The 70465-nt window shown below is 47.0% G+C and overlaps 3 protein-coding genes across 4 annotated transcripts in view; 2 read left to right on the top strand and 1 right to left on the bottom strand.

Moving 5' to 3' along the window:
- LOC140900487 (putative methyltransferase-like protein 24) overlaps positions 1–4528 on the top strand; it is an 18024-nt gene extending 13496 nt beyond the window's left edge. Inside the window, exons 4-5 of the mRNA XM_073317837.2 lie at positions 264–495; positions 1581–4528. Coding sequence (XP_073173938.1) covers positions 264–495; positions 1581–1898 — 550 coding nt within the window. The 3' untranslated portion in view covers positions 1899–4528. The remainder of the gene's footprint in view (positions 1–263; positions 496–1580) is intronic.
- A 9744-nt stretch (positions 4529–14272) lies between these two features.
- Positions 14273–55567, top strand: WASF2 (WASP family member 2). Of its 2 annotated transcripts, XM_073317976.2 has the most exons (10): positions 14273–14403; positions 15013–15059; positions 36134–36287; positions 40316–40450; positions 40996–41149; positions 43191–43308; positions 44973–45103; positions 47166–47321; positions 49777–50291; positions 50839–55567. In XM_073317976.2, the coding sequence occupies exons 3-10, from the start codon at positions 36158–36160 to the stop codon at positions 50991–50993; spliced, it is 1494 nt and encodes a 497-aa protein (XP_073174077.1). In that variant the 5' UTR covers positions 14273–14403; positions 15013–15059; positions 36134–36157; the 3' UTR covers positions 50994–55567. The 2 variants fall into 2 exon arrangements, with proteins under 2 accessions (XP_073174077.1, XP_073174076.1); XM_073317975.2 differs by lacking the exon at positions 15013–15059.
- Positions 55568–66397: 10830 nt separating this feature from the next.
- On the bottom strand, positions 66398–69832 carry GPR3 (G protein-coupled receptor 3). Its single transcript, XM_073317507.2, has 2 exons — positions 69496–69832; positions 66398–68387 (listed from the first exon to the last, which is right to left on the bottom strand). Exon 2 carries the CDS (start codon positions 68369–68371, stop codon positions 67385–67387), a length of 987 nt encoding a protein of 328 aa, XP_073173608.1. The 5' UTR covers positions 68372–68387; positions 69496–69832; the 3' UTR covers positions 66398–67384.
- Positions 69833–70465: the final 633 nt, after the last annotated feature.

The following is a 70465-nucleotide window of genomic DNA, read 5'->3' as shown; positions in this document are numbered from 1 at the left end:
CTATGACCCCCTTGCAGTCCCTTTAGCTGCCCTATTGGCAGTGGTGGGGGCAGTGACAGGTTGCATCTGAAAAGCAATACGAAGGGTAAAGAAAACACGCCTGCTTTGAACCTCAGCTGAAGGCTGAACCAAGTCAGCCAGGGTGCCTTTGCCTCAGTTTGCATAACATTACCCATCCTGCTTTGCCTTGCACCTGCATATTCTGCAGGTCAGCCTAACTTTGCAGAGCCTGAAAGTGCCTCTCTCCCTTTCTTCGTTTGTAGCATGGTCAAAAGGGGCTTTGAGTTCAGCCAGCGAATGAGTGAACTGCAGTGCCAGGTGCACAGTTTTGGCCTGACCCCGTACAAGCAGACCGACCTCTGGCAGAAAGGACAGGTGCAGCACCATGCACTGTGGCTGGACTGGCACGAGCGACGCCCAGTCACCTCCTCACAGAGACGGAGGAGCCGTGCCAAGAGGCTAAATCAGATCATGGAGGACTTCGGCCACAAGAAGGTAATGGCATTTGATAGCATCATCCCCCACATCACCATCCATCCATTAGATGTCAAAGACAGAGAAGCCTTATTGGATTGTCTAATCCAGTGAGTCTCAAAGAGTGCTCCATGGCTAAAATCCAGTTCCCTCTTTGCATCTCAGGCCGCTAGTTCACGTCTTCCTTGGTGTAAATTCAACCTCAAACCAAGCTGAGGAAGACACCAAAACTGGAAGGGCAGTGAATATGCGAGAGTACAGAACTGATGTGCAAGGTGACCTGAAGAAGTTAGAGCTAGAATTTTCAAAGGTGCCTAAGAATCAGGCGCCCAACTCCCATTGGATTTTAATGGGGTTTGGGAACCCAGCTCCTTTGAAAATTCCATCCTAGAGCAATAGGGCTGCTTCTGTGGATTTCAGTGGAAGTTAGGAGCCTAAATATCTTTGTGGATCTGGGCCTTTGTTCCCAATAAATGCCCCAGCCTGATCCCAGAGAGCCGAAATCCACAGCATAGAGATGAAATAGGGGGATGTAACCAAAAAGCCCACCCCTGCCACATTTAGCTGATTTTACTTCCATCTCATCCTCTTGCTACCCCTGGGCGTTCCTGGGCTTTCTGGCTGCCATCGGGAAAGCGAAGGGTCCAGTTGGGAGGCTGTGATGGGAGGTGCCCACGAGTAGAACTTGCTTTTAAGGGCCATGTAAAGCAGGCTGAGTCCCTCTGGTCTAATCCATCCCTCGGCCAGTCCCCAGCTGGAGGGCATCTCCGCTCTTGCTAACAGAATAACTGCACACTGGCGCTGACCAAAGCTTTTCCATTGACTTCAATAGACTTTGGATCAGGCTGCAAACGTCAATGGACACCTCCCCTTTTTCGGGCCTGCTGACTCCTCGGCTCTCAGAAACAGCCTTAAACAAGGATGTTGGCAGGGCTTGGCTCAGAGCAGTAGGGCTTATTTCTTCACCACTTCCAGGCGTGTCCAGATGTCTCATTTTCAGACGTCTCTTGGCCAGCCCCGGCCTAGTCCCCTCCCGTGACGGCACCGGTCCCTGGGCAGTGCTGACTAGAGGAGCTGAGTTTGCCTGTTCTTTCTCTCCGGGGTAGATCGACGTGTTGGAGGCAGACTTGGCCAGTGCCGAGTGGAAGATTTTGGAGAGTATCCTCGTGGATGGCACCGTGGCCGTAGTGCACCAGCTGATCCTCACCATCCACCTCCATTGGCCCGGCTTTGAGGTCAGCGGGAGCGAGGCAGCCGTGGTGCGATACTGGTACAGCCTGCTGAAGGCGCTAGAGGCCAGAGGCTTTCGGCTCTTCCATAGCTTCAAGGACCTGCAGAAGCCGCAGCTCTTCCTGCACAAAGAACTCTTCAATGCCAGCAGCTCCTACACCCTGAGCTGGGTCAACACGTCCTGGATGTACTGAAAGGGGGCACAACAATTTGTGAGGATGGGGCTGGGTATTTTCAAACCTGGCTCCTGGCCGAGCTCGGAATGGGTGTGCTTGTTAGGTCCCAGCTGGCCACAACACACCCCGGGTGGAATCTGTATTTCTGCTGCATCCCAGGGATGGATGATGCAGCCAAAGGGGTTCTGAAGATGAACCCAGGATGCGCTAACTGAGGTCCAAGGCCTGTGACTCTGGCGGCAAAGGCTACTCAGATGGATGCTTCAACGGGGCCTAAAAACCAGTTTGAGACTCAAAGGTGCGGAGCTTCCAAATACCTTGTCCCACAAGACCATCTAACCACTGCTCTGGCCTTGAGCACACGCAAGAGCCTGAGTGTCCAGCTCTCGTCCTTCCTGATGAAGCAAGGAGCGTGCCGGGCACCCAGACCTGGCAGTGCAGGCAATAAGAAGCTGAGCTGATGCCTCATGGGAGAAGGTACAGCAGTGCTTCTGGCTGCTGTTTGTGTTGGCCCCCCGCTTCCAAAAGCCACTGAAATGGCCACAGCAGACCTGGGAAGGAAGGGAGATGAATTGCCAGTGCTCTGTTATTGGGGGAGCCATTTTAGCCTGGATGCATCAACAAGTGCGTTTGCCAAATGGAAGCGAGAGGCACGGAATCTGCAACTGTTGCAGGGACCGGCAACCTCTCGGCCTGGTGCTGTTAAGATCATCTGGGATTTTCAGAGTAAAGGAGGTCGGTGCCCAGTTCACACTCGGATTCAGTTAGACCTGGGCACCTAACTCCTGTTGGCGCCTTTCAGACTTCCAGCCAACATCTATATTTAATGATGCAGAAACGTTCCACAAAGACTCATCTGGCCCTGTGAGCACTGCTGCACCCACATGCCGTCTACAAAGTGGGCTGGAGATCCCATGAGAGCTGGCTCTCTCTTGAGACAGCAACTCCTACGACTTGGGTTAGGCTGTCCTGACGACATGCCCGTCTCATTTTATTTCAGCTCATCTGTTTTTGTCCAGAACCAGGGAGTGCAAATTTGTAAATGATTTTTAAAAACAAGGGGGCTGGGGGAGGAAGGCTATTCACATTTTTGGAATTGCCAAAGTAAAGTTCAGCTTCGAATTTTGGGCAAAGGTTTGGGTCTGTTTGCATCCAGTTATTTTGCTTCATCCCTCCCAAGGCTCTGACCGCTAGCACCGAATGGTGCTATAAAATGTCATTAGAGCTGGTTCTGCTCGCATTCTTTCGTGGTGGACAACACTATTTTCTTTAGTCTTTTATTTACACTTTATTGCTCTTGGTTTTTTTGTAACTGCAAATTCTGCTGGAGTGCGCAAAACCATTTAGATCTCGGCTGGCTGCAGAGATACGCCTAATCATAGTCATTATCTGGTAGCAGGTAATGGGCATCTTTCCCATGTTAATTGCAGAACAGAATAGATGAGAGCAGGGCACTTCTGGGAAGGGAGCATGCTCCTGGCCCCCCTTGCGGTTGGAACTCACTGCATTTGTCCCAGGAAGTTGTGTACAGCAGAGTTCCTGCTTTGTGCTCTGACTTTCCTGCTGCCGTAGCAGGCCCCCCAGGTCACTCAGTCATGTCGGTATTAAATACATGAGGATTTTTTTTGGTATGTGTGACTATAACTTCAGGAAACCGAGGCATCTGGGTCACCCTAACCTCTCGGGATGCTTGGCTGATTTCATTGGCACCGACCCCGAAATCTGCTGTTAAATAATCAAGCCCGGCTAACCCTCGGGGCTGGATGATTGCGTGTGTCAGCTGCAGAAAGGAGGAGGGAAGGACATCCACCAGAGAGCCATGAACTGCACAAATTTTGCCCTGCCTAGCAATGTAGAACCCTGCCAAGGACACCATTGTACTCTATGGACAGAGACCCTTATCACTACTGCAATACAAAAAAACCCTTGAATATGTTTTCTTGGCGGGTCTGTGGAGAATAAGATGATCTCTCCAGCTATTAAACTATTGTGAGGCTCCACCGTAACTAGCACTAGTCCCCCGCCCCCTCCTCCCCCCAATCACACACGCAGGGCCCTGTTCTGCTTGCTTCTCTATTAGCAACGCAAACAGGGCATCTTCCTCCCCAGTCTCAGAAGCAAATTGTCCTGCAGGAAAGAGACAGGTTTTCCTGCAGTGGGCAAGTTCCCATTTCCTCCCGGTGTGCGGGAGAGGGTGTTGGGAGGAAGGGTGGTGTCTGTTCCCAGATACCATTAACTAGTGAGCAAAGGTTGCTGTGTCTCCATGGAGACAAGACAGCAAGCGAGACAGTCTGCGTGTGGATCTAAGGTTAGAGCTGATTAGTAAATGTCACCGTGTTCCTGTAACTGCCCTCCACCAGCACTGGCTCGGGTCCCTGTTGGGCGAAAAACCACAGCCAGCTATGGGGGGGGAGAAAGAGAAGAAAGGGCTGCTCCTGCACCTCCATTCCAAAGCTAAGCGCTTAAGAATTAAAGAGAAAACTTGCTGACACCTTAACTGTGAGGTTGTTATTGCTCCTCCGTACTCTTAGGTGTTAAGACCAGGTCAGGTCTTAAGACCCAGGGGTCTTTGTGGATTTCAAAATCAGGTCTTAAGACCCAGGGGTCTTTGTGGATCTGAACCTCGGGGCTCTTTTGATTCAATGGAAGCACCAGCTGGTTCACACTCATACCCTTACAGGAATGGGGTGGAATGACCTGTTGACATTCAGAGGGCCTGCTCCTTTGCTTTGGGCACTGGGATGTTGCCAGAACCTCCCTCCCTTCCTGCTCATTCTATAACGTAATAACAACACTCTACCCTTCTAAGATATTTAGGCTCTTAACTTCCATTCAGTGGAAGTCAGGAGCCTAAATACCTGTGAGGATGTGAGACTCAGTGCTGTAATAAACTCCAGGTCCTCTTGGTTGCCAGGCCCAAGACTTAATCATGAGCCGATCCTTCCTCCTGACAAGTATCACTGAGTATCCTGCAAGAATCAGCCCCTGGGCTTAGCCCATTTTAAAGACTGAACAATGTTAATTGTCTGAGAGGGCTCCCAGTGACACTAGCAAGCTCCTTATAAACATGCCCTGCAACTTAGAACAAGAAACAGAAGCAGAATCCTCCCAGACACACTGCACAGGTGAACCCCCCAAATCCAAGCACTCTAAGCCTTGTTCTTTGTAGTGTTTCCTATCCACCCCAAACCCACAGAGTGCCAAACCACTGCTCTTTCTTCACGGACAAGGTCAACCTACTCGTTGCCTGGGGTTACTTGACACTGTCGCCATATCCCTTCAGTTTTGTTCCAGGTTAGCACTGTGACTTGGAACTTTTTCTCCTGCCCTCTACGCTTTGCCAGGAGCATTACTAAATTCACTGATGCAAGCATCAGTCAGCATGTAAGAGAGGCGTGAACCCATGAGATCATTATTTGCAGAACCAAACCACAGTTGCAAGGTATCTTGGCTCTGAGCTCAGCAGTGTGGGTTCACGCCTTGTGTCAGGTTCCTTTCACAGTGTGGGGCAGAGACCGTGTCTTACTCTGTTCTGTACAGTTCAATCATGTAGTCAGTGCTTCACAAAGGGCAGTTTGATGGTACAGTGAGTTAATGCACTAGCATTCTCTTTCCAAGACCTGAGTTAGGTCACAAGGGATGATGTGTCCTGGTTTCATCCAAGCTCCGTTAGTCCAAGGATCTCAATGGACAGAAGACACCATTTGGACAAGCGTCTCCTAGTCCCCTTCAATGGTTCACAATGACATTAGCAGACACAACACACTGGTTTAATGTTGCATGATAGCCTGTGCTCAGGAAGGGTCAAGGCGTGGGATAAAAAGGGCCCTACGAGTCAGTCTGAGGCTCATCCGTAGGACAGTATGTTGTGGAAAAGCCTGTAATACACCTTCCCAGGGCATTGACTGGCGTTCTCCGCCTCTTATAGGAGCATTAGATTCTCCCATTGTAAAAAAAGACAGCACAAGCAAAATAGCTGAAAAGATGCCTAGCCACAGCTACGGCCGGCGTAGGACTGTTCTTCTGGTCACTTTGGCCGTCTGTATGGCAGTTGAGCTGGAGAATCATTTACATTCAGAAAATACAGGAAGGCAATTGGCAGGCGACCACATCTCTTACAGAGAAACAGGTGTCAGGGGGTATCAATCACTTTTGTTTTGGATATTGCAGTTCAGCAGATATTATTCAGGGGTTATAAACAGAGAGTCTCTCACACAGCGGAGCAATAAAGGTTGCAGGGCAGATACTGATCACAGGGTTCCCTTGGGACTGTGACAGCTATCAATGGAGGCAAATCCTCTTCAAGGGAACGGCTGACTGGCCACATAGAAAACCTGGAGGTGATAACCCTCCAAAGCCTTCCTATAGGAGATGTGGCCGAGGTCCATGCCTTAGAGCTGTGCAAGCTTGTTACCACAGGAGAGAGGTGGAGGGGTGTTGGCAAGGGGTGGAGCGTGCCTACTGATTTCAAGGGTGGTTTCTCCAGGAGAAGAGTGTAGCTGTTTGAACAGGTCAAAGAGGGAAGACGGGGTGGAGCGTGCCTACTGATTTCAAGGGTGGTTTCTCCAGGAGAAGAGTGTAGCTGTTTGAACAGGTCAAAGAGGGAAGACGGGGCGGAGCCAGGTTGCCAGGGTTGAATATTTAAAGGCATAGGGAAGTGGGATACGTGCGGGCCCAGGCGTGCTAGCGAGGGGTGTCAGGCCACACTGGTGCAGCGTTCTGTAGCAGGTGCTGATGGCGACAGGTGAGATCTTGAGTGATGAGAACGCTTGCCCCGATTGCTGCAGCATTCAGCCACTGTTGGCCTTTGCTGCTGATGGCTTGTCTTTCCAAGGTGCTGCGCACTAGGAGGGGAAGAATTGACAGGAGCGGCGAGAAATGCATAGAAATATTAATGTATCTGTAGGGGGGTGGCTACCCTGCTCCTAAAATAGAAGGGGTTAAAAGCAGCGCTGGAGAGGGCTGGGGTTGGGGCTGGCTGATTGGGGAAGCAGCCGCAGCTGGGCCATGCCCCAATCAGGCCCCCAGCTGGCCTGTATAAAAAGGCTGTGAGCCAGGGGCCCAGGAGTCTCTCTCCAGGCCGTGTGAGAGCAGGGCCCGGCTGACAGGGTACTGAGGGTGGTGCAATGCTGGGGAAGGAGCAGGCTGAGTGGGGTGCTCCAGGCTGGCAACTCCCCAGGCTGTAGGGCCTGGTCCAAGGCCCACAGAGGTACTGGGAGGCAGAGGAAGGCAACAGGTCCGAACCCCCTTGCCTATGATGAGTGGCCTTTACACTGCAGTCTGCCCCAGAGAGCAGGGGCTTGGTGATGACTGGCAGTAGCCCAGACTGAGGCAAGGTGAGGATAGGGGGCTGGGGGTCCCCCAGGAAGGGGAGACCCAGAGGCAGAGTGTGGGGGTGCTGCCAGGGGGCAGAACCCAGAGACAGGGGCACTGGGGTCTGTGAGGGACAGGGGGGCCAGAGCTGTGCGGATCACCGGCTTGCAGAGGGTGCTCTGTGCTGGAAAGAGCTAATTCCCCAATGACCAGCAGGAGGTGCTGGAGGGGTGAGTCTGCTCCTTTACAGTATCATACATGTCCTATGTGCCATGGGTCCATATAGAGATCCTGGGGGGGAACAACAGGGCACATTCTCTCTCCTGCTACATATGCTTTGTACTGCTCATACCGTGCAAAGGGACTGAAGACTGGCTGCATCCCCCTTGCTTGGTATGCGGGAGTCCCAAGTGAGTGCAGAGTCAGCACGGTCAGGTCCCGTGCTAGCCTCCCTGCAGGGGCAAGGAAGAGCATGTAGGAACAGGGAGGGAGGAGTGGCTGGACCATGATGCACTCCTGCTATTCTGAACTAGTGGATGGTTTCTTGCCAAGCTAGCTCTAGTTACAGCACTCCCCAGGTTGCTCTACCCTGCACCAGGGTCAACAGAGAATCAGGAAATGCACCCAGTTTGCAAAGCATCATCCCTGTGAACCAGAAAATCTGGCCCAAGGATGGCGCTTGTGCTCCGGAAGGACTGTATTGATGTCAGCATGTTGTACTATCAACAACATTTTGCAACTGATACAAATCAGCACCAAAGCAACACAACTGAAAAAACACTCAGGAAGCTAGAGGATAGCACTTTGTGATTTGTTAACTGTAGTTTATTTTAACATCTGATTATTAACTTTGAATGGCTGGACATGCGTGTCTTATTCAGTATTAATTGGGTGCATCTGTCCGTTACTTCTTCCAGCTAGCTGTGTATTTTAGGTGTGAACCTTGAGTCTATAAGGAGTCAGTGAAGAAAACAAAATTGTATGCCAGGAAAAAAATTGTAATAAGTGAATGGGTAGAAGAGTTAAGTACCATACTATGGTGCATCTATTGTGTATATTTTAAATTCTGATTCAACTATCCACACCTGCAGTTTGTGATGTGGATGGAAGCTGTTGGTTCCTGTTTCTTCTCTTTCCTTTGAGAATACCATTTCTGGTCAGAGAAGGGGATATCCATGTTTCAAGTAGCAGTGCACATCTTCACGCACTGTTACTGCCTCCTTCATATACTGCGTCATCACTAGAGCCCAAAGTGCTTTGCCAATGCCATCAGTATCATTGTACCCATTTTACAGGTGGGGGGGTGGAGGCACAGGGAGAAGCAGTGACGTGCTCAAGGCCTCCCAGCAGGCCAGTGGCAGCATGGGAATAGAATCTCAGGCCTCCTGTGTCTCAGTCCAGTCGTTCCTCCACTCAGACCCCGATTCTTCAATGACTTATGCCCATTGGCTCTACTGGGACTGCTCACGTGTGAAAAGATGACCATGCATAAGTCTTTGCAGGGTTGGGGCCCATGAACACATCTGCTTCTGTAAGGCTTACAGCTTGCTTATGTTGTCTATTTCCTTTCAATTCTTATATTGGTAACACCATCCTGGCCACTAACAAGAAGGGTTTTTTCAGGTATGTTGGCAACAAGAAGAAAGCCAAGGAAAGTGTGGGCCCCTTACTGAATGAGGGAGGCAACCTAGTGACAGAGGATATGGAAAAAGCTAATGTACTCAATGGTTTTTTTGCCTCTGTCTTCACGAACAAGGTCAGCTCCTAGACTGCTGCGCTGGGCATCACAGCATGGGGAGTAGGTGGCCAGCCCTCTGTGGAGAAAGAGGCGGTTAGGGACTATTTAGAAAAGCTGGACGTGCACAAGTCCATGGGGTCGGACACGTTGCATCCGAGACTGCTAAAGGAATTGGCGGCTGTGATTGCAGAGCCATTGGCCATTATCTTTGAAAACTCGTGGCGAACGGGGGAAGTCCTGGATGACTGGAAAAAGGCTAATGTAGTGCCAATCTTTAAAAAAGGGAAGAAGGAGGATCCTGGGAACTACAGGCCAGTCAGCCTCACCTCAGTCCCCGGAAAAATCATGGAGCAGGTCCTCAAGGAATCAATCCTGAAACACTTACACGAGATGAAAGTGATCAGGAACAGTCAGCATGGATTCACCAAGGGAAGGTCATGCCTGACTAATCTAATCGCCTTTTATGATGAGATTACTGGTTCTGTGGATGAAGGGAAAGCAGTGGATGTATTGTTTCTTGACTTTAGCAAAGCTTTTGGCACGGTCTCCCACAGTATTCTTGTCAGCAAGTTAAGGAAGTACGGGCTGGATGAATGCACTATAAGGTGGGTAAAAAGTTGGCTAGATTGTCGGGCTCAACGGGTAGTGACCAATGGCTCCATGTCCAGTTGGCAGCCGGTATCAAGTGGAGTGCCCCAAGGGTCGGTCCTGAGGCTGGTTTTGTTCAATATCTTCATAAATGATCTGGAGGATGGTGTGGATTGCACTCTCAGCAAATTTGCGGATGATACTAAACTAGGAGGAGTGGTAGATACGCTGGAGGGCAGGGATAGGATACAAAGGGACCTAGACAAATTGGAGGATTGGGCCAAAAGAAATCTGATGAGGTTCAACAAGGATAAGTGCAGGGTCCTGCACTTAGGATGGAAAAACCCAATGCACCGCTACAGTCTAGGGACTGAATGGCTAGGCAGCAGTTCTGCGGAAAAGGACCTAGGGGTTACAGTGGACGAGAAGCTGGATATGAGTCAACAGTGTGCCCTTGTTGCCAAGAAGGCCAATGGCATTTTGGGATGTATAAGTAGGGGCATAGCCAGCAGATCGAGGGACGTGATCGTTCCCCTCTATTCGACATTGGTGAGGCCTCACCGGGAGTACTGTGTCCAGTTTTGGGCCCCACACTACAAGAAGGATGTGGATAAATTGGAGAGAGTCCAGCGAGGGGCAACAAAAATGATTAGGGGTCTGGAACACATGACTTATGAGGAGAGGCTGAGGGAACTGGGATTGTTTAGTCTGCAGAAGAGAAGAATGAGGGGGGATTTGATAGCTGCTTTCAACTACCTGAGAGGTGGTTCCAAAGAGGATGGTTCTAGACTATTCTCAGTGGTGGAAGAGGACAGGACAAGGAGTAATGGTCTCAAGTTGTAGTGAGGGAGGTTTAGGTTGGCTATTAGGAAAAACTTTTTTACTAGGAGGGTGGTGAAACACTGGAATGCGTTACCTAGGGAGGTGGTAGAATCTCCTTCCTTAGAAGTTTTTAAGGTCAGGCTTGACAAAGCCTTGGCTGGGATGATTTAATTGGGGATTGGTCCTGCTTTGAGCAGGGGGTTGGACTAGATGACCTCCTGAGGTCCCTTCCAACCCTGATATTCTATGATTCAGTATGGATGTAGAAGCCCTTTACACCAACATTCCACACAAAGATGGACTACCAGCCGTCAAGAACACTATCCCCGATGTCACAGCTAACCTGGTGGCTGAACTTTGTCCTTACCCATAACTGTTTTACATTTGGGGACAATGTATACCATTAAATCAGCGGCACTGCTATGGGTACCCGCATGGCCCCACAGTATGCCAACATTTTATGGCTGACTTTGAACAACGCTTCCTCAGCTCTTGTCCCCTAATGCCCCTACTCTACTTGCGCTATATTGATGACATCTTCATCATCTGGACCCATGGAAAAGAAGCCCTTGAGGAATTCCACCATGATTTCAACAATTTCCATCCCACCATCAACCTCAGCCTGGTCCAGTACGCACAAGATCCATTTCTTGGACACTACAGTGCTAACAAACGATGGTCACATAAACACCACCCTATACCGGAAACCTACTGACCGCTATTCCTACCTACATGCCTCCAGCTTTCACCCTGACCACACCACACGATCCATTGTCTACAGCCAAGCTCTGCGATACAACCGCATTTGCTCCAACCCCTCAGACCGAGACAAACACCTACAAGATCTCTATCAAGCATTCTTACAACTACAATACCCACCTGCGTAAGGGAAGAAACAGATTGATAGAGCCAGAAGAGTTCCCAGAAGTCACTTACTACAGGACAGGCCTAACAAAGAAAATAAAAGAACGCCACTAGCCGTTACCTTCAGCCCCCAACTAAAACCCCTCCAACGCATTATTAAGGATCTACAACCTATCCTGAAGGATGACCCAACACTCTCACAAATCTTGGGAGACAGGCCAGTCCTTCCCTATAGACAGCCCCCCCAACCTGAAGCAAATACTCACCAGCAACCACATACCACACAACAGAACCACTAACCCAGGAACCTATCCTTGCAACAAAGCCCGTTGCCAACTGTGCCCACATATCTATTCAGGGGACACCATCACAGGGCCTAATCACATCAGCCACACTATCAGAGGCTCGTTCACTTGCACATCCACCAATGTGATATATGCCATCATGTGCCAGCAATGCCCCTCTGCCATGTACATTGGTCAAACTGGACAGTCTCTACGTAAAAGAATAAATGGACACAAATCAGACGTCAAGAATTATAACATTCATAAACCAGTCGGAGAACACTTCAATCTCTCTGGTCACGTGATTACAGACATGAAAGTTCCGATATTACAACCAAAAAACTTCAAATCCAGACTCCAGCGAGAGACTGTTGAATTGGAATTCATTTGCAAATTGGATACAATTAACTTAGGCTTGAATAGAGACTGGGAGTGGCTAAGTCATTATGCAAGGTAACCTATTTCCCCTTGTTTTTTCCTAACCCCCCCCCCCCCAGATGTTCTTGTTAAACCCTGGATTTGTGCTAGAAATGGCCCACCTTGATTATCATACACATTGTAAGGAGAGTGGTCACTTTAGATAAGCTATTACCAGCAGAAGAGTGGGGTGGGGGGAGGTATTTTTTCATGCTTTGTGTATATAAAAAGATCTTCTACACTTTCCACAGTATGCATCTGATGAAGTGAGCTGTAGCTCATGAAAGCTTATGCTCAAATAAATTGGTTAGTCTCTAAGGTGCCCCAAGTACTCCTTTTCTTTTTGCGAATACAGACTAACACGGCTGTTACTCTCAAACCTGTCATTTTACTGTATAAATTCTTTTCCCAACTCACATATTATAATGAGGTGATTCATTTAGTTCTTTCCAGGGGATGCCAAACTGGACTATTGTCTCTGCTACTAGCGGAATATTACAAATGAATTCCTGGGCCTTACTGGGGAGAGAAAATCTCCCGACACCAATGAAAGAGAAACTGCTAGAAGCCGAGACTAAGCCCCCAATCCTGCTATCAGATGCACACAGATAGACCTCTGTGCCTGCAAGCAAATTGGCTTGAAGTCAAAGTGGCTTCATCCACATGGATCAGCCTGCAGGACCAGGGCCAAAAGCTGGACTAGATCAAATATATCTAGTTTCTTTGCACAGTCCAAATATCACAGGATTTGGGTCTGTCGAGCTAGGGTCTCCAAAAGGGTTTAACAAAAAGTCTTGCCTTGCACCCCAAAAAGAAATGCCACTAATGAAGCATTGAGACAGCTCCCCAAACACCTGGTTGCTGTGGATGCAACATGCCACCTGGATACAAGATGTCATTTAAAAAAGGGCTTCCTTCCCTCTACAAAATATTTCTACTTCCTGACATTTTTTCTGTTTAGTAGCAACACAACCTAAATTCTCTAACAACATATCCCTGCTCTTCCACAGCACAGTTGGAACAAGCTCCCTGGGGGTGTGGGGTGGAGGGGAAGGGCAATGGAGGAGGCAGATGGCCACCAAATGAAAGCTGTCACCTCCTTCCCAGCCTTCCCCATGACTACAAAATCCTGCGGGCTCCTCTCTGTTTCCCATGGCCTGCCCCATCTTCACCAGGCCTCCTCCTTTATGGCATTCCCCCTTCCACCAGGGTCCCCTCTAATTCTTGCAACTCCTTCCCTGCTTCCCCCACACTCCTTGGAGGGCCATCTCCATTTGTGCCAGAGGCGAACTCCTTTCCCTCTCTTGTATGGCCACCCCTATTACCACGTCTGTCTTCTCCTAAAAACCCTCTTTAGCTCCCACAGGTCCTCCTCCATTCTTTGGTGGGCCTGCCCCCCCCACCCCCTCAACGCTTCCTGCTTCCTCACCATCTATTGTAGGGCCACCTCCTGATCCATCATCTCTGCCAGCCCCTTCCCCATTGCTACTTCTGCCCAGGATCTCCAGATTGCGACAGTCTCCCTTGCCCTCCCCATCTCCAACTGGGCCCTATCTCAGCCCAGGCCCTCGCTTTCTCCAGCTGCAGGGCCCTCACCAGGCTGTGGGCAAAAGGGAGGCTCCCCCGCAGGACCGCAGCTATTCCCAGCCTTTGCTATCCTCTGTCTGTCCCTGTCCCACCCCTCCAGCGGTGGGGTAGTGTGAAAAAATGAAGTGGGTAAACTAACCTAACCTAAGCTCCCTATTCCCCCAGTGAGACGTGGCCTCAGTTTACCCACTGCTACACTACTGCCCACCCTTGCCACCCCTCCCTCCTCTGCCCTCTCCCACCCCTCTGCAAGTTCCTGCCCCCTACTGGAATCTCCTCCTTCCCTCCCCCCTTTTCTGTTTCTCAAATGGGCCAGTCATGCTTGTGCACACACCCCCCCGCTTCCACAGGTGGAACCTTCCTCGGAGGGCCTCACACCATAGAGAAGAAGGGCAAAGACCAAGTGCAGTCATAGGAGGAGGAGTCCAGGAAGGGGCGGGCCAAGCGTTTCGGAAAATAATCAGGAAGCACAATCTTTTCCGACTGCTCTTAATCACCGTGAAATATCTTTAAAAGTATCGTATTAATTCAAAAGATTTGATTGACCTCCAGGAAATCTTGTTCAGTTTAATCCAATGGTGTGTGTCGTCCCCCCCCCAGCGCTCATATGGCACGTTCCACCTTGTTGACTCTCTTTGTGGGGCTTGCTTGGGTGGGGTCCTCGTGCTGCGCTGGGAGCGTACGCAAGTTGCGTAGCAAGTTTGACGGGCGCGGCCGGGAAGCCAATCAGCTGCCGAAGGGCCGAGGTGGGGAGCCAATTGGGCCGCGGACCGGCGGCCGGGGAGGCGGGGCGAGTTTCAGTCCGGGCAGGGAGGGGGAGTTGTGGAATGGCGGACGGGCGGTAGGGGCTGCCCGCCCCGGTGGTGGTGAGTGGAGGCAGCCGGCGGAGAAAGCGAGGCCGCCTAGCGGGGTGAGTGAGCGGGCGCGTCGGCAGCGGCGACCATCTCCCGCGCTGGCCCTTTTGCTCGAGGGCAGCAGCCAGGCCCCTGCCAGATACGGAGCCGCGCGGGTGGGGCGGGTCCTGCTTCCTGCCACATAGTGAGCCCCGGGTGCCGCTGCCGCGCCGGAGCCTCCCCAGGGCCTTTCCCCCGGCCTGGCCTGGGGTGCGGGCTCGGCCTGGCCTGGGGTGCGGGGGGCCTGGCTGCCTCCCCCCCACCCCGCCTTGGGGTGACACTTCCACAGAGTCTCCCCAATAGCGGCTGCCAAATTCATGGGCACCTGCCCTGGCCCTGTGGGGGGCGCCCCAGTGCTGGGGGTGTGTACGGGAGGGTGCCCAGCTACCAAGCTTTTAAGGGGCTTTGCTGTCTTCCCCTCTAACCGGAGGCGGGCAGAGAGCGGAAGACCCCCTGAAGCCCCTTAAGGTCCCTGCTGTGTAGATCTGACTTGCATGGGACGTGCTTAGATAATGGGGTGCTGGGTTTTATAGGGCACCTTAAAGTAGATAGAAGGCCTGGGAGCGGATTTGGGGTTTTGTTTTTATGGCTTGGGTGGAAGATTATTATTTTTTTTTTCTTTGCAGGCTTGTGCTATGCTTGGCTGCTGGGTTTTCAAAGAGCCCCCTTAAAGGTGCGCGCAAAACCCGTGAATGTGCCCGCTTGCTTGTGTGAAAACTTTGCCTGTTTGTGCAGCTGGCTGTTTTTGTTGGTGCAAGTTTTTTGTGAGTGGAATTGTGGAGCATTGGTATGAAACGGTTATCTGCCTGACTGCTGCCTTCGCACCCCAGAGGTGGCTGCATTTTGGTGGTGAAAGAATTGATTCTTCTCCCCTCTTTCCCTATCTCACATATATGTGTGGGTGTGTGAATGTGTACAAATATACTCCCAATTAGTGGTGTACTGTGTGATATACATGTACTGCTTGAAACAGATTGGGGTGTGACCCTGGGTTTGCTGCAATGCATGGTGGAAAATATCTTCTTCAATTCTGATTCCTCAGGGCCTCTACAAGAGGAGACTTAGGAGGATGCTGCTGAATATGGTGGGGTAGTTGGATCAACTGACCTAGCTGTAACATCCACACAGTTTAGTTCCTGGGGATATTCTTCAGGTTGTTCTGAATTAGTACATAGTTCTGCACTAAAGCTGCTGCTTCAGGATATGAACAGTCATTTACCTTTTGGAGCGCGTCAGTTACAACAATTCCTCATACTAGTCACAGTTTGGCCTAAAGGCCCTGTCTACAATAGGGAAATTTTTCTAAAAGTTTTCATGGGTGCCAACACTGATTCAATTCCCCTTTGTGTTAGCAACACTGGAAGTCCTAGCTCAGATGGGGCAATTGGCATTCTTAACATCATGTTGTATAACTCTTAAGAGCAGGTCTGATCAATGTGGTGTTAAAAATGTTGGCAGCCTGTTTTCTTTAGGTTTCAGAGTAACAGCTGTGTTAGTCTGTATTCGCAAAAAGAAAAGGAGTACTTGTGGCACCTTAGAGACTAACCAATTTATTAGAGCATAAGCTTTCGTGAGCTACAGCTCACTTCCTCAGATGCATATCGTGGAAACTGCAGCAGGCTTTATATATACACAGAGAATATGAAACAATACCTATTCCCACCCCACTGTCCTGCTGGTAATAGCTTATCTAAAGTGATCATCAGGTGGGCCATTTCCAGAGAAAAGGAGTACTTGTGGCACCAACAGTACTTTAGGGCATCCAACACTGCAAACATGAGTGGAGCAGAACTGGTACTGTCAATGATGGGAAGCTCTTAAAAACATTCCTGGTGTAGATGGGGCTATAGTTTTTAAAGCCCCTGGTGATCCTTTCATTTGTAAAGCACCCAGAAGAGTGGGCAATCCTGTGAGAAGGAAAAGTTGAAAGTGGAGAAAAATATGGGAGACCAGCAGACAATGAGGGTGGCCCATTGCAGTAGAACTGAGACAAGCTGTGTTGCTTTATGGGGAACAGAGTGCACCCCTACGCAAACTGATTGTCAAATGAGGAAGGAAAATAGCCATGACTTTCTTGCACCAGTTCTACATGGCTGCAGAGCTGGTTGCTATTAGAAGCCACTGGAATGAAAATGTCCATTGTTGTGACTTACTGTTCAGTAGAATTTCTGTATCCATTTCTTTTATTTTAACTCTTGTGTGGGTTTTTGTCTTATATTTTGGTTAAACTTTATATCAGGCCTCTTGTAAAAATGTATTGCTAAAATCTTTTACAGACTTACATAATATTTACAAATTTTAAAAATAGACAATAGTAGCATGACTTTGAAAATCCATTCACTGACTCATGAGTAAGTTCAAAGCTGTATCTGGCTGGTGAAGGTAGGCCAGACACAGCTGCAGAATTGATGTTTTTATATTTTTAACTTAAGAAAACCCTGGTTTGGGGAAGCTCCTCCCAAGCTTCACAAGAAGTCCACCCCATTCAAATCCTCCATGCAAATCATCACTTGTAATGCCGCTCCCCTAGGTGGGTTGTCAGCAGCAGTGATTGACCTCTGGATCTTAAAACATGAGCCCCTACTACTTGGGCTAAAAGACCGTCTAAGCCAAAGCTGTAGCAGGATCATCAGCCTCAGTATGTAGCCCAGCCAACGCTCTATGGGGACAGAGTGACACACTGAATGGATGAGAGTTCCAAGAAGATGACATTCAGTTCCTCCTTGGAAGGTTAACGTTTTCCACTTCCTGAGTTTGCAAACAGATGGTTCTAGTACTTCTGCTGCTAGCCAGACTCTTTCCAAGCAGTTGCAGAGTAAAATTAACAAGACCGTGGTTGGTTTCACTATTTTTCTTTAGAACCCTGTGAGTAGCAGTGAAACCGACAACTCAGCTGCTGTTTGGGAAAGCTGTGTTGTCCATTTACCAGTAGATTTCATTCTGGTTTTGCCTAGTAGATTTCTGGTGAACTTTTCAAGCCTTGATTTACAGAAGTGTATACAGTACAACCCATAATAATGGAAAGAGATGAGAGAATAAAAATTGAAGACAGTTGGAGTAAGGCAGGCTATAGGCCAGAGGTGGGCAAACCTTTTGGCCCGAGGGCCACATCTTGGTTTGGAAATTGTATGGAGGGCCATGAATGCTCACAAAATTGGGGGTTGGAGGGTGGGAGGGGGTTGAGGGCTCCAGCTGACGGTGCAGGCACTGGGGTGGGGCCAGAAATAAAGAGTTCAGAGCTGCGGGAGGGGGCTTTGGGCTGGGGCATGGGTGGGGGTATGGGGTGCAGGCTTCGGATGGCACTTACCTCAAGCAGCTCCCAGAAGCAGCAGCATGTCCCATCCCCCCCCCCCCCCGGCTCCTATGTGGGGGCACGGCCAGGCAGCTCTGCACACTGCCCTGTCCGCAGGCACCGCCCTTGCATCTCCCATTGGCCGCGGTTCCTGGCCAATGGGAGCTGCGGCGCTTGGGGCGGGGGCAGCATGTGGAGCCCCCTGGCTGCCCTTACATGTAGGAGCCGGAGGGGGGACATCCGCTGCTTCCGGGAGCTGTGCAGAGTCACAGCATGCACTGAGAGGGGCAAGCTCTGAACCCTGCTGGGAGCTCAAGGGCCAGATTAAAATGTCTGAAGGGTCAGATGTGGCCCCTGGGCCATAGTTTCCCACCTCTGCTATAGGCAGTAGAACTGATACAAAATGCGCTACTTTATCTGGAATGCTACATTTAAAAATAAAACAAGCTAGTGACTGGTGAGTTGTATTATGGGATAGCTACCCACAGTGCACTTCTGTCTACATTGATGCAAGCTCTGCTAGTGAGGACGCACTCCACCATCACAAGGAGTGTGGTGTGGAGGTGCACAACCAACTTAATTACTACGGAGGCTGTGTGTTGGCTTTACACTACAAACTTAAGTCAATTTAAGTTTGTACTGTAGACATGCCCTTAGTAAGGAAAGAGACATGGAACTGTTGAGAAATACAGAGCTGTCACTATTGGAGATTGTAGGAATGGTTAACTAATAACATTCTGTTAAGCAGAATTTTATACCAACTTTACTAGGAATTGTATTGCATACCAAATAGATGAACAAAAATAGATGAATTTTTAAGCTTACAGTTCAGAACACTTCTTGTGATCACTGATTCATTTGTTGACAAATATTTTAAAAAACCTTATGTATAAATACCAAACCATGTTTCTGGCATATTTTAAATGTGACTGATTCTTCAGGTCTTGGTTTAGATGGAATTCATTCATTCATTCAAAGCTTAGGTAAATGTGTGGTGTGGTGTAGGTGAGTAGGTTAAGTCTTCTGAAGTTTGCACTGTTTAAATCCAGTTGTGTTGGTTAGTCCAGCTCTGCTGACCCCTCACCCAAATCCCAGGGAGAAAAACAGGGGAAATCGATTGGGGTTAGTCCTGCTACAAAAGTTAGGTAAGGTTTTGATTGACAGCCTCTTGTACAGTAGGCAGATTTACAACATAAAAGGCTTGACTTTAATCATTCTAGTACCCTTTTCAGATAGGCCTTTTGGACTCAGTTTAGTATCTTATTCTTTCAAACTAAGGTTTCCGTTGTGTTTTTAATTAGACGTAACACCGATACTGAGGACTGGGCAAAATACAGTGGAACACTCAGTAAGAAACAGTCCTGCACAGACCAGAAAGTGAATGGACTAGAAAGATCTTAGACTTGTTTTCCTGTCTCTTGTTTGCATGGTTCAGGTTAAAGTTTTTACACTTTCTGGTGTCTCTGTATGTAAGAGATATTAGACTTCTGCAAAGTCTATTTTGCTAAAAGTGAAGGTTTTTTCTTGAGGGCTAACACTGGCCAAAGATATGCTTTGGCCAAAGACTCAGCATTTATTTTTTGTCTTGTGTAGTGCCTGTAAGAATGCTCTAGGTGTGCAAAACACACAGTAGAAAAACTAGAAGTAAAATCTGTAGCTTGTCCCGCAAGTAGCAAGTCTGACTTGGGGGGCGGGGGGGAATGGAGGCGGGAGAATAACATGACACACCAAAGGCCTGATATTGTTGTCCTTTGCACATAACATCTATAAGTCTTTGGCCCCTTCATTGCCTTAAATCTTTAGTTATATGGACAAAATGCAACTGTTCTCCAGTATAGTAGGTGCTTAGGGAATCGTGCTTACTACTGTACTTTGAGCAATAGCCTTGTTTTTAAGAGTGCTTGGTACTGTGAGCAATACCATGCCTAATAATAAATATTTGCAGGATCAGTGCCTTAGACACCACACATGCACATTATAAGTGCCTAGATAGGTGAAAACTGAATAGTAAAAGTTCTGTGTAGGAACTGTTGATGGTTCATAATCAAATGAGTGCTCAGAACAGAACTACCCTGGTGAAGTTCACTTCCTCTCACTGCAACTCTGCGTGATAAAGAAAAGAAATTGCATACTGTATTTTATCTTTTTTTGGGGAGTGGCTATATCGAGTCTCCTACGTATCATAGCATATAGGGGAGGCTCATAAGGGCTTTGTCTAGATGTTTACAGGGTGGTGGCCTCACCCAGACTTAGATAAGATTTTTATTTCTTTGGGAGCTTTCTAGTTTTTTCACTGCTGGAGGTGGGGGGTGGGGGTGGAAGAAGAGGAGTGGAGAGTGAAAGAGCACACTCTTCCCTTTTTCCTCCTCCCAGAAAAGCTGAAATATGAGCTTGGGTTGTGTTTTGTTCAGGCGCACAGTCCATAGGCTGCACATAGTGTTTATCACACGCAAATGCAAAACTCACATTTGTAGTAATAAAGCTAAAAAACAGTCCCAAGGTCCCCCCTCTAATTCTTGAAATTGTAGTGAAGCTTTCTGGTATAATAGTACCATTGGTTGAGGCATGGGAGAACAGACTTTCCCCGTGCATGTCCTAACTGAGGAATTTGCTGGGGGCAGGGTGGGGGGGTTCTAAAAGAGACTCTGGAGTTGCTAATTTTAGGGCAGGTAGCAGAAACTGGTGTTTGCAGGTATGCAAGATGAACCTAATAACAACACCTAGGTCTTTGTATATAGTGCTTCTCATCAAAGTGCTTTACAAAGGAGATCATTATCATCATTGTCTTTTTTACAAATGGAGAAACTGAGGCACAGGGCCGTGGAGCGACTTTCCCAGGTTCACCCAGCATGTCAGTGCAAAATCCAGGAATAGACTTCAGGTCTCCTGAGCCCAGTCCAGTATTCTCTGCACTAGGCCACACTTCCCGCACATAGACTCCCCCTAGTCTGGAAGGTACTTCTAACTTGGCTTTGACATCTCCAGGTGACCTGGACCTTCCCTTCCTGATCGATAGCATCTCACCCATTTTCAGAGGAGGCCTGCTGCATGCCCATACAGGAAGAGGATGCTTTAGGGTTGGATGCAGTGAGTCCTGGAGGACAGAGAGAGCAGACAACAGACATTGACTCTCAGAATTTTTTGCTCTTCTTGACAATTTTTCTTGTGCTAGTTGGTCTGTTATCCCTGCTTTCTGATTGGCTGTGCCTGAGCATCTTCAATGGCATCACAGATCCAAGTGATTAGTTAATTCTCGACTCGGGTGGCCTGGGTGGTTCTGTGCTACACCCTCCATCTCCGCCTGTATTGCTGCTTCTGCAAATAAAGTGGGGTGTCACCGATGCCATTCCTCTCCGGAATTCTGTGCAGTCCTTCCTGCTGTTCTGTGCAGTCTTATTTTTAACCCAAAATCCTTGAACCTGTGTTCAGGATTAGTAGTGACTTACATAGCATTGTAAAGCTCTTGGAGATAAACAGATATAAGGTGCTTATAAATGATTGTTTCATTATTGAAGGCCTCCATTGTTCTGCCCCTTCTGTGTGTGAGATCTGCCCTGAGGCCACCTACAAGACTGTTGTTCTGAGATCATGTGTGACCTGTTATTTTGAAGGTTATCCACCATTGCTCTTTGAGATAGCACACAATAGAGAATGGGATGGAACATGTTTAAGGTGTTTCTTGCTAAAATGAATCAGTTCTTAAAGTTGCTGTAAGAATATAAATGAGCTCTAGTTTATCTGTTTTACATTGGAAAACATTTACCTATAGTTGCTCTTTTCCTTGTATTTTGTGCTGTTTGATAGGTACTTTTCTTAAAAAGGGCTGATTTAGTGTGGGAAAACCTGTTATTTCCCTGCTGGATTGCAGTGTATCTGTTTGAACAATTTCTTCATGAAATGAAGACCTTGATTTGTACAGGAGAAAAGGGGCTTGTGGTGGAAATGTCCTTATTTCAGGACAGATGGTTAGGGCATAGGCCTGGAACAACATTCTGTGTGCAGCTCAGCCACTAACATTCCATATGATTTAGACAAGTCACTTAACTGTTCTGTGCCCCAGTTTCCCCTTCTGTAGAGCTGGATTATTGGTTCTTACCTTCCTTTTGTAAAGAAAGATGAGAGAGATTGTTATGGGAACGATGAGCTGTGCCTTTTTGTGATGGCTAGAAAAGGCTTCATTGGTGAAGGTGACTTAGGTGAGCATGCTCTGACAGAAGTTAGACAGAAGACATGTGCTGGAGGGAGAACAGTATGCCCTACCCCCTTCCTATCCTACTAAGATACTGTGTAGTGGAAAAACACAATAGTATTCTGGTCCTGGCTCCTCCATGACTGGTCTGTTTAGAATTTCTAATAGGGATAATGGTTTGGTTTGTGACAGCCAGTGAGTTGATGTCACTTTTTTTCACAGCAGGTTTGCATTAATTGTTCATATGCTGTGTAGCTTTGCTAAGCATTTGTTGGCTTATTATATTACCAGAACAGGACAGAGTATGTTTCATTTCTCATGTTTCCTCTTTCAGTGCCTTCCTTTTTTCTTCTTTTTTAGAGTCTTGCTTCAAGTCTCTGTGTAGCTAAGTTCTTTTCTTCTGCTTGGAGGAATGAGTGATGCTTTGCTTTCAACCAGCTCTTCGTTGGGAGGCTCTAAGTGGCATTCAGAGGAGGCCATCAGACACAAATGTCTGATGGAATGGTATAGCTGCAGTTCATGCATGGAGTGCAAAAAATAGGACTTAATTGGTAGGGAGGGGAAATGGCAACCCAGGTTGAATGAATGGGTGAAAGTTTTATGACTGCCCCAAGACTAGCAAATAGTGTTGTGAGTTGCTGGCACTGCCAGAGCAGAAGTGAGAGTCCCTTTTGCATACACTCTGCTTTTGTGCACAGTAAGTGAAAATCCATTCTTATGCCTTTGGTCTTACAGCTGCAAATAGAAGAGAGAAATACATCCCCGCCCCCCAAATCCTGTCCTTTCAATACCAGCAGCGTCTGGTCTGAGCCTCTGCTGGAGGAAGACACTGTAACTATAAATACAGCTTTATCTTCTGTCTTGGACATCATAAAATAACTGACCACTTCCCCTTTAGAGGCTAAATTATACAACACATAATCAACCAATTTGTACAAAGTTGTATTTTGGTCTCTATTGAGAATTCAGACTTGAGTCAAGGATGTCGCTTCTAGGATCTGGCTTTACACGAGAGGTTTTCATAAAGCAGCAGTGTCTGAATTGACAGTTTCAGCACATGCAAAAATTAAATTACAGTTAAAACAAAACAAAAAAATTGCCCCATTGCCAGCAGATGATTCCACAGTCATCTGCCACTGAATCCTAATCAACACTTGCCTATCTTCCCAAACCAAGAAAGCCTGGTTAAAACAATTGGGGTCTTGCTAGCATGCTCTAAAGTCCATTAAATCTGCTCTCTGGAAGACCAAGGGAGACAGTGAATTTCAGAATCAAGGTCTCCATTGAGAATACCCTGTGAGCAGTTTAACCAAGGGACTGCTCTCTCTCCTACCTCTTGCCTTCACTACAGAAAAAGGTCTGCTCTTAACTCAAGGGAAGCCAAGGCAGTTTGTAATTGGTGAGGTTGAGTTAGAGACTACTCAACCGGACTTGCAAGATCATGTGAAAACTACAAACTGCTTTGTCTTGGATTTTGACTTGAGTGAACTTTTTTATGTAGGCCTCAGTCTGGCTGCTGCTGAATCATACAAGATCTGAAGGCACTGTTGTCCGGTGGAGAAGGGGTTAAATCCTGGTTCCTTCTAGCATTCTCTTCTGGCTGCTAAAGAGATTAGGCTCTTTACAAAAAGAGTAAAGGAACCTTTACCCTGGTATCCTGCGTAGCATCCCATCACTGGTTTTCACAAAAAACAATTCTGATGTCCAGGCTTGAGAGTGAGATTACGGAGCACATAATGGTTGCTGCACTGTCACTAGGCTTGGGAAGATTAGATTTTTACTGGTGAATGTCAGTAAATATCAGTTTCACCATACACCACACGCAAACCCATGAAGAAATGTTTCCATGGATGATCATTAAAATTTACAGATAGGCAAAGTAAGAAAAATGCTGCTTGACAACTTATTAGAGGCTAATTTAAGGATATTTACTTGATATGTGATGTAAACAATTTGTTACAGTTGTAAAACTTTTAAATTCCAGTGTCCACTGTCCTTAAATAACTCTGACCCCCAGTTTCCTGCAACTGTAAAAATGTAAATGGATACATTTAAAAATGCTTAAAAATAAACATAGGTATTTGTCAAAATTACAAAAAAAATAAAAATTGAATTCTACCAAACGTATTACTAATTTATTGCTTTCTAAATCTCTTTGGGTTTCTGAATAGAAAAGTCTCCTTATAATTGTGATCTAACCTAAATGTGCCCAGTGTATTTGAGAGGCAAGGTGGGGGAGGTAATATCTTTTATTGGACCAACTTCCGTTGGTGAGAGAGACAAGCTTTTGATCTTAAGGAGCTCTTGTACAGTGCATTTCATTATTTTAAACTAGCTGTCACGGTGGGGTGAGTATGAGGTGACTAACTCCACTTCTCCCTCATTCTGAAGATACTGTTCTAATATCAGTGAGGTTGATAACTACTTAGCCCTCCTGTAGATGAAGAAAGAACAAAACAAAGCTTGACCAGGTATTAAGGATTGAGCATCCGAAAAGTGCGAACACCAAGGTTGGGGAAGAATGGCCTGGCATGGTGCAATGGGTAGGAGTAGGAATGAGAATAAACAAAGGACAGAGTGGGCTGGGTGCTGGTACAAAACCTAAGCTAGAACTCCCTTCTGGGGGGAGATTTTCACTTGGAGAATAGTCTCCCAAGGGAGGTGATGGAACCCCTCATAGAATATCAGGGTTGGAAGGGACCTCAGAAGGTCATCTAGTCCAACCCCCTGCTCAAAGCAGGACCGATCCCCGACTAAATCATCCCAGCCAGGGCTTTGTCAAGCCTGACCTTAAAAATATCCCTGTTATTTACTGGCCTGGTTCAAGTTGTAAACTCACCCAGTTGGAGTCCCCTACCCTGTGTGTACTGTTAGCCTGTAGAAAGATTCAGTGGGACGACTTGCAGTAGTAAACATAAGCACGTGCATGTTTGCAGGATCAGGGCCCTACTGCAGAGTAGCAAAATGCTGGGTTTTTGAATGGCCCCCTTTACAGTTCTTTTCCATCTCTGACTTTTGACTTCTCTGAGGCAGTAAAACATGTTTTATTGCCTCAAACGCCATATCCTGTTACTTTTGTAATTGCAAGGGATCTACATCTTATTTTGACTCTATGTAGAAATCATTATCTCTTTCCTCTAAAATTGCTCATGACTGAAATCCCCACAGATATTCATAAAATAACATTTAAGACATCAACTCCCTCAAATTTTCTAATGTCAAAGGTTAACTTAAAATAATAATGCTGGAAAGATTAAAATATTAAATCATTTCAGGCAAGAATACCCGTACATATTGTAATTACTTTCTTTTCTTACAATTAAAGTAATTAGATTATATTTAATGAGCTATTTACATTTAATAATTAAGAAAAGACTTATCTTTCTAGTATTCCCCAAGTGTGGCGGAAGGGTAGAGGCACTCTGCTGTGATATAGTTATCTAGGCATGAGTTGAAACTGAAAGAGCAGCTGAGCTGTTCAGAAAAGAGTTAGAGCTGCTTCTTTGTTTCACTAATAAAATATAGTTTAGGAACTCTGCTAGAAAGAGTAATGTATGTTTAAGGACGGGTGGGAAGGTTTATTGGGCTCAGTTGCAAATGAGGTGTAACAGTTTGCAGAAAAAGAGGCTCAAAACGTGCTTCGACTTAAGTCATTTCAAAAACTGCTTACACCAGTTACAATGTTCTGCTGTGTGATGAAAATATACCAATGTGAGATTTGAGGCTTCGTAAGGGCCCAGTGAATGTTTTATTATGGTAACAAACACACGCCCCCTCTGGTGGCTAGCGGAGGGTAGCATGCAGGAGTGAAAGAAAACCTGCTATTCCTATTAGCACTGACTCAATTTTGGAATGAGATAGTGAGTGGTGCCTGCCTCAGCAGACGCGCACCATTTGCAGAAATTGGCTTGTCGCTTTGCGGAGGCATTCGTGTAGCAATGCTGTGAGACTTGGATGCATTTTTTGGTGATATATGACACAGCTAGGAATGCAGCAGTTATTCAGAAAGCCAGTTGAAAATGTGTTGACTGGAAAACATGTATTTTAGGTCAATTTAGTGATGTTAGAAAGTGTTAGATTAAGAGCCCCGGAGACATCTTACATTTTATCCGTAACTCTGGTTCTTCATGGAAAATGACAGTGCAAGCTTCCTCCACGCTGCCCTCATGCCCAAGTAATGCATCTCACTCCCGATCTGGAGAGACCTGCTCTTGGGCTCAAAGAGTAATTGTCTCCCTGGCCCAGACCAGTCATTGGTCTGTCTCCTGAGATTGCCAAGGATGCTGAATGAAGTGGTGATTGTGCTGTGGACTCTCATCTACTGGGAAAGGGTTGAGACATACTCATTTAATAGCTTTCAGATGCTAATGATATAAGATCCAGATCTGGGCCAAATGGGAATCAATGACCTAAAGATGGAAGATTGTATCTTGTTACCAGTCCCCTGATCCATCCTTTTCCCATGTGTAATTGTAATATCTGAGAATCCAAGATGATACTTCTGGATTATCTGAATAATCTAAACTTTACCTGCATATCTGAAGCTAGCAGCTCTATGCAGCAGAGTCATAGAATCATAGAATATCAGGGTTGGAAGGGACCCCAGAAGGTCATCTAGTCCAACCCCCTGCTCAAAGCAGGACCAATTCCCAGTTAAATCATCCCAGCCAGGGCTTTGTCAAGCCTGACCTTAAAAACCTCTAAGGAAGGAGATTCTACCACCTCCCTAGGTAACGCATTCCAGTGTTTCACCACCCTCTTAGTGAAAAAGTTTTTCCTAATATCCAATCTAAACCTCCCCCACTGCAACTTGAGACCATTACTCCTCGTTCTGTCATCTGCTACCATTGAGAACAGTCTAGAGCCATCCTCTTTGGAACCCCCTTTCAGGTAGTTGAAAGCAGCTATCAAATCCCCCCTCATTCTTCTCTTCTGCAGGCTAAACAATCGCAGCTCCCTCAGCCTCTCCTCATAACTCATGTGTTCCAGTCCCCTAATCATTTTTGTTGCCCTTCGCTGGACTCTCTCCAATTTATCCACATCCTTCTTGAAGTGTGGGGCCCAAAACTGGACACAGTACTCTAGATGAGGCCTCACCAATGTTGAATAGAGGGGAACGATCACGTCCCTCGATCTGCTCGCTATGCCCCTACTTATACATCCCAAAATGCCATTGGCCTTCTTGGCAACAAGGGCACACTGCTGACTCATATCCAGCTTCTCGTCCACTGTCACCCCTAGGTCCTTTTCCGCAGAACTGCTGCCTAGCCATTCGGTCCCTAGTCTGTAGCTGTGCATTGGGTTCTTCCGTCCTAAGTGCAGGACCCTGCACTTATCCTTGTTGAACCTCATCAGATTCCTTTTGGCCCAATCTTCCAATTGGTCTAGGTCCTTCTGTATCCTATCCCTCCCCTCCAGCGTATCTACCACTCCTCCCAGTTTAGTATCATCCGCAAATTTGCTGAGAGTGCAATCCACACCATCCTCCAGATCATTTATGAAGATATTGAATAAAACCGGCCCCAGGACCGACCCTTGGGGCACTCCACTTGATACCGGCTGCCAACTAGACATGGAGCCATTGATCACTACCCGTTGAGCCCGACAATCTAGCCAGCTTTCTACCCACCTTATAGTGCATTCATCCAGCCCATACTTCCTTAACTTGCTGACAAGAATACTATGGGAGACCGTGTCAAAAGCTTTGCTAAAGTCAAGAAACAATACATCCACTGCTTTCCCTTCATCCACAGAACCAGTAATCTCATCGTAAAAGGCGATTAGATTAGTCAGGCATGACCTTCCCTTGGTGAATCCATGCTGGCTGTTCCTGATCACTTTCCTCTCATGCAAGTGCTTCAGGATTGATTCTTTGAGGACCTGCTCCATGATTTTTCCAGGGACTGAGGTGAGGCTGACTGGCCTGTAGTTCCCAGGAGTCACTAGTAACCGTGGGTCCTTGCCAAAATTAGTCAACCTTTTTAAAAAAAGTCGAGTTCAAATGAATGTTTCACTACTTCTAATCCACCTATTTCCCCTGCAGCTGCAACAGCAAAGAGCTGCCAGTACTTAAGTAGCTGATCTCTTTTTTTGGTGTACCCCTACATGCCAAGAGCTGAAACTTTCTGCTGTTGAGCTTTATTTTCTGCAGATAATTGGTGTCAGTAGTTCTGAATTCTGAGACTTAAACATTTCTGACAATTGTTTTGATTGTTTTATACTGACTTTCTTTTGTCACTACTATTCTAAAATTTTATTTAAATGTCTGAGTTCTGTGTGTATGCTTAGTCAAGGACCAATAAAGTCTCATACAGATGACCATTTTTGTTTAAAACTTGTTTTTCAGTTGAATGAGTGAAAGCAGAGTTCTTCTCTTAAAAAGTGGCTGTGTAGAAAGGCCAGCTTTTTATTCAACAGATTTTCCTGTTTGTATTGGGTCATATCGGCTTGCTTTAGTGACGCACAGTTCAATTCCTATTAACCATGTAGTGCCAACCCAGCTATGGGAGAGTGAGCTGGATTCTTTTCTGGCTTGCTCATCGTCATCAGAACTGATAACTAAGTCCCAAATGAAGACCCAAATTCTGACTTACACCTGTGCAATCCCCTTGAAAGCAATGAGTGGTGGTGTGGTGATGCATGCCAGAAAAAAGAACAGCTTGGCTTTCAGATTCCATGGTGGGTTTGCAGGGCTGGCAGCTCCGTCAGCTCTGCCTCTCTTTTATAGTGCCACAGGATCCCTCTTATCAACATCTGGATTTGGTGATTTGAGGTGGGCCCCCTGTGTTTACTGATGGTAAACTACAGGGTAGTTACCTGATTGGGCAAACCTTCAAATGAGTGTGGATCTAGCTTCAGGGAAGTTTTTTATGTGATAGCAGGCAAAGGGTTTGGGCTGGACTGACCTTTCAGGACCTAATGAGCTGTAAGAGATGTTGGAGAATGTTTTCTCCTATGCATGTGGGTTTTACCCTCACAAATCCTCTGACTTGTGGGGAGAATAGAGCCCTGTGAAAGAAAGCAGTCCGGAGCTGCCTTCCACTGCTGATTCTTGTTCAGCTGCTGGCAGGCTTGGAAGCTAATGACAGATGAGCATCTGACATGTTTTTGGGACTGAATACTTGTTACAGCTGGCGGAGTGGAATAGTCTGTGGCATCACATGGCAGTTTGCTCTATAATTTCACTCCCCATTGCTCAGAAGCAGTACTGATTGCTAGGTAGGTCTCCTCTCTTAGGGTAGCGTGTAACAGCAGCATCTCTGATTATTGCATCCCGTTTCTCTGTGGCCACATTGTGCACTTGGATATTGCCGTGAGTTCTCAGCAGAACCTTCTGTTGACCTTTTTCTGTTTTTTCCCGTTCTCCCTGTGTGTCTGGCTGCTTTGTCCTCTTCCCCTGCCCTTTTGAGATTATGCAAAAGCCAGTCTCTCTGGCCATTACAGCTTGATGGGGGAGCAGTTACTGCTGAGAGAAGCTTGAAATTTAAAGTAGAGTTGTCATAGACGCTAGAGTAAATGTTCAGTCTGCATTGGCAGGCCACTAAGTCCCATTTCATACTGATGGGAATTTCATATCTGATTATCTCTTTCCCCTCTCATTCGCAAACCTGCTGGTGTGTCTAATACTCCCAAAGGTTGCTCTCTGAGGAGCTTAGCTGGAGGCCAGTTCCTCTTTGCTATGCTCTTTGTGTTTGGGAGGATTATTTGTAGCAATCAATGCTGCAGAAACTTTAATTTGATTGCTGGGGAAGGGTTATCAGTGACCTGAACACACTTGAAAATGCGCTGTGTCCACCTCAGGTGCTGTGTTGCACCAGACATTGTGGCAGATATTACTTCTGGTGCTAAAATTTTCTCTCAGATTGTTTCTAATACAAGAAGTCCCTTCTTGCACTAATGGTGGGGAATTATATTGGCAACTCCCTTTAATGCAATGCTAGTCATTCAAATATCAGTGAGAAAATAGCTCCCAAATCTTGTAAGCAAAGTTTGTGAAGTATGTGACCTTTGTTTTTAGACTCTCTTCTTTCTCCTCACCATCATGATGACCATGGTATCTGAGCCCTTTACAAGAAAAGAAAACAAATAATTGGTTGTCAGCTGTGGTGGTGGTCTTCCCCACCCCAAGTCCACAGTAGAGAAGCTTTTGATCTTGATTTCAGTGATTTCTTCTCACTGACAGAATTCATATAGGAAAGCAGATGGTTAATCCTGGGATGTCACTGTGTTGCTTTTTAATACTTGATGAAAACTATCTCTCTAATTATTCATGGCAATTGTTCTGTCTCATGGGGTTTGCTGTTCCAGCCATGTTTTTCAGAATGGTGAATATGGGTGCAGCTCTGTCCAAAGGGCTCGTAGACTGGCAAGAACTGTTTCAAATAAACCAATTCTACTTTAATTCAGTCCAGAACTCTGTGATTCCTGTAGGATCCACTGTGGCAGAGCCCAGTTTGCAGGATTTGAGTCCCCGTAGTCAACTAATCCAATATACCTGTAATATCCAGCTGACCAGAAGCCTTAGTACTAGTTCACTGTAAGTTAAGCTTTCTGTTCCTTGTGGTAGATAAGCAGATACCAGCATTAGGAGTTGCATTTCTCCATTTACAGTCTTCTGTCCTATTAATTAGTTAATTTACCTTATCTTTTTGTAGTATCCTCGATGCAAGTTTTGGGTTGAATAATTTTGTGCTAAAGAGAGAAACAGATTCAAGAAGAAGTCCTGGTTGCTTACGGTTTAAAGTTCTAGATAGGCTGGTCTCCATGAGCAGCAGGGAGGCACCTCTCCAGCTGTGGAGAAACAGGAGGCAGTTAAGACCAGAGGGTGTGGAGTACGAAAGCAGGGGGAGGTAGCATGAGAGAGAGTATGGAGCAAGTGCGTAGTGAGTTTTGAAATTGGGAGGGTGCTGCTGGGTGGAAGACTGCTAGGAATCTAGGAGTGGTGGTATGAGCTTCCTGGAAGGAGAGAGTCTGCTGCAGCATTCAGCAGATTTTTGTAGGAAGAACTTGGGGTGATGGAATTGTAGAAGAAGAGATGAGCACTCAGAAAAGCATAAATAGAGATGTCAACAAGGAGTGAGAAAATGACAAATCCTGGCAATGTTTGGTTGGAAGTGATAGAACTTGCAGCTATGGGAGAGGCAGGAGGGGAGATGGCTGGCCATTGGGCAGTTCAGCCTGTAGTCTCCTCAGATTTTGGGATGAGGAGGAGAGACTTCTATTGCTAATTCTGAAATCGTGTTTCCAAGTTATCCCAGTCATGTGTCCTCTTCCAGGGCTTGAAAAAAAATACAGTTGTCAAGTGGGAAGTTCTCATGCAAGTGAAAGGGACTAAGTCATCAATTTCTAAAGAATCTCAGTTTTCATTTGAAAAAGTTGTTAATTATGGTTGTGAGGATAACTTTAAACTGATAGTGTTGTCTGCAGAGAAATAGCTTCCGTGCGTCTGCTTACAGCTTTCCCAACCAAGCAGCGGTGTGAAACTGCCAGGTCATGCTGTTGCTTGGGTCAGCAATGAGTAGCAGCTGGGGCACTGACCTGTTGTTCCTTGACCTGCGTGGTGCTGTCCTTCTGTGTGGTTGTCTTTCCCTATCCAGTATTCTGTATCAATCTCTGACTTGAAAATGTTTCCTCTCTATGGAAATGACAGGCCACCCTTAGCCACACCCCATGTCACAACAGGAAGTGTGTGGGTGCTTTAGATCCATAAAGTATTCTTGTAGTTTTGTACAATACTGTATATACTGAAAACTGCAGCATTTAAACATAGCCCAGTCTAAACTTTCAATAACCAATCCATATGACTGCTCTCCAAGGATTCTATCCCATCTCCACTTCACAACTGATTTCATTTGATTTGAGAGGAAATATCTAAATCCATATATCACACAAAGCTTGAAACGTTTACCTGACACCTACTATCCTGATGACTAGTGGTACTGGCCAGAATGGAAACCAGTTGTTCTGTCATGTTCCTACAACTTAAAAGAATAAAGTAGTTGTGTACTGTCCTTTGTGTTCTGTATTTATTTGTAGCATGTTGTGGATCAGCTCTCCTTAATGAATTTTTAAGAATGAACCTTACTAGCAGGCTCCTATTTTTACTAGACCTTTTCCTTCTTGGCTTCACTGACTGTTTCTTTTTTCTCCTAGATCATGGTGCATTTATCCTTGTGTTGTCTATGTATGGCTGCACTGCTCTGCACTTTGAACTACGGGGGCACGAATAGCAGTGTGCACCACAGTGCTATGCTGTAGCTCTCCTATGTGGAGCTGTGGGGAGTTAGAGGATTACGTTAACGCAAACCAGGAACCTTTTAGTTTGCTCCCACGGTGTCCACATGGGGATGTTACAGAGCATCACTTCGGTGCGCACTGCTATTCACAATTGCGTTGTCTGAACTGCTGTAATGTCTAGTTTCCTTTCTTCCTTTCTCAGCATTGTTTTCTGTCTCCTTCCCCTCCTCATTTCTCTCTCTGCTTATACGTCCCCCAGAATCTCTCTCTCAAATACACTGTTCTTTGTGTCTAATCAGTTGCATGATTTTCCTCTTCCCATCCACTTATACGTAGGGCTTGGAAATTTTACAAGATATATAATAAGTGGAGGGATAAACCTCCTAACCAGAGACTAATATTACAAGATGAGAGGGGCCTTGATGTCCAAATGCAGTGTCGTGTGGAGAAGCTACCCCACCCCAACAGCTGTTGGGAAAAGGGAGAGGGCTCAGCCATTACTAAAGGCTTCTGTCACTGGGCTCTGCTCAGAGGCCCCAGGTATCATGTCTGCCTTGTCTCCAGCTTAGTAATTGTCTGATAAAGCTGAAGCCCTGAATCCTCTGTCCCTGCTGAAAGGGAAAAGGAGAATTCTTCTTTAACTGCCCCCCTCCCAAGAACCTTCTAGCTACTGCAAAGGCAGTTGTGTGGCTCTCTGCAACATCCCCTGTGCCATGACACCCGGAGCCTCTGAGCAGGGTCCAGTGACAGAAGCCTTGTAGTAATGCTGCATCCTCTCCCTTTTCCCAGCCCCCCAGCATAGATAGACTGCACCAGTGTAAACAGTGACTTTTGCCAGACTTTTGCTGTTTGCCTTAGTTTCAAACAAAGCAGTGTATACATCACAGTCTAGACAAGTCCTTATTTCCTGGGGGGCGTAGCCAACATAGTTTTACGCTAGTGGCTCCTAAGAGGAGTGTGCCCTTCTCCCCCTCCTCCTCCCCCACACATTAGATTGGCAGTAGAGTGGTCCCCATGTCCCTCCTGTGTCATAACTAGGGTCCTACCAAATTCACAGTCCATTTTGGTCAATTTCACAGTCATAGGATTTTTAAAATAATAACTTCCATGGTTTCGGCTATTTAAATCTGAAATTTCATGGAGTTGTAATTGTTGGGGTCCTGACCCAAAAAAGAAGTGGTGTGGGGGTTGCAAGGCTATTGAAGGGAGGGTTGCGGTACTGTGCAGAGCTGGGCCCTCAGTCAGCAGCTGCCGCTCTCCGGCCGCCCAGCTCTGAAGGCAGCAGCGCAGAAGTAAGGGTGGCCTGGGATGGTATTGCCACCCTTACCTCTGCCCGGCTGCTGGCGGGGTGCATCCTTGAGAGCCGGGCGCCTGGCCAACAGATGCTGATCACCAGCTGCTCAGCTCTGAAGGCAGTGTAGAAGTAAGGGTGGCAATAACGCGACTCACCTAAAATAACCTTACATCTCCCCTGCAATCCCCTTGTGGGTCAGGACCCCCGATTTGAGAAACACTGGTCTCCCGCATGAAATCTGTATAGCATAGGGTAAAAGCACACACAAGACCAGATTTCACGGTCCGTGATGCATTTAATGGCCAAGAATTTGGTAGGGCCCTAGTCATAACTTTACCACAGTTGCCACAATATCTTGGGGGGGGGGGGGCGAGGGGAGGGTTCTTTTTTTTTTTTTTTTTCCTGTGCTCTTTGGTCTCTTTCTCAGTATCTTTCCTGTGGTTTTAATTTTTTCTTGCTCTCTGTCCTCCGATGGCTTCCCCTCTCCCCAGAAGGTTACTCCCTGCTCTAGGTCAGTGGGATGCCCACAGATAGCTCTGTGGAACCAAGCTACATGTGCTCGTATGAGTCAGTGCTCGAGAAAGAGAAACAGGAGAAGCCTGAGAAAGATAGGTACTACCTAAGCTTACAGCCCCATATATATGTGAGCTGCGGGTGTGGCTGTTACGGGGTGCTGCCAGGGGAAGCACGGAAACGCTGGCTTAGCTAAAGCACAAAAACCTAACGTGACAGAAGAATTTAGAAGGGTCTGGCTTTAATCCACAAAATGCAGGGAATTTAGAGTTAATGGTGGAAGTCCTTCCTTAGCTCACTCTGTACTTAACTATCTGATGGCTTTTACACTACCCAGGCACAGGGAGGTCTAAGAGGGAGGGATTTCAGCCCTGTTAATTTTCCTGCTTTTCTTGGTTTTTAGGTTTGGCTCATCAACATCGCTTTCATTAGGTTTTTTGGTCTTTTGAAACCTGAAATGGCCCAACTTGATTATCATACACATTGTAAGGAGAGTGATCACTTTAGATAAGCTATTACCAGCAGGAGAGTGGGATGGGGGGAGGTATTTTTTCATGCTTTGTGTGTATAAAAAGATCTTCTACACTTTCCACAGTATGCATCTGATGAAGTGAGCTGTAGCTCACGAAAGCTTGTGCTCAAATAAATTGGTTAGTCTCTAAGGTGCCACAAGTACTCCTTTTCTTTCTGTTTCACAGTGACAAGTGAACTAAATGACTGGTTTATAATGGAGTTTGGTGGTACTGTAACAAAGCATCCTTATACCTGGCATACCCTGCAGTGCTCCAGACCTTGAACTCCTCTGCATTAACGGGTCAAATTTGGAAATTCAAAATCTGGTTTGTGAGGTAATTGGTGAGATAATACCCACTCCTTCTTCTTAACGTCCTAGTAGAAAAGCATCCAGGAAGGACTCCTGGACCTCAAAGATAAGCTGCCAGCTGCCACAGACTATCAAAGGGTGGCTCAAAGTCAAGAGCAAACAGCTGATTTTAAATTATTTTGGTTCTTGGTTTGTTGCTGTTGGTGACAGGAAGCCACGTTCCCCAGGCTGTTAGCTTCCTGTTTTATTTTTACACCCATCCTGAGCAGATTAGCATGTCCATCACAAGGGGAGGTGTCTGTTTCTATAGCATTGTTTCTCATCTGACCTACAAGAGAGACTGTTTTCCTTCCTAAATTAATCAAGAAGTTGGGATATATTTGCTTTCATGTTAGAGATTTTGGAGGTGTATCTAACTGCTTGTGCTGTGCTCCATTATTCAGGAGCTGAAGTTCCATTTTCTTTTTGTGGGCAAGAGGTATAAGAGAATTAATCTATTGCTTTAACAGTTAGGCATGTTAGCAGTGGAGATTTTGCTGTTACAAAGTACTGGGCAGGCAACAGACACACACGCAACCATTTTCTGAAGGATAACTTTCAGAAGCTTTTGTGTTCCGTAAATTTTAGAAGAATTGGAAGTTGGGGTTGGAAGTTTCATCTCGCTGTGTGTAGTGATCAATGTTGATGTCTTTCAGCATTGGGCTCTACCCCCTTCCTCCCACATATCCTTATAAAGCTACCAATGTGATAAACCACTAACTCTAAAACGATGGATCTGTAGAAACTAGGTCACATGGGAATTTCCTACAAGGGAGGGGCACAGCCTGAAGGATAAGAAACAGTCACCAGAATGTTTCCTGGTCAGCTGCAAGCACTTCCTGTTATCTCATGTGAGCCCTCTCTGTCTGTTCTGTTGGTGAGGAGGGAGGGAATGTACATGTCAGTGTGTCTGGCGTAACAGAAGTGCTAACTTCTGTTAACATTCTTGGTTCGAAAATGGACGTATTAAAATGTTCCTATGGAAAGGTTCACAGTAGCTGTCGTTAGATGTTCTGCAATATTTGGAGAAGGAGTGTGACTGTTCAGTGCAGATGCATCAGTGGGAAGGGTGGTGCGGCAGCAGTAATGTAAACAGTCCCTTGCTCAGCTAAGATGGGCAGTTTTCCTTTGCTGCCTGTACCCTTGAGCCAACAGGTCTCTGCTTCTCCACTGCAAGCTGTAGAACAGCAGGATCTTTATTTTCAAAGAACCAGTTTCATAAGGGTGGGGAGGGAAGAAGATGCCTGATACACAGAGCTGTTTCAGAGCAGGAAAATGAACATCGTGGCTCTGGTGTGCCTGGAATGTGTGGGTGAGTAATCCTTTCCTGTTTCTTTTTTGGGTTGTTTTTCATCTTTTAGAACACTGCCTGAAGCGGGTCCACCATGCCGTTAGTAACGAGGAACATTGAGCCAAGGCACCTGTGCCGTCAGACGTTGCCTAGCGTTAGAAGTGAGCTGGAATGCATGACCAACATCACCCTGGCAAATGTCATTCGACAGCTGGGCAGCCTGAGTGAGTACCACTGCGAGCCCGCATGCTGCCCTCAGGAGTCATTAGCTCCCTTTCTGTTCTTGTATTCCTATTTCTCCCCCATCTGCCTTCCCTGGGTAATGCTAACATATTTTCCCAAAGACATCTCTGATGCTAATTTCCTGTCCTTCTCCCACCTCCTCCTCAACAAAAAGAAAATTGGAGAGGAGGGGAGTGGAAGAGCTGCAGCAAAATTGTAGATGGAAGGATGGAGCATAATTGAGGGCTGTAAAATGGGAGGCTCTCGGAGTGGCCAGTGCCTTGTCGGAGAAAGCGCCTGTAATTGCATGCGCTATTAATTGTAGCTCAACTGTGTTTAATCTACAATTGATCATTTTTAATGAAGGGTAATCAAAACGCACACACAGATTCTGGCCTGTTTGCCCGTGCTACATTTATGGTGTTGCAAGCCTGAAAGTCCCCAATTCGGACTAAGAACTGCCTCTGGGATATTGGAGTTTGCGGGCCGCATGTTGGTACAGCGGCACAAATGGTTACCAGTGAGGTGGTGGCAGCCTTATGAGGGGCAAAGTGAAAACATAGGCCCAAGCTTTATAACAAAAATAAACGGTAAGAATCACTGTGCCTGTACTCAATTTCTTTTTTCTCCATTAAAATGTTCTGGATTCAGATTAGCCCCCCTTTGCTCAATATTTGTTTCATTGGCCTTGAAATGAGACCTGCAAATGCTTTGATAAACAGATTCGTACATTGTTTAAATTCACTCTAGGACCTATAAGTATCTCTGTTTCCTTCACAAGATAGACCTTTTCTCTCATGCAATGTGAACATGGGTGAGAGGATTCCCGGCAAAAATTTTCCTGTTTCTCCAGTAGTGAAAGCACATTGCTATCACTAAAACCCCTGTGCTGCCTCCAGGTTCTCATCTGATACCAACAGGCCTTGCATTAAGTCTGTTGCTAAAAATATCAATGTGCAGTAATGGATAAGACCAGTCTACCCATCCATTGTCAATTGCCCCTCACGGTTCCACAGTTAGATGTGATTCCTGAGATGGTCACGGAGCATTAGGGTTCTCTTAAAATCCATCCTGTGCGCATGAAATGAGAAGGGGGAGGACGGTAAAGCTCTTTAAATCCCAGATAGAGAGAGTAAGCTGATCCAGATCCAAAAGGCATGCTGTGGGTTCGTGAGACAGAGCACCAGCGATATCCCTCAGGCTTAGACCTTGTTTGTGCATTTCACAATATTCAAAGCACCTCTGCTTATCCCTCAGAACAGAGAGTGAAGTGCTGGAAGCCAGATCACAGCCTGGTTCCTTTATCAGGAGGGTACCAAGGGAGCCTCGCTCTGGGGTGTGGGGAGGACCAATCACAGACACAACCAGGAGTGCTGTTGGGGAAGCTCCTGTGAGACAGGCTGTTCGTATTGACACTCATGCGCATCACTGTGCATTTGAGGGTAATGCGGAGGGAGGGAAATAAAATTGAGCATCTTCTCCTGTTATGCATCCCCAGGGTTGAAGACAGAATTGTAAGTGCTCTGGTCTTTGGGCTAATTACTGCAGAATGTTGAGACCCAAATGACCAAGCTCCTCTCCCAGTTGTCTGTACGTTATTTTGAAAATGGGAATATTTCTTCATGTGCTGAATACTGTAGTAATTTAAAGAGAGTTCAGTAAGTGACGGCAGACCTGTCAAGTGAATAAGCAGCCATGCCGAGTACACCACAACCTCTTTACAAAGACACAAACATAAAACTTGTGCCGCATTCGTATTCCAGTGAGTTTGCCCTTTGTTACTATGACAGCCAGTAGCACTTTGGAGAGGCAGTCTGTGCATTTCTGTTAATTCTGTGGAATCATAGAAGCTAGAAATGGGAAAGACCTATTAAATCATTCAGTCTGTCTTCCTGCAAGTGCATGATAAAGATAATTTTGATTGTAATTTTTTCTCTTGAAGTAAAATCAATCAAGCAGCTAAATCCCTGAAAACTAATCTCTGCCCCCATCCAAAAAATGTGCATGAAATACAAAAGCATATACTAGATCCTATACAGTAACCATGTGCTGACACAGTTATGCCATTAGAGGAATAAATATACACCCAAGCACATACACCAGTGTGCATAACCATGTTTGTATCTCATCTTTGTATATTTAAAGTGTACTGCTCAGCACTGCAAAACAACTGTTCAGGTTTTCCCAACATCTGTAGTCTTTTCCTTGTGAAATTCAGAATTGGGTTCCAAATCTCATTAAAATGGAAACACGTAACAACTTTGTTGTATGAGGTTATTGCTGTGAGGTCTGTCAAGTTTCATTATAGATGAACCTTCCCTCTCCTTTCATTGTAGCATCCTTTGTAAAATGTGTGAGTTGCTCTTACGGTGAGGTAGAACAGAGAGGATGCTTCATGAAAGCTTGTTACAATGAGATCTGTCTGACTCCTGTGTCTGAGGGAATGAATATCTTCTTATGAGTTAACACAGGGAAGCGGACAAGGGGGGTCAGCAGGGCAAAAGTAGGGTCCCTGAATTCAAACCCCATATTACCAAGGGAGGCAGGGGGAGGAGAATCACACTGTGCACAACCTGCATAGAAAACAGAGTCACAGGGCTAGGTTCTAGGACTCAGAGACACAGCACCCTTGTATAAAATGACTGCAGGGATAGGGGCTTGAGTTTGGTATTGCTTCAAAGTGCAGACTCTTTACTCATGTTCGTAGATGTCATGGAGACAGCTGCCCTTGAATGATAGCCTAACTTAGATGTTTTTTCCCCTCCTTCCCTCTGGAATCAGCTGTTGGAAATGCAATTTCCATTTTACACATATGACTTGTGCTAAAAGCCAAGATTTCCCAAAAAAAGGACTCTAAGGTTACATCTTTATTTAGGCTCCTGACTGCCTGACAGGATTTTTCAAAAGTGCCCAGCACTTGACAGCCCCCACTGACTTCAAGGGGGGCTATTGGCTTATTAGAAGCTTAACTTCAGGTTTGTGTTTTTGACAGGCTTGGCCATAAATGTTTAGATAGGCAGGATTCTGCCCAAGACTGGGTAAGGGCAGGTTCTGGTGGAGGAATAGAGGCGACTGGTATGGTGAGACTGCTGCCTCTTATGGCCAATATTGTCTCATTGTTTCCTTGCTCTCCCCACCTGTCTGAATCCACTTAGCTTGCAAGTTCTTCGGGGCAGGACTATCATTTTTTGTTTGTACAATGCCCGGCACAATGATCCATGAGTGGAGGCTCATAGGTGCTACCGCAGTGCAAAGAATGAATAGTAACATTTGTCTTGGCTGTTCACTGAGCAGTCTGAGGTTTTACAGAGGGTTCATCACATTTAAGAAACTCTAGTGAAAGTAGTAGTGAAATACTCCAGCATTTATTTATATTTAGATAATCTGGAAAGCATCAGTCTTTCAGGTGTTGCTCTATCTGAAGGAATGCATGGGTCAGTATCCTTGTCTGTGAATGTGGCTATGGCTTTAGGGTCAAGACCTGAATATACCATATAGTTCTAGAATACAATTAACTCTAAAATAGGTACCAGTTACCGTCGAAGAGGCCTTACTGCAAGGCAGTGATTTATAATTTGGGAGCCTTTTGAAGTGCCATAGAGCTATGTCTGGTTGTTAATAAACAACATCATGTAACCCTAAAGAGACTGCAAGCCAATCAGATGCAGACTAATACAGCACGCTGTCAACTTGGCTGGTGTCCACCCATGTCTATTACTTTATTCAAGACTTAAGTAGTATACTTCAATTGTATTTCATTGTTTAAAGATCCTTTAGAAAGGTGTCATTTAGCTGGAACGGTGCATCAGCTCGCCCTCTGTGCTAATATCTTGGGTGGTATCAACACAGCCAAACTTGAAAATAACAAATCTCACTCTTGTAAAGGCTAGTAAATAGCTTGCTGATGCTAATGTGGAAGAAGCAGCAGGTTGGTTTGGGGCGGGGGGATCAGGAGAACTCAAGTATTAAGGGCTGGGGGTGGAAAGTATAATACAGCTCAAAGAGTAATACAGCCCTTTGAATATTCCAGGTAAATTTGCAGAGGACATTTTTGGAGAGCTGTTTACTCAGGCCAACACCTTTGCCTTTCGGGTGAGCTCTCTAGTCGAGAGGGTCGACCGCTTACAAGTCAAAGTCACTCAGCTGGATCCCAAAGAGGAAGAAGGTAATGGAGCGGAGCACAGCACTTTCAGACCAAGCGTGCTAAAGAGCCCCATCAAACCAGCAGAGCTCATGGCCTTGAAATGAGTTTGAAGCTGTGTGTGCTAGAGGCTCATATGTTTTCCTTTCCACTAACAGGAACTCTTTCCCTTACTGTCTTGAAAAATACTTTGCTAGTGACATGTGGAGTGGTTCCAAACAAGTCTGTTTCTGCTGGAGGTGGTCACTAGCAAGTCTCCATGTCCATTGGCTGGCTATTCAGTAAATAGTGTGGCAGCATGATTTTCAGGCTGTGTTTACACTGAAATTTGAAACCACCTTAGCACCTTTCTTGAGAGCCATATTGAAACAGTTTCAGATCTCAGTGTAGACAGGGTTGGAGTTTCTTTTCTCAAGAGTATTGTGGGGAAAAAGGAACCCAACCATAGAAAGTGCTGAGCATGCTGAGAACTGTAACTGAAATCAGATGTGGCTACTTGGCCTTCTGTATCAATCACCTGGGTCGAACTGTCCTTCACTTTCTCTTTCCATTGCTTCCCTCCTTCCTAGTGTCCCTACAAGGCATTAATACAAGGAAGGCCTTCAAAAGCTCCACCACTCAGGACCAGAAGCTCTTTGACAGAGATTCTCTCCCGGTGCCCGTCCTTGAAACATACGGCATCTGCAATACTCCTCCACCTCTCAACATTCTCTCCACTTACAGGTAATGCTGCAGCATCTCTGTAGCTCCTTTTTTTCCCTTGTAGGGAACATCTCCTCCACAGTTAGCTGAGAAAGGTGCTCACCCAAAGGCCAGGGCCACAAGCCACTTACTCAAGAAACACTAGTCCCTAAGGGAAATGGAGTAACCTAACTAGGGTGCCTCGGGCCTTTGCTGTTCTTTAGCTGGATTATTTGTAGGTTTGCTTCTGGGGTTGCACAAATAAAGGTAGCTGAAAAATTACATAGTTACGTTGTTGCTTTTGTGATGGTGCCTTAAGGAGACAAGTCTTGAATGGCACTGAGTAACATTGCTAGGTGTTTTGGATACGATGTATTTTCTCATACTTCTCTGTGTGATCTCGTGGTCACTTTCCAAGAGCCTTCTTGGAAACTACAGGATATAAATTTGCTTGTGGCACTGACCCAAATGGATACAGCAGACTCCTTTAGATTTTGAGCATTATTTGGTCTATTCCTGGTGTCAGGTGACTGACTCAGCTTAGACCCTGGCTGTATAACCTGCATAAAGCCCTTATCCTTAACGGTCTAGCCATGTTAGGTCATCCTGTAGATCAGTGATATTCAAACTGAGGCTCGGGAGCTGCAATTGGCACTTCAGTTCGTTTCCTATGACTTTTTCCAGCATGTGATCTTGAAACACTGTGAGATTTAAATATTAACCAATCAGGAGGCTTTTACTATGTTAACCAACTGTAGTTGATAAAATAATAATACTTGGTCAGTCCTTTTGCTGTGAGAATATTATATATAAAAACAGTTAAATATTTCCTCCTCCTGTTGTTTAAATGTGAATATATAGCACTATAGTAGGTGAAACTATGAATTCACACAACTCTGGCTCTTTTGGGTAGCTGCTGAACCACTGAGGTCTGAGTGTCTGTAGATAGTCGTAGAGCAGGGGTTTTGGAGTATGAATATTTCTTTAGCCCACATCCGTATATGTCTTTTGAACAGGTGAAAAGTAATTACAGATAGCTGGAGGCAGCTGTCTTCTGTGAGATGCTACTGTACTGCAAAGTAGGAGGGCGGGCATGTGCATACACACTCCTGACTTTCAAGGATGCTGCTGGTCCGATTTGGAGTTCCTGAACTGGAGATTTTTCTGAAAGGGCGGGCAGGTGGGGAGGGAACTTGCCGAAAAGTCCCAGCACATAATTGTGTAATATGTCTTGGAGGAAATAGCAGGAGCCCCAGTCTGGTGGGTGGGGGTGGGAAGGATGGAGATTGTCGCTGAAAAGAACTCTGTTCAGCATTTGGAGGTGCATGTGCCCAAGCCTGTATCCATTGGCGTTACTGTGGAGCAGGCTATCTGGAAGAGACAGATGGGGAGGGGAAGGATGGGAAGGGGCATGTGTGGAGAGAGAGAGGCGGGGGGGGTGTTTGACAAGGGGGGGCGGTGGGGACAGACATCTGCTGCTGCCTCTGTAATCGTTGGAGTAGCTGCTCAGTGGAGTTCTTGCACCTTACTTAAGGTACAGAAATCAAAACTATGTATTCCCAAACCAGAGGAGAATCATAGTGCAAAGCCTTGCTGGGAGATTGGTCAGAGTTCCCCCGAGCCACAGCTCATCAGGCTGATGCGGTTAGGGCACATCAGTGTCATAGCCAGTGGCACACAAGGGAGTGATTTGGCCAGCATCATGTCTGACTGCCCTGACCCAATGCATCAGGTACCCATTTTGCAGCTGGGTGAACTGGAGGTGGCCTTTGAGTGTGAGATCAAGTGAGACTCAAACCTGCAACCTTCAGGATTGTAGTCAAGCGCTTTTAACTATTCAGCCACGGCTGAGAAGCGGTGGTGGCTTCAAATTAGGTGAGGTGTGGTGGTGGTTTTAAATTAGCCGGTGGAGTGGGTGGCTCCTCAAAGGTAGAGAGACACCTATTTGAAGGGGACGGAGAAAGAGTACAAAATATTTGGCCTCTTGTTTCAGATTGATAGAAATTGACACCTGGTGGGTGTCTGAAATCTTTGGGCATCAGACAAGCACCTGACTGGCTCCTTGTGTGTGTTTCTATTCCAGGGATGATGGCAAAGAGGCACTCAAGTTCTACACAGACCCTTCATACTTCTTTGATCTTTGGAAAGAGAAAATGCTACAGGACACCAAGGATATCATGAAAGAAAAGCGGAAGCACAGGGTGAGGGGATGGGGCATCGTTGCTGAATGCTAGCAAAGAAATAGTAGATAAGACAAGGCAGGAGGAAAAGCCAGAGACTCCTAGGAGACAGTTTCTCTTCAAAATCCAAGTTTTCACTTTCACTTGGGCTCTTTAGAGGGTATACGGTCAAGTTTAAAATTATACTTTTAAAAAAAAATATTCCTTGTTGCCTGTTACTATTATCCTTGCTTATTAAAGTGGAGAGATTTTAAAAATCTGTTCTTCTGAGTTTCACACAGTTTGGATGGTGATGCTCGTTCATTTCGTAGCTTTGTACCATCTGTTTCCTGGCGTTCGATGCGTTAGCACAGTAAATGCTGTCTTTTGGGTGGCAAGGACAAACGTAGAACCTCTTCAGTACTCTTGCAGTATCTTGCAGGCATCTCTGCTCAGTATTAAAGCACCCTATTATTACCTTTGGTATGCTTTGATGTAACCGGAATATCATCACCAGTACCTTTGAAGGAAACGGGTGTGCCTGTTCTGGCAGCAGTGAAGAGATTAAGTTTAAAAATCCAGTTACACTTTAACATATGGAAGTGTTTAAGCCATGTAAAACTACAAAAAAACCCACCACCACACTGGCCCATTGCTGCACTTGAGTGTCCTTTTGACATTAGTGAATTACAAGGTAAATTGCATTATAAAAGGATTCATTTACTATACCTCCAAGGCTTAGTTTGGGGAAATCTGACTTACAGTGTAAGTGATTGGAACATCAAATCTCAAAGTAGTTCATGACCTTGCAGTCAGAGTATAAGCGAGAGTTTCGGCATAGTGGAATCCTTGGAATGGGGTTGGTTTTAGCCCAGTTCGTTGTGGGCAGGTGTCCGCCTAACAAAAACCCTACTTCCAAGTTGCTATTAACTGGCTTCCTTTTGGAAGCCTCAACGCAAAGACCAAAGAGGCACTAGAGGCTTGTCCACATTGTAAGACGCTGTGCAGCAAGCCAGGGTGAGACTCTTGCTGTGCAGTAACATCCCGTGTTGATATTGTGGCACTCTGGGACTTTCATTGTGCTGTAGCCGTTTCCACATGGGGCATTACTACATGGCAAGCAGGTGCGTTATAGATGCACACCTTGGCTTGGTGCCCAGTAACTTGCCGTTTAGGCAAGCCCTAGGTTCGGGAAACTGATCTGCCCTTTCACTCCAGAAACCATCTTTCCTGGCCAGAATTGAGGCACACTGGTTGGAGCACAGGGGGAAAGTTCATGCTTATGTTGCCACTTGTGCAGTAGCTGTTCTGTAGGTAGAGGCCTTTCGTATCTCAGTCTGAGGGCTTGTCTAGATGAACAGTTAGTGCGCAACAAGATAGGGTGTAAATCTACCTCACTAACCTGCCGTGCACTAATCGTTCACGTGGGCATATAGAGCCCAGCTGGCTAGTTCAAGGTAGATTGACCTCCCCCATCCCCATCTTGCCACAAATTAACTGTTCATATAGGCAAATCTTGATCCTTCCACCAGTACTAAATTCACTCTACTGCAGTCTCAAAGAATCCCAAGATTTTTGTAATCTCTTAAAATGTTAGTTGGCTCTCTCTCTCCTCCTCCCCTCCCAGTGAGATGGAATAAGGACAGACTAAATCCAAACACGTTTTCAGTTTTAATGGGTCTTTTTCTTTACTTTTCTTTCTTTAGAAAGAGAAGAAGGATAATCCCAACCGAGGGAATGTGAATCCGCGGAAAATCAAAACCCGAAAAGAGGAGTGGGAGAAATTGAAAATGGGACAGGAGTTTGTTGAGTCAAAAGACAGACAAGGACCTGCTGGGTAAGTGAATCTGGCTATTTATGCAGCCCTCTGTGAAAGGGAAGCTGTCTGGCATTGTTGATGGTAATGCAATTCACCCTGCTCTGCAGTTTCTCCAGATCTGCTGTGCAGTGTGGATCGATATCCCTGCTAATCAGATTCTCTAAAGGAAATCTGTCTGTTGGTTTAAAACTTGTGAAATAAATCAAGAAGCTAAACAGTTTAAACAAGGTGGCGTGAGTGGTCTTCAGAAGCAAATCTACTTCTGCTCTCGGCTCCCCTATCCCACAGATGCAGAAATGTCATGGACTTAGTCCCTTTAGCCCATCATCACTCATCCCTTTATAGCTGGGTCACCAGTTTTGTCTGGCCCAGAACAGAATTAGCAAGGGCCAGAAGCCATGCATTGGAGCGTGGGGATATCGTATGGAAGGAGGAGTGCAGACTCTGTGGCATACTTCCAAACCTACAGAAGCTCTTCTGAGAGTGCTTCATAGGCATCAGGCTTTTCTGGGGTTCATGGAGGGTTGGCTGCTATCTGCAGAGAGAGGTGTTCCCCACCATGAGAAATCAGCAGGAAAGGTGGTGCTGACCCTTCTCTCCCAAGTTCTCACAGCAGCACTCAAGGCATTAAAGTGACATAATTTTAGTAGCCTTTGTCTCCTTGTAGTTATGGGCTGAATTAATATAGGAGCCTCTTGTGGTGAGGAAAGCCAGTGAGTAGGGCAGGCAGACATTCCCAAAACTGCTTTGTGTCTCTTTCTTTTCACTCTTAACCTTTGGTGGTGGGGCACCGTTTCTTTTACTGCTTTTTCATAAGCCCCGCTTCCTGTTTCAAAATTTAGGACTTTTCTCCTCCGATCCAAGTTTTTTCAGCTACAGATCTCTCTTCAGTGCCTCCTATTCAGGATTTAATTTAACTTCTGACACCAGTCTGGCGGGAAGCAAACTGAATTCCCAAAATGCACTTCCCAGTATGCTCTTTTCTTGCCATTTGTGGCTCTTTTCACTTAAGAAAATCTTATTTTTAATCACACATTTTATATTTAAAAATAAAACCTGCTTTTCTTTTAATAGCCGAGTCAGTTGACTTGAGACTGACTTTTCCTTGCTTTCACTATTTCCCACTACAAATTCTCCTATGCATTTTAGTTCGCTGTAGGTTCTGATATGAGGCTTGAAGAGTGTTTGTTTTTGTTTCAGTGATCTTACTCTACTGTCAAACTTGGGGGTGGCCCAAACAAAACACTGCATGTTTCAGCTTTGGATACTTTGAAATTTACTTATGACTGCATCCACAATGTGCTAAGTGCTTTCCCAACCTGCAGGAGGTGATAGCCTTTGCCCTAATGAGCACATGGTTACATTAGGACTTTTATGCTGCCATGGAGAGTGTACAATGTAAATGAGACCTGACAAGTCCGGTTTTTGCCCATAATCCAGATTTAAGAGCAAGCTTTTACCAACCCTAAAACTAATAGAAATATTTGTTTTGTTTTAAAATAACACAAATATTCTCTTTTAGTGTTGGCAATCCACGCACTGAATTACTGTGCTGATGCATAAAAACCTGAAAATAAACTTGTCTGGATACTAACAATAAACAAAAGTGAGAATAACTAGTCGACTTCCATTGTCCAGACTGAGACCCACGGAGAATAAACAGCCATAATGAGTGAAAGTGAATTTTAAATGTCTAAAAATCTGAACAATTTCCAGTAATCTAAAATGCTTCAGGAAACTTAGATCAGGAAATGACTTATGTACAAATACATGATTTGGAGCCACATGGTGTCCCTTTTGAATAAATTATTTGTATTATAGTAGCACAGAGAGGTGCAGATTGTGACTCGGGGTCCGTTGTGCTGGGCTTTTAACAGCGCTTGAGACATTCCTGATAGAAGAGCTTCCAGTCTGAAGTTTGGAGTGAGGCACTTGAGCATGGCTCCAATAACTAGGCTACTTGCGGTGGAGCAGCCTGCATTCCTGGTTTTGTTTCCCTGATGCACCGTCCTGGAAGTACTCCTTTTGGAGGCGAGGAGGAAGTTGGGTATCCCTGTTCCATTGCTATCTTTAATTTTAGATATCCCCCTAATGTGGTGTATCAGAATGGCAGCATTGGCTCAGATGAGAGCATGGAAATGAGCTACTATCCACCACCACCGCAGTCTGATTCTGTCTCACCACCATCTCCATCCTACCCAGAGGACAGCCTGCCTCCACCACCCTTGGATTTTAGGTAAACCTCCGAGACCTGTTCGGCCACAGAGAAATAGTAGGTGGGGCAAAGTGATATGTTAGTGGGTTTCACTAGCTAACTAAGTACTGTATTGAGACCCGAGTGAACCTGCCTGTCAGTAAAGTGTACAAAGAGTATGACGACCCCTCCTTAATGTTTAGTTTCGGTTAACATAAGTAAGAGTCCTAGTGAGAGAACACCCGTCAGTATAGAGTCATAGAGTTTAAGGCTGGAAGGGACCACCAGATCTAGTCTTACCTTGTGTAAAACACAGGCCACCAACTCCCTCCAGCACCCACACACTGAACCCAATAACCAAAATTAAATCCAAGTATTACAGCCCACAGGAGATTACACTCCTATGTGCCACAGGCAGAAATAGGAAGGACCAAGATACATCAGTGCCCAAGGACTCTCCCAACAGCAGGGAATTGATTAAGTGACATATACCCAATGATCCTGGCAGCATGTGTATATGTGTGAGGGTCGCTGCAGAGGAAGGCAAAAACCCCCATGGTCACTGCCAGTCTGACCTGAGGAAAAATTCCTCCCCAATCTGACATATGGTGATCAGTTAGACCCTGAGCATGTGAGTAAGAACCAGCCAGCCAAGCACCTTAGAGCGAGAATGCTCACTGCCACCTCAGAACCCTGGCCCTTCCTGTCCAACGTCCCATCTCTAGCCATGGCTGTACCTGATGCTTCAGAGGAAGGAGATTAAAAAACACCCCAGAACATGTTTTGAAAGGGGAGGGGAATCCGTTCCTGACCACTGCAGGTGTCTGGCTGAAACCCGAACTATGAGCTTTTAGGAACATAAGACATAAACTAGAAGCGAGCTCCAGGGCTATTGAACCCTGTCTCCTACGATCACAAGCAACCCCATCATACAATCACACTCTTAAATTTGTCCAGCTCTCTCTTCAAATTAATTAAATTAAAGCCCCAAACTTCCCATAATACCCTAACAGGAGAGCATTAGCTCACTTTTCTTACTCTGTGAATTCTCCATATGTATGAAGCACCCATCCTCATAGAATCTGGGTTCCATTAGACAATCTCGGCCCAGTTTTGGGTGCCCAGTTGATCTGTCTCCCTCTTCAAATACAAATGCTTGAGAGCATGTGGTCCTGCATCCCGCAACAGCACTCTGCACAGAAACAGTCCCTGTTACTGGGTTCCTACACTGTCACCACTTTCCCCTCTGATCTTTGCAAGTGCAGGGTGTAGGTGCTCTGAGACCTCATAGTTCGAGTTCTTGGGGCCCTAGTGTCTCCTACAAGGTCTAGAGCATCCTCATTGCCCCAAGACATCAATGTTCTCCAGGATCCGGTCCATTGCACACCAATTCCAGAATGGCCTGATATTGGCTCAGTTATAGAGGTCAAAACGAGAGTATCTTTTAACTAGTAGGAACCAGAAAAGTGTGGCAAGAGTAAATACATAGAGGGAATAGGTGACTGCCAAATGCTATAGTGCTAGCTTGACTAAAACGTATCAAAAGGCAGCATAGCTTGTGAGTTTGAGTTGCAAATACAAATCTGTCACCGCCTGAGATAGGCACGCCGTCCTGCGGCAGCTCTCTAGGCGAGAGTGGAGATGGGTGCTTCCGATAAAACTTGTCCTGGTTTAGGCAATTACTTAAAGCCATGGCTGTCCCCTGAATCTCTTATTTGAGAAAAAGGGTGGAGGTAAATCGACCCTTCATTATAAAACGACCAATAGTCTCCATGGCGTATCAGAGGAGCACCATAGGCTGTGTGTTAATTTGCCAGGTTTTGAGGCAAAAGCATTCTGTTTGCTAGCATTCAGTGTAAGCTTCCTTTTACCAATATGTAAGCTGGTAACATAGCACTTTCTGGGCACTAATGTTTCCTGCGAATGGAAAATTGTATTCAGTCATTTATGAATCCATATTTCCCTTCAGTGTGTATTGGATCCCATTACCGTTTTTTCCTTAGACCCTTGACAAGAGGTGACAAATCATCACCAGTGCTCCAGTAAAGAATCAGTGAATGTGTTAATAGCATAGAAAACAAGAACTAAAGGTTACCTTGATAGACATCCCTGCTTAGCAGCTGAATGGATACAGAATGACTGGCATTTCTCTAGAAGATTCTGAGCTGAGAGGGCAGTCTGGCCTCTGGCAGAGAGAGATTTGGTGTTTGGCTCGTACAGTATACTGTTACTGTGCGGGCTGATGGGACATCCGATAGTGTTTCTCTCAGCCGCAGTGTCAGCTGTCAGTTCTGTTCTCCTAGCCAAGAGTAATGCAGCAGGATAGTCAGCACCAGGGCCCTGGAGAACTTCAGTAAAAGCTGGGAGTTGGAGGTGAAAGCTGGACAAAATCCTCTCTGATTACATAAACTCAATCTAATCTGAGCTCAAAGCTAATGGTACTCTCTCTCTCTTTCTCTGCCCCCACCCCCAATATTACTCTTTCCTCCTGCAACAGCTACCCAGTAGACAACCAAAGAGGTTCTGGTTCTGGAGGACAAAAAAGATCCAGCCTGGTCAGTCCAAGCCATCCTCCACCAGCTCCTCCAATTGGATCCCCACCTGGTGCCAGGCCAGGCTTCGCTCCACCTCCTGCTCCTCCCCCCCCACCACCAATGTCGGGAGTTTCCCCACCACCTCCTCCTGTAGGATTTCCAAATTCAGGGATGCCGTCACCACCATCTCCATCCTCCTTCCCTCCTCATCCCGATTTTTCTGCCCCTCCTCCTCCGCCACCACCTCCAGCAGCAGAATACTTTGCTGTACCTCCACCACCGTCACCTCAGCCAGCAGATGGTGCTCCTCCCCCTCCTCCCCCTCCTCCCCCTCCTGGCCCCCCACCTCTGTCTTCCAGTGGCATGGATGGTGCACCAGCTCCACTTCTGTCTCCAGACTCCTCGGCCTCCAAGCCAAAATCTTCCTTGCCGCCTGTGACTGATGCCAGAAGTGACTTGCTTTCAGCGATCCGTCAAGGTAAGCCCTGGCTGTGATTTTTACATATCCTCTTTCCCATAAGCCTAGCTATTCTCTCTTCTGAGGGAGATTCCAGGGCACGGAAGCACAGGAGCCATCCCATGGGCAGCACTGCTGCTGGCTTGCTCCTTGTGACACATACCTCCTGTAGATGATCTAACCCAAAGAGAACCTCAACTCCCCTTTTCACCCCGATGAGGGTGCCCTCTAGTTTTAAACCTTTGCAGATTGCCCCGTAAGAATCAATGCAGCTCCCAAGTTGAAATCAAACTGCCTTTAGAGAAGCAACACATAGCGCTTGCGAGGAGTATGGGAAGCCAGCTCCTCTGGCTTCCTCCAGTCGCCCTTGCTCCAAACCTATCCAGGCTGGTCAGTGGTTTGACCTGTGTGCCCCCTTCTGTGCCAGGCTGGCCCAGCGCACTCCAGGCATTGATCAGGCCCTGCCCAGGGCTATTCAGAGCACAGCATTGGAGCAACAGTTCTTTGTAGACCGCATGAAATATCCCACCGTCAAGTGACCGCCTCTCTGGCTTCTTCCCCTTGCCAGGCTTCCAGCTCCGCAAAGTGGAGGAACAGCGGGAACAGGAGAAGCGGGACGTTGGGGGCAATGACGTGGCAACGATCCTCTCTCGCCGCATCGCTGTGGAATACAGTGACTCCGAGGATGATTCTTCGGAGTTTGGTGACGAGTGGTCTGATTAACCATGGTCCTGCTCCCCACGCTCCTCCTCACTGGCCTGACCCCTTTCTTAAAGAGCCAAGTACTTCCTAGGTTGCCAAAGCCTTTTAGCTTTTCCTGTCTCCTCCAGTAACCGAAGATGTACTAAGGGGTTTCAACAAATCCCCTTTGGCATGACTTGCACTCACCTTTCCAAAAGGTCCCCCGCAAGATGCTGTGGGTTGCAGTGTTGTTTTCCAGCAGGAGGAGGAGTGGTGCTTGCTCATTAAAGGAAACATAGACCACCAGATTTGCAATGCCACAGAACAAAACACGGTTAAAGAGCCTTTGGGATGGTTTGGTTTTTTTAAAAAATAAAGATCCGTGACCCTATTGCAGCCAAAGGGCTCTTCAGGAGGGCATTTTCAGCCAGTTTTCTCATTGCAGCAGCATCTAGGATATAGTGGACCTAACTCTATCATCCTCTCAGGTTAATATTGGGAGTAGTGCTAGAAAATGAGCTTAAAATGTCTCCTCTTCCAGACTGCACCCCATTATTAAATAATCCTTGGAACAATCCTTTTTTTTTTTTTTTTTTTTTTGGTGATGGAAGCATCATTTTTCTAGCATTTCAAAACGAACCTGCCTAAAAAGCTCTCTCAAGCTGTGGGGTTGCAGGGTGCACTACATGGAAACCTGGGGTTAGGTTTTCTTTAAAAGCTGCCTCTACCCCCTCCAATAGCCTGGTTTGAGCCTCCACAGCTGCTGAAGGAGGCTGAACTAAGAGACGCAGCCTTAGGAAAACGCTAACCTGGCTGCCCAGTCTGGGTGTGCAGGGGCATTACCAAGTCAGAAAGTTTCCCTCCTGCCTCTGGTGTGCTGTGGAAACTAAGCAGTGACAGCTAGGGCTTGCTAGGTTCTGCTGTGCTGGGAAGGTTTTCATCTGTTACCTAGTGAGCTCTGCAGTGTGTCTAGAGCAGGAGATGTAACCAGTGGTATTGGGTGCGGAGAAAGGGAGCTCTGAGCACCAAATAGGCTTCAGGCTCATTTGGTGTTCAGTGTGTCTACAATTAACTTACCAGCCAGGGCAAGGAGGCGACGCATCAGTGTCTCATTTGGCCTATTCAGGGCAGCACTTTGGTCAGTTTGAGTACAGGTGCTTTTCATTGAAGCCGATGGCGTACTTTATGCGGGGAATTGAGCAGCAGAAAATGCCAGTATTTAGCCTATGCTGCTGTCTCCTACCCTGGTGGGGAGGGTTACATGTGGTGGGGTGTCTCTGTGGACTGAGTCAGCCATCAGTAACATTATATCTAGCCCATCTTTCCACTACTTCGCATCCATAGTCCAGTAGTTAATGCAACCTTTTCTGAGAATTATCTCCTTTACCAGATAAACTTACAAATTCCTGATCTGCTCCCAGGAGTTGCATTACAGGTAGGGGTGGAAATGAGGATTTTATATTAGCTGACTTAGGTTTTATTGTTTTTATTACATTTTTAAGTTGAGTGCAAGCACCTCCAACAGGATAGATACAAAAACCTCTCTGTAGCAGGTGCTTGTTTAATATCTTATCTGGGCTTGACTGTCGAAGTCTCAGTCAGTGTGACATAAAAGAGCAGTTCCTAAGTTTTTCACAGAGATCCCAGCCCATGTGGTTCATGGATCCAGCTATGGGGAGAGAGACCATGCAGATGGCCAACTCTCCATTCTCTGCTCTGCCTTTACTTTTTTGAAGTATTTTGCCAACATGTGCCTCTCCTTCCCTTCCCTCTATGACTTGCCTTATTACTGCTTTTGTATATCAAAACAAAGATGTCACTAATACATGGGACACAAGATACAGCCAGAGGTTGCCGTATTGCCAGGAAAAAAAAACCCTCTTGGGTTTTTGTTTTTAGTGTTTTAAATTCTCGCTTTTCTGGATTGTTGCTATTTTCTTCAATACCTTTCCCTTTTTTAATGTTTGAAAGAGAGAATAAATGAAGTGGCCTAGATCTTAGGTTTCTCTGGAGGCTAGGGGACCACGTTTTTCGGTGCAGGTGTTGTCAAGTTCCAGTTTGACTGGAAAGCACCAGTGAGGTTAATTTATTAAATCTCTGCACTGCTATATTTTGGCAGCAAGCCAAGTGGGTAAGGTAGAATCCTGAGAGCATAGGGCTGGTCTTCATTATGGGGAGATTGATGCTGCTGCAATCGATGCAGCAGGGCTTGATTTAGCGGGTCTAGTGAAGACCATAAAGATGCTAAATAGACGGCACAGCACTCTTCATTTGACCCTAGTATTCCAGGTCTCCGAGAAGGATAAGGGAAGTTGGCGGGAGAGCATCTCCTGTCGCCGCAGCATAGTGAAGACACCAGGGTAAATTGACCTCTAAGTTACGTCGACCTAAGCTTCGTTATTCACATAGCTGGATTAGCGTAATTTAGTTTGATTTACCCCCATAGTGAAGACGAGCTCATAGGCAGTGAAACTTACACTACTTTCTGATGGGACAAGAATATGAGAGCAATGTTAGTTCCAATCCTCCAGTGCCAATAAGCCATAATGCACTCCAGGGCACTGGAAATTAGGAACACAAAAATTCCATACTTGGGTTCTTTTAAAATTGCTTTGGCTCCACCTGGCCCCATTTCATGAAGGGGAAGCTAATATTCCTTTCATTTGAAGCTTTGAAAGGTGTGATATCCCGTGTGACCTTAAATGGACAATCCATCTGTGTGCAAGCCACCAGTTGGATTGTGGAGAAAGAGGGGTGGTGCCAGATGGTTCTGGACCATTCTCCTGGCTCTGTCCAGTGTTGTTCTAAACATCTATGCAGTAAAGTCTACCCCTTTGTGCTGGGTGGCCATAAAGAAGCAATGCCCACTTATGCTGATCAGAGATCCCATCAATAGAAGGAACAATGTTTTCTTTATTCAAGTCTAGTTTAAAAACAATTGTGCTTTTAAAGTCATTGGGGTCCTTAGGAGTGGATCTGAAACATGGGTCCTCAACCTGGGGGGAATAGTGGGAGGGGAAGAAAATACGTGCCAAGAACAACCTCTCTGCAAGATGGTTGTACCCAAATGGCTCTAACTGTAGGGCTGCTGACCTATTCATGCAAGGGGCATGTGCTTGGCTAAACAGCCTCCTGGTCACTTTGTTGGTTTCGCGTGTTCTTAACTTATTTCATATGACCATAGAGATAGGTACATTCCAAACAGCACAGTGGAGGGAGCTGCCAGTGTTTCACAAATCTGGGGATAAGAATTTTAATAGGTGTCCAGGCACGCCTTTGTATTTCTGTCCAGTCTAACCCAGGTTGCAGGTCATGCAAATCCAGTGCAGCCTTTAGCCAGTGCTTTTATTGGGAGTCATTTGCCACTGGATCTGCTGACATGCGTTGTCACTTCACAGAGCATGTTTGGACAGGGCGGGTTTTCTTTCCTTTCTGATCCTGGTTGTGTTCTCTCTCTCTTCTCAGCTGTAGTGCCTGGCAGCTTCTCTCAGCCTTCTCCCCTCTCCCCCCACACACTTGCACATAGGGTATGCCTACTACAGGTTTCCAGGGCTCAGCCTGGAGGCTCATCTGCAGTCAGTGACCTTCATTGGTTCTCCTCTCCTTATCAGTCACAGTGCACCAGACCAGAGCCAGGGAAGGGGCTCTTGGAAGTCCCAAATGGCCAAGAAACTGTGTGAAGTATAACTTCATGAGAGAGAATTGCAGTCCATGGACTTCTTAAATATGCCTGCTTTAAAAGTACCTGTCCTGGATGGGCCAAGCCTGTCTCATAGCTGCCCTGGGTCAGGTTTTCTGTCTCTCTTGTTGTTTTACAAAGCCTTGAAGTGGGATGTGGATCAGATTTTATTACTGTATTAACGTTATTCCTTTTGATTCATTTTAGAAACTAACCCATTTTTTTTCTTGTTTAGAATGATGTAGAACTAGAAGAGCCATGATGCTTCTGAAGTGCCTTATTTCCTATATGATATAAATATATTTATAAGAGTAATTATTCCATTTGTAACCTGGGGGTCTACTCTGTGCAAAAGTTGTGTTGGTGGGGAAGAGATGCACCATGTCTTATAAGGAGCCAAATGAGTCTTACGGTGTCAAAGGAAAAGGGGTGTGGGAAAGGATTCTCTGGGTTGTGAGCAATGGGGTTTACTCCCTTTCAGACCAAAGGAACGCAGAGAAGTATCAAAAACTAAACCCTGTTAAAGTCTCTCCAGCAGAACACTGTACGTCTTTGGCATCGAGGTTAACAACTTGTTTTACCCCACAGAGTGAACATTGACAGCCGGATTTTGGTTTGTTATGCCAGTGTAAATCAGGATTAACACTACTGGCTTCAGTGCAGTAGTTCTGCCTTTCCATTTATGTATCTGAATTCGGAATCTGGCCTTCTCTGTTTTTCCTAGTAGTGCCTGTTTTCTATTTTCCTCTGTCAGGTGCTGTTTAGCCAAGTTTTCATACTGCTTTTTTATAGTCTGCTTGGTCTCTTCCCCTCCTCCCCCCCCCCCCCCCTGATGAAGATCCTATTTGCAATTTTTGTAATGTACATGTAAAAATCTTCGTTTTTTAAAAATGTAAACTTTAAAAAAAATCTTGATAAAACCTTTCTATCCAATCAACACCTGTGTTCATGTCAGTTTGGAGTCCGGGGCTAACAGGTTGGGAATGATGCCTGTGGGTGATAGAGGGCAAAGATCTGACCCTTCCATTATGGCCTTGAGGATGGCGGTCCCATGAGAGATTGGGTTTTGAGAAGCTCTTATTATGACTGTTTGAGAGGACTTGAGAGTTACCAACAGACAGGCAAAACCAAACTGAGACTACAATTGCCACCCATACCCAGCTGCCGAGACTTGTTTATCTTTACCTAGAAGTTCCCCGGCCTAGGAGTAGAACAGGAGTATCAGAACAGGATTATGGGTGATGCCATGTTAACGCCTCGTGTCTGTGTAGCCAAAGTGTCCTGCGATGTATCCCTTTAAGGCCATTGTGATGCAGGAGCCCAGCAGTGCTGGAGCTCTGAGTCTGGAGCCAACTGTGAGAGCTGTGTTAATAAGAGCATTAAATCTGTCTCTGGGTTTACCATCCCAAGAGTCTACAGATTCCAGAGCCCTTTGCAAACATTATATGTGCAAAAATCTCTTCTTCCACCACTGAAATGCAGCTGCTTCTGGGGTGGAAAAGTGCCATCTCTGCAGCCAACTAGTGCTTGCCATGCTGCATAAGTGTTAGGAAAGGAAATGGCATCTAGGGAGTGAGGCAAACCTCTGCACAGACAGAGAAGAATCTGTGGCATTTTTCCCAAGAGCAGAGTTACACAGGGTTTGCTTTATTTTAAAAGCTGCTGAACAGGCCCACTTACAATAAACGGCGTAATGCACAAATCAACTAGCATGGGTGGAGGACTTGCAGCCTAGCCCCATTGTGCTTGTGATGCTCTCTCATGGACTGTCTTGCAAACGACTTGCTGAGTAAACCTATTGCACGAATATGTTTATTTCAGATTGCGTGGGAGCAATGAAAGCCTTTGTCTCAAACTCTGTCCCACTTCTACCACAAACTTCAGGCCTGAATTGCTAGTATGTAGATTTCCTATCGACTTCTGTGTTCACAAGCACATGTTGCAGCATTGTGCCTTTTCACGCTTTGCGGCTGATACAGTCCCCGCTGCAAACCCTTGTTAGACTAATTTGTGGGTTATTCCTGCCAGCTCCAGAATGAGCTTCCAGCACAGCTACTGCAGAGCTACTTGTGAGAAGGGTTGGGAGAAAGAAGGAAGGGTTGTTTACGATTGGCCCCTACATCCCAAGCCTGCTAGGCACCTTAGAAATTCACTGGCTATCGGAAAAGCCCATCTTGGACATAAAAGGTGCAGTCTTAGCTATGCCAGCTTGTCCTAGAACTGGAATCTCAGTGTGCCTCTGGTTTGTCATTAGCAGCCAAGGCCAGAGTAATGTGGTGCTCCTGTTTTCAAGGGGAGAACCAGATATACGAAAATTTCATGTTCTTGCAGTTACTAATCCCTTCCTAGTTAGCTTTTCATTTTCTAAAGGCTGCTGACCTGCAAACTCTCTGATAGCAGCAGTCTCCCCAGTCAGTCCCCAAAAATGTGCACAACGCTGATCAGTGGAAAGCTCTTAATACCAGATTCTCCTCCCTATGGATCCCATCATCTACTGTCCTTGTAGTTGCTGTATACGTTACCTGGAAGGCTGTGTCGTCCTGAACTGGGACAGCCTGGCTGCAAGGATAGGAGTCTTGCAAGCTGGATTAGACCTTGTGTATGTGAGAGGAGACGGGATGATTTGCTGTGTGTGGAGTGGGCAGTTCTGGGCAGCTGGCTCATCAGTCTAGGGCTAGTCCTGGTTGCATCATGCAATGTTACAGCAGAGCCCACACAGACGTGATTGAAATCAGAAGGAAGTGCACCTGCCTTCCAGGAAAACTGCCACAATTTCTTGTATTTTTGCCAAGCAGTGCAATCAAAATGATCTCTCATCAGTTATGCACCCCCCCTCCCCTCCCCAATGTTGCGGGTTCAGTTCAGCCTCCCTGCAACCAGTACCCGAGCAGTAAAGGATATAGCGACAAGGTTAATTGTGCACTGGTGCTTTGCATTTCAAAGTTCTCCTTTTCATTAGCCGTGACTTCCTGAGCAAGAACTGCTCACTGAGGCAGTTGTGAGGGTCTCTTGGGTCTGCCTGTGCCTTGCAACTCTGGCCCTGTCCAAAGCATTTGATGTGTGTACGTCTCTCTTTCCATGGAGTTCAGTGCTAAAGCGCAGCTGGCTGGGATGCTGCTTCACAGGAACCCAGGTCTCCAAAGACCCATTTAATTTTCTCCTTCAAGGTGGTGTTAGCAGCACCAAGAAGATGCTGCCGGCTGCCTTGGACAAGTGGGATGTCGGTCCCTTCCACTGCTGACGTCATGTTCTTTCCCTTAATTCCCCCTCTGGGACCAAGGCGAGAGCAGGCCCTGCCAGCTTCGATCAGTGTTAACAGCCTGCTCTCCCCATGTGTGGCAGAGCAGAATGCTGCCAATGTCACCCCCTTTCCAAGGCCAGATTCATTATTTAAGCATCCAAGGGCGGTGGGAGAGAAGTGGAGGGAAGGATTATCTTCTTCTGCATGTGTAGTCCCTCCAAAGCACCCATTTCCTTCTCCCTGCGATCTGGGTGTGCCAGGAATGTGGGATCAGCCCTTAGCAATGGCTGGCTTCTTTTTGCTGTTGCCTATGCAGGCGGGTGGGGAAAGGAAATAAGCTCCTGAGCCGTGTATGGCTTTATCTGTAACTCTTCCATCTGCTCGCAGCGGTGCACAAAGAACTACAGGGTGCCTGAGGAATTAGGTATTTGGAGCTAGCGCTTCTGCAGTCTGGCAGCACAGCAGCTCAGATGCTTTAACAAAGGCCAACTCCTGCATGGGGCGGGCTTAAGGCAGCAGTTGTCAAGCTCGTTTTGTGGAGAGGGCCAAGTCACACTTTTAATTGCAGACTGTGCTGAATTTGCATGGCCCTGGCCCAAATGCACAGCCCTATAACCACAGCAGAACTCCCACTGCAACCGAGAGGAGGTTGGTATTGAGCTGGAGTGTAGAACGTGACCCACGATTGGTACTAGAGAGCTGTTCTTTCAGCAGTGCTGATGTTGGCTTCAATGGGGAGCTGTGGGTTCTCTGCACCTCTGAAGCTGGGCCCCAGACTTGTAGTTAGCATCTCATTCAGCATCACCACGCCAAAAAAAAAAAAGGGAATCTCTGTTAAAGGACCACACCACTGTCTCTGCCCTTTGTTTGTCTAGCTGTGTGGGTGCAGTCACCTGAGCTGTGGGCACAATTGTGGTAAGTGTTCAAGTGGAGTGCATAATTGTAACCTATGTTTGAAAATCCGGTGTGCTTAAAGCACTATCATTAGGCTTGAGAGTCAACATCCCATTGAGATGAATAGAAGTATTTCACATTTCTGAGCTACCGGTTCTGGCTGAAGGCTCCTAACGATGAGTGCGAACTTGCTTTGTGTCAGTTTAAGCTTTGTTTGCATGTGGAAGGCTTTCTTCACAACACTTATAACCTGCAGCAACAGTGTCACTCAAACCATCCTGCTGATCCCACTCCCTTCAGGTGTCGGTAATATGCTGGCAGCTGGGGGACTCCTTTTGATCCTCCTTTGACTCCTTTTGATCGTCTCCTGCACACCCAGCTTTGCCTTCTTAGGAAGCAAGGCTCAGCAGATCATGCCTAGTCTTTCAGCTCTAGGTTGCTTATTCAGATCTAACTCAGACTAGTAATGAAAGCTCTTCAAGTGTCCTATGTGAAATGAGCTTCTACTGGCTCAGTTTGTCTCAAACAAGCAGTGCCATCAGCAGCCGTGGAAGAGCCAAGGATTGAATGGGGACATGGAGAATGCCCATTGCTCTTGGCCACAAAAGCTGCCCCTCTAGGAGAGGGTAGAGGTACACTGATTTGGCCGGCCAGTATGGCTGGCACTCAGGCACCCTTCACCAGAGTTAGGGCACTTGGGGTGGAGGTAATTAAATACAGGGAAGGGGGGAGGGTTTGGGGCATGTGTGGACACACAACTCACTTCCTCATCGTCCATATTGCACTGTTTGATTGGAGCGGTCCTTCTCCATGCCTGTTCCATGTCAGCAGCAGCTCAGCTCCTGGGCATAGCAAAACCCGGCTTCAGGAGCATCTGGGCGCCGCCTGCTTTGCTGGATGGTTGGGAGCAATGAATGAATCTGCAGCAGACAGGACAGAGAGGTGTAAGCCTGGCTGACAACCTCCTCCATAAAGAAGCAGCATGGAAAACCCTCTGCCCATTTTCCTGCACTCAGCGTTGAGATGGTGAGGCTAGTCATTGGGTTGCTAGGGGAAGGTTCTCGCTGAGAAAAGAATAGCCATCATTTCTCCATGGTTACTTTCAAATGATGTAATCTGCAGCCCTCTCCCTGGTGTTTGCTCCCTAGAAACACAGTGAGCGGAGAGCAGTAAATTTTAGCCCTGTACCTATGGGTGCGTCTACACTGCAGAGAAAGTAGCTCTGGTTAGCAGTTTGAGTTCAAGCCTATAGGGATGTGTCTACATTGCGGCTGGGAGCAAGTCTCTCAGCCTGGGTAGACAGACTCGCATTAGCAGGGCTTAAGGTAGCATGCCAAAACTAGCAGTGTGAACGTTCTGGCTTGGGTGGGAGCTAGGCCGACCCCTTAGGCTCAAAAGCCCAAGTTCCAGCCCATACCCTAGGGAGAATCTGGGCTTGAAGTCCAGCTGCTAACCCAAGTTAAAAGCCAAGTTGATGTATCTTCACTGATGATTTAACCCGAGTTAGCTAACGTGTGGGTTACCCGCCCATTCAAGGTGTCGTACTGGCCAGAGAATTGGACTGGTGTCGGAACAGGGAATTGGATGGGAATCCGCTTGGGAGCATACTGGAAATCCACGAAGAGAAGGTGAGGGAGAGTGGACAGGGATTCCTGGGGTGCTCAGTCAGAGGCGAACTGATGAAGCAAAGATAATGGCTCATCTGCTAAAAGAATCAGGATAGCCCTCTCCCTCCTGCCCCCCCCCTTCAGAAATGGCTTTTGCAGAGCCCCTAGGGTCAGGGGAGAGCTGGGAATACATCTTGGAAGTTTCCATCACTTTAGACCCAGTTCTGCCTCCATCCCATATGAAGCTGGTGAAGGAAAAAGCTGCGTACAGCTAACAAAGAAGCAGAGGAAAGACCATGGTCTGCCAGTTCCTGAATTTTCACAAGGGCTCAGCCCACCTGCTCTGAGCAGATAATCCTGCTCCGGAGGAAAGTGAGTGAACCTTGCCAACCTGGCCTCTCCCCTGGGTAACCAGTTCAGAACCCTGCAGCTGCTGTTTTGTTTATACAAAAGCCAGGAACTCTGCAGTGTTTTCTGCTGCCTATGACAATTCTCTCTGGTTTGCCTAAGGTACGTTTGGCTGTGAACCTTGTCCCTGGCAGTGGGGCCTGCAATGCTGGACTAATCTTTTCCATGGCCCTGGGCGGAGACCTAAATATTGTCCTCTGCCTGCTCCACGTAAGGACAGGATATGGAAAACAAGCCGCCTTTATCCCCCCGGGCCTTCGAGGCTGCCTAGGGTATTGGCACTGATTTGGGCAGGCAGACAGAACTCCAAGCCTATGGAAGGGTGCACTGGGCACTGCCCAAGTGATTGGAGAGCAGTCGGGGGGCTGTAGTAAAATGTGTGCCCAAGTCGTTGCAAAATGACTAGGGGATACACACAATGAAACCATCAGATGTGGATCCGTGTTCTTGATTGCTGCTTGTTCCTTCCTGTTTGCCGACCCCAGGGTGCAGCCAGTCTGGCCCACCCGTCCAATCCGCCTCTGAGACCCTTCAAGGGAGCTTCCCCTAAGCAACGTCTAGAAATCATACAAGCCCCAACACTGGTGGTTTAACCCAAAACAGTTGCACTCATGATGTTGTTTACTTAGTGCATTTTTATTTTCTACAGATTCTGATCCCTTTCCCTTGAAAGGGTACAAGCTTGTCTCTGACGTGAAGGTGTTTGTCTAATCCAGCCCTGTCCTGCATGCTCTGTGAGCTGAAGGACTGGAACCATGCCTGGAACTACTGTGGAATTGCTTCTGGTTTGTGTCCTGTGAAAGCAAACATCAAGGCTGTGTGTGGGGTCTGGGTGTCTGCTACTTCCCTGCACCAAGCTTGGCCTGATTTACCGCTTAGGAGGGAAAGGAATGCAGCTATAGGTAAGAATCACCTGACCCTGTAGGTCTCTCAGCTTCCAAGTGGGAGCAGCTGGGAGCTCACTCGTGCAAAACCAGGGTGACTGGTGGTGGGGGGGGGGGCATTTCCGACTAGTTTAATGTGACCTAATGGTATGGAGGACACAGATATTTATTACAATAGTACCATTAATGCCCATGGGCCTTTGCCACACAACTAAGATGGCCAAGTGTTGCCTGTTCTGGCCTGGTTTTCACAAGTGCTGAGCACCTGCCATTCCTAACAACTTCAACAATTAGCGTTCCCGGAACAGAATAGGTTGCTAAGTATTTGGGGGTTTTGCCATGTGATCCGGGTCCTGTATTCTAGCCCCAGTGGAAGTTTGGAGTCTACTTAGCCCATCGTGCTCTCTAAGGCTGAAAAGCTATTGACACTGATGTGAGGCAGCAGCCACCTGCTGTGGGACTGACGGAGCAGGGAATTGGACAGGAATCCAAATCCACAAAGAGGAGGTGAGGGAGAGTGGACAGGGATTCCAGGGGTGCTCAGTCAGAGGTTAAACTGCTAAGCAAGCTGCAGGCAGCAATCCTGTCTTTGCCAGGGGTTAGGTCATAGGCTCGTTTGGGCCTCTGATGGTGTGTACACAGAGTTAGGGAGGCTGACTGTCTCCTTTGATCTTGGGAATTTGGGACTGTGTCTGCCCTTCTGGAAAATGGGGAAGACTGGGTATAAAATGGAAGGGAGAGGGGAGAGAAGGAGCAGGAGCTAAACATGGCTCTAGTTTGAGGCTCACAAATGTGGATGCATTGGGTTTGGGACGGGTTTCATTTTCTGGATGTCTGAAAGCAGCAACTTGCCAAACTGATAATGAATGCGTGAGAGCTAGCAGCCCCAGCCGGCTTCCTTTATAGGAGGTCAGGCTGGATGATCACAGTGGTCGCTTCTGGCCTTATCATGGTCATGGAACTCAGGAGAGCCAAGTTCTGTTCCTGGCTCTGCCACTGACCCTGCTGCGTGAGCTTGGGCAAGTCACTTTCCCTATCTGGGGCCCTCTTTCCCCTCCCTCCCTCCCTCCCTCAGTCTGCTTAGGTCTGTTTCGGTTGCCAGCTCTTCAGGGCAAGGACTGTCTCTCCCAATGTCTGTGCAGCATCCAGCACAATGGGGCCCAGATCTTGCTTGGGACCTCCAGGCATGACTGTAAGACAGAGCATAACATTCTGTTTCTGCAATAACTCTTCGTATTCAGGCTTCGTAGGGCACAGCCCTCTTTGTGGAGGGGGAGGAGATGCTGGAGGAAGGATGGTGTGTGCCCAGTGGAAATGTGTTCAAGAATATCTCTTTAAATTTCAGTGAAACCTTTATAAAAAAAAATTAAGCACTTCTCTAGGGTGTTGGAAAGCAAACTCGATAATCTTGCACTATGTCTGAATCTCTGGAGCGTGAAACTGATCCAAACAAAGAGAAACTGACCAGTGTTTCCACACTGAGGGGGAAAGTAGAGGTGTAGGGAGACCTTCTGTTGCATCTTTACTTAATCGGTCTAATGGTTTTTATTTGGGAGGGGCCAAACCTGGAACCCTAGATCAGAACCTGTTTGAATTTCAGGAGCAGGATCCAGATCCACAGCTTCAAGTCTAATTCCTCCCAATGGATTGGGTGCACATTGGATCCGAAACCACACGGGGACAAATGGGTCCCCATTCCAGTTCACGCCAAGCTGGCAGAAATGTCACAAGAACAGCTCCTTTGATGGAGCCTTCAGCCATTTAAGGCTGAAATCTCATGAGAACAATCTGCAAGGTTTGTGGGTCATTGAATCCATCCTGATTCACCCTCTAACCCAAATGCCTAAACGGGCTCAAAATCCGAACAGCTGCATGCTAGTTTTTATGAAATGTAACAAATTTGTAGCCATCTAAGAACTTCACGCTAGTCACTGTGCTGCACACTGTAGCCACAAAGGACACCACAACGCCATTCCTCCCACATACTTAACTTAAAAGAGAATCTCCCTCTGATTTTAGCTGTGTAGGGCCTATGACATGCAGTGTAGTAGTTCTGATTCCGTCCAGAAGAGAATGAGGTTACATGATCTGCACTCCTTCTCAGCTTCCTGAATAGATTCAGCAGAGAGATCCAGGACTGCATGGGCTGAGAATAAAAACCTTCTCATTCCCAAAACTGGGCCCTCCTACTATGGGGAATAAGTGCCCCATACCTGCCCTCTAGCTATCAAGAAGGCTTTGGTCTTCAGGGCTGCCCCTCTGGTTCCTTGCATTAGCTCTGTATTGACTTAGCGTCTGCTGTTCTCTAGCTTCCAGCACGGGATGCTTCTGGCTCTCGCTGGAACCTGCACTCACACCAAGGCCAGCAAGAGGAAGGAAACTCTGTTTCCTTTAAAAATATATATATATATCACCTGGGGCTGACCCCATATGGGACTGACCTCCACTGGGGTCAGTGTTCTCAGCTCTGGTTGCCTCTCAAGAGCCGCCTTTTAATTGGCTGTTCCTTTTCCCGGCCCGCCTTCCTTCCCATTGAACAGTTCCAGCACAGTGCATTGTGGGAGCTGTAGTACAAAGGCAGATGCTGTTTTCCCTCATTCTAAGGGGGCGTCAGGCCTGTGACTCTTGTTCTTGCTCTTCGCTGTCTCATGAGTTGCTGAGGCTGCAGCATTCGCGTGCGAGGCATTGTGCATGTAAAGACCAATGATTTATTTGTTGTGGCTGCTATGAGACCCAGGCGGGGAGGACAAAGATTAGGTGCCCAGAGAGAACAATGTTCCTTTCCCTCCCTCTGTGCCACCATTCCCACCCATTGTGATTTTAGCCTGGAGTCATTTCCAGCGTTAGCTGCATTTTGATTGCCAGAGCCATTCCTGTGAAGGAAATAAACCCAAACCACCACAGTTTGGGAACTGCTTTCCTTTCCCAGACTTCAGCCACCGCAATCTGTTTCCCTGAGTGATTGGAAACAGAAGAGTTCCTTGTATTAGAATATAGGAGCCTAAATTACAGGGGAGCAGGGCAGCTGGAGCTGAATTTAGAGCACATCTGAAAATCATGGGCCCTCTGGACCACAGCCAGACCCCCCCTAGTAACATTATTGTATGTGTAGCTTTCTAACATAGGTACGAACGTGGCCTACTAATTGAACACCTTGTTCTCTTTGAGTGTGTTCATTCTCACAGCCCCTCTCGGAGGTGGGACAGGGCTATTGTGTCCCCAATTTACAGCGGGGGATTTGAGATGCAGGGAGACTCTGTCTTGCCACGGGCCACACAAACTGCCTGTGGGGAAATGAGGAACTGAAGCTGGGTTTCCTAAGTCTTAGGTTAGGATCCTACTCACTGGCCCATCAGCCAATCTAGGAACAGCCCCTCCCTCCCCCTTCCTTTTGTTGCAAACTACAGGCCAAGTGGTGACATGTTGACTCCTGTTTTACTCCCTGCTAACTTGAGCACAGCTCCTGAGGAAGTCACACGGGAGGTTCTGCCTGAGTAAAAAGGAAAAATGAACGACTGTGGCATTTGGGCTGGTGTCCATGCAGCAGCCCCCCTGCAACATACCTCCCTCTGGGCTGGAGGGTGGCACCCAACCTGTGCATAGCATGCTGCATGACAGGCCGATGGAGGAAGTGCTAAATCCTCACTCCTGTGAAGGTGTCATGGCACCACAGAGCAGGCAGGTCCTGGGTTTTTATAGTCTCATTCAAAAGGACCCCTCAAAGCAGTCAACTGCACAGAACTCGGTCAGAGAAGGAGAAAGGTCTGAGTCAACTTTGCTGGGATTTGAACCTGTGGCTGCAGCATTTCAAACCTGATGCTCAAACTGCTAAGCCGTCCCTTGCATGTGTGCAGTGCCACAAACTGTCCTGTGTTTTGAAATGAGGGTGCCCAGAGCTCTTCAGTGTCATGCAGTTTCAGGATGCCATGGGGATCAGATTGCTGTTTGCACTAGGAGAAAATCTCACACTCCAATCTAGTTCTGTTTAACCCCTGGGCTTATTCAGGGGTCACAGAGATAGAAATGACCACACATCAGTCACAGATCATGCGCAGTGAATCAGTGTGGAGACTGCTTTTGTGCAGTGACGTAGCTCAGAATGCTTTTGCCTTCCTTTTCTCCTCTCCCCTCATCATAACTGCTCAGACGAGCGATCATTCAGATCTCCAGCAGCATGTTTAGTCTTCTGACACACAGCACTGTGTTTGCTTTGCCCCTCTGGCTCCTAGGAATTTCATCCTGGGTCCCCCGGAGGGCAGACATCTTCATATGTCCCAGATGGAGAGGTAGCCCGGTCCCAGATGATGAAAGCTTTGAGGATTAGGACAAGGACTCTGAATTGGACCCAGAGACCCCCCCCCAACTGAATAAAAGCCCCCTAAGCTCGGAAGAACTTCCAGCTAACTGGATGTGTTAGGCAACAACGGAAGTGTCTCCCAGGAGGACAGAGGGAGGCACTATTACTTGGGATATTTTACAACAAGATTGGCCAAAACACTAGAAAATGTGCCATAGCGAAGAATCCTGCATTGGCTCCAGGGAGATGGGCTGGGGGCTCTGACGCTTCTTTTCAGTCTCCAGAGTCTATGACGAAGGTGGCATTAATTGGACCCAACGCTTCGTAATTTATTGAGGGTGAAGCGGTCTCTTTCCAGTTACTCCCCTCACCCACAATGATCTTCCAATATCTCCCTCCCACATAAATCAAGCGGCAGCCAGATGTTGTATCACAAATTATCTTTATTTTTCTCTTATGATTGTAAACAAGAATACAGTACTTTCCAAATCACATGGAACAAAAGTCTGTGCAACAATGCAGAGAGATTTTCAAATGTCTAAAGTGCCTCTTACATTTGCTTCCTTTCCAGATTCATGCAAACCTGAAGACCATATAGTACCCTGAATAGCTGTCCTCTGAATCTGGCCAGTTGGACACGTGCAATCTGTCTCTCCACTGGGACAGAAACTTTAGTTAATTGAATAGTCTCTAGTGCAATGGTTTAGAAAGCAACTCTGACCATCTGAGCCCTTGGGTTTTTATAGGCACAGTCTAGTATTGCAGCCTTCCCTTTTTCGCTCCAGTTGTCTATATTTCATACAATTAAAACATTCCATTACCTAATACCACCCAGGGTACTCAACATGCAAAAGGAGCCATCATGAGTTTTTTGTATTAAAACAGAGTGAACACTAGAGGGCAGCAAACTACAGAGTTCAGAACAATCTATTGTCTTGAAAAAGCTGGCCATAAATAACAATAAATTAATAAATAATACATAAACATTTAACCACAGAAAAAAAGCTGGTTGGGTTCTGATCCATTGTTACAGGGGAAACAATGGATCTTTGATGTGGAAAATAATGTCTGACGACCTGAGGTAATTAACCAGGCTGTTTACAAGCCAAAGGAATGAAAAGATATTCTCTCTCTTTTTAAAAAAATGCACCATCAATATTGTGTCAAAGAAAATAGTCATGGAGGAGCTCACACACTCTCAAATATACTTTATTTATTTTTTATTTATGGATAAAAAATAAATATTTTTTTCTTCCGTAAATTCTAAAAGTGGAAAAATAAAGGAAGAGAGCAGCTCATGCACACAAGGAAAGGGGAATCAGAGGAGACATGGAATCTTTTAAGAGCTCTCACAAAATCTCTGTGGTTGTGCAAAAAGGGGAACTCCATGTGCAAATGGGTCTTTGGACTGAGGGCTGATGAGTCAGACATCGCTTGGAGATCTGGACCTGAAAGGTATTGTGGAAGAGAAGCACCCACAGCACACAGTCCACAGCACTTTCTGGATCTCTTGGTTCCTGAAGGCATAGATAACGGGGTTAATCATGGAGTTATAGGTAGCCGGGAGGATGGTCATGTAGGTATAGAGGGCTGGGTAGGTGTAATCTCCCAGGAGGCAGTAAATGGCAAAGGGCAGCCAGCAAGAAGCAAAAGTCCCCAAGATGACAGCTAAGGTGGAGATGCCTTTCCTGGTGGTGACGTAGTGTGAGGTGGCCAGGAAGTGCCTCTGCACAGCGATCTGGTGGGCGTGCCTGCAAACTATCTTGCAGATCTGTACGTAAAGCTGCAACATCACCGCAAAGACCATGAAGAAGGAGATGGAGAGGATGATGAGGTTGTTCTTGGTCAGGGGCTTCACGATGCTGCAGGTGGAGACATCTTTCAAGCAGTTCCAGCCCATGACAGGCAGCAGCCCAAAGCAGATGGAAAACCCCCAGGTCAGGATCAGCATGATGTAAGTCCTGGTGACCGTCCTTTCTGAATAGTAAGTCAGTGCATTGTAGAGGGAAAGGTAGCGGTCTATGGTGATGGCCAACAGGCTGCCCACGCTGGCAGTGAACGAGGTCACCAGGAGCCCCACAGTGATGAGGTTCACCACCTGTGACTGGATGCAATAGACAAAGGCAAAGTGGAATATAAGGCCCATGCCGGCCAGGAAGTCAGCAATGGCAAGGCTCCCGATGAGCAGGAACATTGGAGTCCGGAAGGCAGGGGTGTAAAATATGACGGCTACCACAATCGCATTCTCACAAGAGATGATGGTCCCAGAAATGCAAAGCACCACATCCCAGGGATTCAGGGCAAGAGGTTGCACCACAGAGTCGAGGTTCAAGGAGCTGCTGCTGCCATTACTGGCTGCAAACCGGCCCTGCTGGCCTTCAGTGGAGTTGTGGGACATGTCCTTGTTCATGACGTCCAGGTGTGACCTGCAGAAGCATAGCACCAAGTTCCATTTAGTGTCATCCTGCACATACAAAGGCTCTGGCATGCAAACTGACTTGTACCTGTGAGTTACTCATGAGCATCTCTGAGCACTAATCAGTGTCCAGTCTCTCTTGGTGGCAGATTTCACAGGGGTAGGCTCACCCCCCTTGCTTCCCATTGGCTTTCTCCAAAAGCTGGCTCTGATCAAAGCTTACAAGCTAGGCTACGGTGTAGGTTCAGTTGATTTAAGCTACCCAGGTGTGCAGCATGCTCACGATTTGCTCCTACGGGGAGGATATTTCTGGTCAGTTTTACACTGTTTTCTTTCTTTCTTTTTTTTTTTTTGGAGCAGGCAAAAAAAAAAGGGGGGGCAGGAAAATCCCTCATCCAGTTGTCTCCTTGCCTGTGTTTGCTTCCACTGAGCTATATGCATTGCACAATTGCAGTGGATAAATACTCCACACTCAGCTGAAGCTAAATGTTTTGCCACGCAGGGGCTGTTACCAACTTAGCCCTAACTGCTGATGCTGTAAAGTTTATAGAGCTAAATTTCCGTAATGGAAAGAGCAGGGTGGGCATCGCCTCTCTGACCAATTTGCCTGATTACATTTTTTGTCCTCTTTTAATGCTGCATCCCTTGCTTGGGCTCTGGCAGATCTACTCTGTCACCCGCCAAAGAGCTGCTTTCTCAGTCCTGCCATGCATCTTAATTTGCATTAGTGTTGCTGAAACCACTTATTTACAGCTCCTTCGTGGCTGCTGGGGGGTTGGTTCCCCCCCCCCCGTGTTCTTTGAATTTTTAATGCAGTTCTCTACCTCGAAAGCGGCACCCTCAGCTCAGTTATAACCCCAGTCTCTAGATTAACATGAGAACCTTTTCTGCTCCGACTTGCCAGCGAGTGGAGCGGGACTTTGCTTTACATTTAAGGCGCCCGGGGGGGAGGAATCAATGTCTACAACACCCCTCTCCTTCTTTTAAACCTTATTTTTGCTCTTCTGCAAGTTCCAACGCGCCCGGGGGCCCAGGGCGTCTGAGCTGCGTCTAGCTGCAGTGGAGGGGGACGCAAAAAGGGCTCGCCCCCCCCCCCCATGCAGAGGGGGGCTCCTCACCTGGTGCGCTGGGGCAGGGAAGTCCGCCTGGATCCTTTGCGGCTCCTCCGCGGATGCTCCGGTCCTGCTGGCAGGATGCAGGCGGAGGGCTCCGTTCCATGGGCGGCTGCAGTGAGACGGGGCTGGGGGAGACGCCGCGGAGTTATAGTGAATTAGCCCCTTTTGGGGGTGACTCACTCCCTGGGTTTTTTTTTTTTTGGGGGGGGGGGTCGGTTTGCCGCTGCCTGAGCCTGCGGCTCCTCTTGGCTCTCTGCTGGGTGACGTCAATGGGACGCAGGAGCCAATCACCTGTGGGGCGAGGAGCGGCGCGCGGCATAGTAATTGGGTTCCCACTGGAGAATTCCATTCATAAACCGCCCCCCCCCCCCCGCCTGGGGCTCGCGGGAGCGGTCAGGTGCCTCCCCTCCCCCCCCCCCCAGTCCCTGCCCGTCCTTGCGGCGCCCGCTGCTGCGGTGCAAGCGGGGGGCAGCCCCGCCAAGCCATTGCTCTGCGGTCTCCCCCACTTGGGGGCGGTGCCCCCCAGCCGAGGCTGTTCCCCGGAGCGGTGGGGTCCTGGCATGCCGGGGGGGAGGGGAGCTGCTTGCTTGCTGCAAACTGGCGCTGAGCGGGGCTCGGCTGCCCGTGCAGTGGGGCAGGGACCCCAAAGCCTTCAGGGTGAGCGGGGGGGGGGGGTCAATGTCACGCCAACAGGGCCAGTGGCTCAGAGCTGGGGGTTGGCCATGCCCCGCGCGGGACCGCCTGTCGCAGTGATCCATCTTGGAGGGGGCGGGGAGGGGGCGAGTTCCCCATGTGGGTTGACAGAGCTTGCGGCTCCCGCAGCGCTGGGGTCTGAAATCAAGCCTGCAAAGCTGCCCCCCACACCCGGGGAGGCTGGGGGTGGGGAGGAGGGAAGCACTCCCCCCACACTCAACTTGGCCCCTTGGTCCAGGGGCAGAAGTGATCCTCTGCCTCCCCCCAGGCTAGGGTTTCA

The sequence above is a fragment of the Lepidochelys kempii genome, chromosome 19 (genome assembly GCF_965140285.1).
Source record: "Lepidochelys kempii isolate rLepKem1 chromosome 19, rLepKem1.hap1, whole genome shotgun sequence".
In the NCBI taxonomy this organism is placed as follows: Eukaryota; Metazoa; Chordata; order Testudines; family Cheloniidae; genus Lepidochelys; species Lepidochelys kempii.
Note: the sequence above shows the minus strand (reverse complement) of the source record. Positions and strands in the feature narration are given on the sequence as shown.

Coding starts and splice junctions, on each gene's coding strand:
- WASF2 (XM_073317975.2), top strand. CDS start 36,158: ATGCCGTTAGTAACGAGGAACATTGAGCCAAGGCACCTGTGCCGTCAG. Junction 36,288..40,315: donor TCGACAGCTGGGCAGCCTGA/GTGAGTACCACT, acceptor TGAATATTCCAG/GTAAATTTGCAGAGGACATT. Junction 50,292..50,838: donor GCTTTCAGCGATCCGTCAAG/GTAAGCCCTGGC, acceptor TCCCCTTGCCAG/GCTTCCAGCTCCGCAAAGTG.
- GPR3 (XM_073317507.2), bottom strand. CDS start 68,371: ATGAACAAGGACATGTCCCACAACTCCACTGAAGGCCAGCAGGGCCGG.